Source organism: Passer montanus, unplaced genomic scaffold (assembly GCF_014805655.1).
Source record: "Passer montanus isolate IOZ18808 unplaced genomic scaffold, ASM1480565v1 scaffold53, whole genome shotgun sequence".
In the NCBI taxonomy this organism is placed as follows: Eukaryota; Metazoa; Chordata; class Aves; order Passeriformes; family Passeridae; genus Passer; species Passer montanus.
The window spans coordinates 284,888-355,615 of record NW_024370263.1 but is presented as its reverse complement, the minus strand read 5'-3'; the positions used below and the strand labels follow the sequence as shown (position 1 = coordinate 355,615).

At 43.3% G+C, this 70,728-nt stretch overlaps 3 protein-coding genes across 7 annotated transcripts in view; all 3 read left to right on the top strand.

Annotated features, from left to right (window-relative positions):
• Nucleotides 1–3,223, top strand: part of SNAP29 (synaptosome associated protein 29) — an 8,935-nt gene extending 5,712 nt beyond the window's left edge. The window contains exon 5 of the mRNA XM_039724484.1: nt 1–3,223. This exon is cut by the window's left edge and continues 858 nt beyond it. The gene's annotated coding sequence lies outside the window, so the exon portion shown is untranslated.
• A 26,236-nt stretch (nt 3,224–29,459) lies between these two features.
• Nucleotides 29,460–56,399, top strand: CLTCL1 (clathrin heavy chain like 1). 4 transcript variants are annotated; one of them, XM_039724472.1, is made up of 33 exons: nt 29,460–29,667; nt 30,315–30,317; nt 33,693–33,961; nt 34,226–34,387; nt 34,839–34,952; nt 36,104–36,277; nt 36,555–36,752; nt 37,112–37,312; nt 37,436–37,588; nt 38,123–38,245; nt 39,085–39,222; nt 39,431–39,595; nt 39,963–40,143; nt 40,503–40,666; nt 40,821–40,946; nt 41,210–41,352; nt 41,946–42,180; nt 43,980–44,102; nt 44,528–44,673; nt 45,065–45,248; nt 45,430–45,622; nt 46,119–46,276; nt 46,372–46,536; nt 46,672–46,779; nt 47,076–47,243; nt 47,322–47,471; nt 48,299–48,430; nt 48,975–49,085; nt 49,629–49,799; nt 50,361–50,582; nt 51,291–51,311; nt 53,988–54,063; nt 55,062–56,399. In XM_039724472.1, exons 1-33 carry the CDS (start codon nt 29,511–29,513, stop codon nt 55,175–55,177), a joined length of 4,950 nt encoding a protein of 1,649 aa, XP_039580406.1. In that variant the 5' UTR covers nt 29,460–29,510; the 3' UTR covers nt 55,178–56,399. The 4 variants fall into 4 exon arrangements, with proteins under 4 accessions (XP_039580406.1, XP_039580407.1, XP_039580408.1 ...); XM_039724473.1 differs by lacking the exon at nt 30,315–30,317; XM_039724474.1 differs by lacking the exon at nt 51,291–51,311.
• A 4,109-nt stretch (nt 56,400–60,508) lies between these two features.
• SLC25A1 (solute carrier family 25 member 1) overlaps nt 60,509–70,728 on the top strand; it is a 16,045-nt gene continuing 5,825 nt past the window's right edge. The window contains exon 1 of one of the 2 annotated variants that reach the window (XM_039724481.1): nt 60,509–61,116. In XM_039724481.1, coding sequence (XP_039580415.1) covers nt 61,089–61,116 — 28 coding nt within the window. In that variant the 5' untranslated portion in view covers nt 60,509–61,088. Of the gene's footprint in view, nt 61,117–62,747; nt 62,923–70,728 lie in introns of those variants that run through there. The other variant, XM_039724480.1, reaches the window with a different exon arrangement.

Sequence of the window (70,728 nt, the reverse complement as noted above, 5' to 3'; positions counted from 1 at the left end):
CTGCAAGAAATATTCATTGACAGTGACCCAAATTGTTTGGGTAACAAAATCAGGATTTAAATGTGTGTGCTCTTAAAGATTCTTTTGCAGAAATGGTCACCATCTGTTTTTAATTTTCTGCTCTTTCTCAAATTATTCATTTAGGTGGTTATTTGTAAAAACAGCTTCCATTTAGGAAATGGATAGTTGATCTGATAGTGCACAAACAGATTGTAGAAGACTGTTCTTTAGCATTTATTTCAGATGTGATTACAGATGGAGCAGATGCTGGGCTTTGCTAGGTAATGTGACTGTTAAGAAACTCCATTGTGGTTCACGTGCATGTGCACTGGCTTAGCAGGTAAGAATAATTCCAAATGAAGAAAAGCCCAAAACCATTTTTGAGTCTTCCAGATAGAATTTGGGCTTTCACTTTTTGTTCTTTTGTAAGGGTCACTGTAGAACAAAATCACAATTCTTCTCCAGCCTGCAGACATGACAGTGAGAGCTTGCTGCTGTTGTGAAAGCAAGCAAGGTCCCTGTTTGGAGAGGCCAAGGGACCTGTGTCAGTTGGGACATCACAGGTGACAGTGTGTGGCTAGGAAGAGATTGTTACTTCTTTTGAACTAGTGCCACATTGCCTTATGAATTAAAGAAAGGCTTTGGTGTTCAGGCCTGTCAAGCTTGTCCCCTTCACAGATGTCACATTCACACCCCACTCATTCCTTTTTCAGGGGATGTGTTACCTTGAGCTCACTTGCCACAAGGTGAATCCAGTTGTTAAGGATATAAGGGAAACTGAGCCTTTCTTGTTTTACTGTCTCCAGAAAGTTCACTTGTAGAAAAATAAATTGCTAAAAAAGCTACACTTATTGGACATAGTATTATGGAAAAAATACTATTTCTGGCATACTGGCAGGGTTGAGTTGTGAATTAGATTTAAGGTGAGCCTCTGTTCCCTTTGTTACTGATGGCATTAATTTTAGTCCCCCTCCCAAAAAAAAAATCTCTTTTGGAGGGACATAAAAATTAAAGAGCAATTGACTACCTTTAATTGCTTTTTAATTTTTCAGTTTGTATCATTTATGCACATAAAGAATTATAAATAGCCTATTAATATTAATATATCATTTTACTATTTGGGTTTATGCCATGATTAATTATCTTACTCTGTTAGAATATTTATTAATTATATAATTTGATGCCTCAAGACAGCTGATACATTTATTTTGTAAATTATATAGTTGTTAGTGTTCTTTTGTTAAGTACCTCAGTGAAGGAAGATTGAAATTTTGATTATACCTGGTTTAGTTTCTTACTTGTTTAAATAATACTCCTTTTAGTGTGGAATCTCCCTTCACCTGTAAGCAACTGTGTCACAACTCAGTGTTTGCTCTGATAACAAGGATGGGCACTGAGTGAGACTTTCTTGATTAAGTTATGGCAAATGGAGGAAAAATGTCACTGGAGGATCTGGTTCTGTCATGTGTAGTAAGAAATCTGGAGCTTGAATCCAAGCAAAAATCTTTGATTTAAGGGTGAACTGTGCTGCCTTTCTGATGTAAGCTATTCCATTTTTAGTCTAAATTACTTCACAGAATTAACTTTTATTTTTGAGCAAATGTTTAGTTGTTTTGGCCAGTATCAATAATCAGTGCATCCTGGATATCTTTGATGCCGTTAAAAACACAGGCAGGGAAGAGAAATAAAAAATAAATCCCTGGTTTTGCTTTGGGACTAAGAAATAAATCCATATTTTTTCTTTGAGAATGCCCTGATCCAAGCAGAGTAGAAGCCCAGGATCTCAGCCATGTGGAATCTACAGAGGTCTAACTCCTCCTAAAATCCCATCCACTGCCCCAGTCATGTATGCCTGCCTTTACTTAGCTTTTCTTGCTCTGTTGATTACTGTTCTTTGGTTTTAATGGCCTTGTTTTAAAGGATCACTTCCCACACTGGGTTTCCTTTGCAGGGGGAAAAAGATGGTGCATGGGTACAAAAGACTTTGTGCTACAAACTGAATTGCTTGTCTCTGCTTTCATATTGATTTTTGCTGATAACAAACTTAAGTCTAACTGACACGAGGAGACACCACTATTTTGTAATAGTGATGATGTTTTTTGTCTGTTGGAATAATTTTCCATCCTACAGGAAAAGGAAATTTAAAAGGAAAATAACACATGATTTTTGCTTTTCCAGGAAATGCCATTTTGCATGTATAGTGAAGGATTTACTTCAGTAGCTTTTCTTACTGTTTCCTCAGATGGACTTTTATTTCTTCTTGGATACTGTTGAAAAACTTAAACTGTGTAGAGTCCAGGACTTTCAGAAGAAGTTTAATTTGCACTCATGTGCTAATTTTTTATAAATTATTTTGCCTGCATATTCATGTTGGCATACAAGCTGGTGTTCTTGCAGCAAAATAGCTCTGGTTAATTTTATTGGCTTGGGTAGAAGCTTAATAAGGTTAGAAGATGGCAAAAAAAACCCAACTATTTTTATTTATAAAATACTTTATAAAAAGCAGTTTTCCAATTTCTCAAGAAGTTTACTAATCAGTTTTGAAGAGATCTTAAACATTGGGAAGTAGCTTGTGCCCTTCATAACACAAACATAAAATTCTAAAAACATCAAGGAAAAAGAATGGGAACAACCAGTATCTGATGACTACACTCCTAGGTGATGTGATTTTTAAATTTCCTGAGCATTGAATTAAATCTTGTAACAAATTATATGTCACTGAATTTTAGACTGTACTACACGGATTTTTTTGCTGTGCTGAGCTGTGTGGGCCCTGCTGAAATCATTGGGACATGCTGATGTCAGGGGTTCTTTTAATGTGTGAAATTCACCTGAAATATTTTGCTGCCCAGTAGTTCTTGTGAAGTGATGTCATTTGTTAAATGGTGAAATAGAAAATACTTTCCAACCAGTCTGCCTTCTGAACAAACATTTTTGTAGGCATTTTTACAAGCATAACATCATATGGAGGATATCTGTTAATTTTTACTTTGAAATACATAGGACTTAATTTTCAAATCACAAGTAGTGATTATTTGTGTCTATGCTTTTTTAAATAGAACTTTAATTCTGTGCCACCCAGGTATAACACTTTTTGTACAAGTCAAATTGCATTATCTTTTATTTAAATGCTAAACTGGACTGCAGTTCAGCAGTTGAAGAGATTGAATGGAATGAGTGTTGAATGGTAAGACAGTCAATAAAGGTGCTTATTGTTAATGAAGAGTTGTTGCATTTATTTCCCAAATTTTATTTTACAACTTCATTGATTCTCTTCCCCCATAATATCTGTTAAAACACAGGACCTACTCTGTTAGGTTTGTACCATTATTATGGACATAATTTTACAACTGGTGGGTTTTGTTTTCTGAGAATGAGAGTGTATGACATTTCTGTGTTATTCTTGAGTAGATTCTCTTAGATCCTGAGAGAGGAATGTAAACCAGCATTTATTTTTGCTAAATAATTTATTTGTGATGATAAAATAATTCCAGATGTTGCTAAAAAGTAACCTTGCCATAGTATTTGGTATTATCAGGAATATCAATAACTGGATGTATGCATGAACATGGGACAGGTGAAACAGGAGTAAGGCAAAAAATATACAAACCTTTTTGAAAACCTTGTGGTATTTGTGTGGTCCCAAATTTGGTGATGGTAGAAAACTTGTGAATGTCTCGACCTTCAGGTAGGTTCTTGCATGTATGTGAAGGGAGGAACTTGGCTTCTGAGGTTTTTTTGCAGCAGTAGAGTTTAATTTTTGTTTGATACTGTAATGCAGAGATTCAGAAGTGCTATTTATTACAAAAGCTCTGAAACGGGAAAGTTAATAGACTGACAGATTTTTTTTAATTCAGATAACTTTGGTTTACTGCCTTTTTGCTGAGAGTTCTTCAACAAATGGGAATTGAGAATGCTTCCATCTCTGCACTTAGTTGTTGTATATAGAGAAATCAAAATAGTACAAAGAGCACAGTAGGAGATGACAGAGAATAGAGCAGTGCAGTGGATTCTGGATCTCTGCTAGGAATATTAATAGTTTGCTTGCTCTGCTGGCATGAGAATGAGTTTCAGAGTCTTAAGGATATTTCTGCCATAGCTGTTTGTTTATGGCTGGTCAGGCATTTCAACCCTTTGTGTTCTCTCAAGGACTTCCTTGCTTACAGTGCAGTGAGGAAGGGGAGGTGAAGGATGCTTATCCAAGTACATCACACCAGGCAGGGCAGGGGCAGTTGGAATGCAGGACCCCATTGTTCTGCCTGCCCCTCCTCCTGCTTCTGAAAAGATGTTTGGCTTTAAGAGGGAGTTCTACAATTTTAATTTCATTTTGGTGGGTTGGTTGGTTGGTTTGTTTGCTTTCAAATAAATTTATTACAAATTCCCAAACTGGGAAGATATGAAGCCCAACCCCACTGGGGCTGGAACTGAAGGACTGGTAGGGTTTAGTGGAAAGCAAGCAGGGAGGTGCCCCAGAATAAACAGGCTGCCAAAACAGGCAGATCCCTGAATGCCAGGCATGGTTTACCAAGTACAGTGACTGTGCAGCTCTGCCTCCACTATAAAAAGTCTAGATGGACTGTGAGTTTGCTGTTGGCAAGGCAGAACCTTCTAGAAAATGGGCTTCCAGCTCTAGCTGTGGCTATTTCGTGGAAAGCAGAGGGCCTCCTTGGCATGTCTGTGCAAGATGACTCCTTTTTCCTCCCCATTAACTGTAAATCTGCTTGCTGTTAATGACAGCAGTCATGGCCAGTGCTGAGCTCTACCCCAGGCCAGCACTGAGGAGCTGCTGAATTTCTGTCACTTGGACAAACCTTTGGGCAGCCCTGGGGTGTCCCAGGGCCTGCCAGGGTCAGTGAGGGCAGCAAGAGTAGGGAGTGTGCCACCAAGGCCATGCACATGTGCCACCCTCCACGTGGGCATTGACCCTCCAGTGTAGAAAAATGAGAGTTAGGAATGGGTATGTCAGGTGCTGACAGCCCTAGAGTGGGAGCCACTGCCCAAAAGAGTTTATAATTTCAGATCTAACATATTAGGGCAGTTGGGAAGAATTACAGTTTGTCTTCCTTTGATTTTATTTCACAAAATTTCTTACTCACATTATGTATTTTGTAAACTGGGTTTCTTTACTCCTGACTTCTAATCTCTCCCTACATTTAGACAAGTTATTAAATCAGTTATCACCAAACATTTCCAATGTCTTTCCCAATTTCTTCCTTGCTCTTTCATCCTTTAAATTCACCCAGTCTCCACCTATGGGAAAGACACAGGTTAGGGAGGAGTTTTCCTTCAGTATGCCCTCATTGGTGTATTGATTTTGCCAGTTCTAATTGAGTTTGAATTATGTAGGTAGTAAAATCTGACCTGCTTGCCCTACAATTTGAGCCCCAAATTTCTCTTAGAATTTCTGTGCTGTTTGTTTGCATGAAATGTTTGTTGACTGGGTGCCTTTGAAGAAAAATTCCTGCAGGGATTACCCTGTGTGAAGCAACTTCAAAGGGTGGTGATGCAGTCTGCTCTTGGTTCCCAGTAAGATCCATGGTGAGTTATGTGGATCCAGTGCTGGGTTACTGCATACCTCAGGTCTTGAAAGTCTTAAATTTATGGCTCTATTTCCACCATTTCCTTGTGCCTGCATTGGCCAGCCTGTTTACATCTCAGCCCACTGACCCTCTTGGATGATGATGACAGGATGTTCCTTCCCTCTCTGAGTGAAGACTGGGCAGAGAGGCAGACAAACAATCCAGCAGTTTGATATATATGGGTCATGTAATAAAGCAAAGGTTGAAACCCAATTGCATCCACTGCCCATGGAGAAAGCTTTGTGAGGAACAACATCAGCTGGTATTTTTTTCCCCTACAATAATGCAAGTGGGATGACCAGGACTGAATGCCCAAAGACTTACTACTTATAATTTGACTTTTAGGGAAAGCCAAGAACTCTTAAAAGGCAGGATTTCGATGGAGACTCAGACAATTCCAGATTATTTTCTGCCCTGAAAATATATAGGCTGCTAACAGCACTGCAGAGAAGACCTGTGAGTCATTTTATCTGCTTCATTGTACGTTGTTGTTATAGGCTGTTGACATTTCTGGCATTTATTTTTGTTCCCAAAGCTTCACACAGCATGGACAGGAGCTAGCAGGGTTTGTGGGTGCCTTTGGGATCCTCCCTGAATGTGCTCAGAATGCAAGGCAGGCACAGTGACAATGCAGAGCCCACTTTGCTGCAGCCAAACTGCCACTGCCACCTCCCACCTCTTCTCCACATGCTCCCTGTGCAGGTGTGACTGAGACAGGTAGAAAATATTCACCAGTACATACTGCATCACCCTATGGAGAGAAAGGTGTTTTTAAATAAATGACACAGCTGCAATAATTCAGTGATGGGTCAATTTTTGTTGAATGACCTAAAACTGAATCACAACATTAAACAAAGTGCAGGTGAGAAAACAAGCTCGTGAGGGGTCTCTTATGAAGGCACCAACCTTACTGAGACACAGAACAACTCTGGCATGCCCTGAACTGGCATTTTTTGCACTGCAAATGTAGCCTTCTTCACAAAAATTTTAAATGGCCTTCGAGATACAGAAGTGCTTTAGCAGCTCTGATTTGTCCCTCTTCTAATTAGGTGTCAGACTTCCCTGTTAAACCAAAATATCACTGGGAACCTTTATGCTGGATGACAGCAGAAAATATTGAACAAAGATCCCTCTGTTTCTTATGCACATGCCTCCTCTTAATGCTCACTTGGATTAATTTGAAGAATATCCTCCCATACCAGTACTATTTTCAGAAGTCCATATAAATTGTAGTCTTGCTCATCTATCTGATCTTTCATCACTGACTTTGGAAAGTTATTTTCCTTAAGCCATATCCCTCAGCAATGCCATCCAAGCAATGCATTCATTATTACTGAAACTTGTGTGATTTAATAATTTCCTGGCACAATAATTCCAAAACATGTGGGAGGAAAAATAAAGAAAGATTTTTCCATCTCCAGGTATTTATTTTACTGCATGAATCCTTGCTCTTGACCCTTTTGAATGGCTTTCTGTTGAGCTGGATTTCAGCTGCTTGTTGAGCACTTGTCTGAGAAAGACTTTCATCCTTGCAGCCAAAGGTGGAGGGAAGGAAGCTCATTCAGAGGAGCTTCATGACTGCTGTAGCATTTCCAGCTTTGGATTTCTGGAGCTGTTTTCTTTTCCACAATCCCATAAGCTAAACAAACACCTTTTTTTTAAAATCACCTGCTTTACTAATCAATGTTTGAAATGCAATATTGAGGCTTTGCTCTCCACTCAAGGGAGCTGTGCTGGGTTTACAGTGGCAGCCTGCCAGGAGCCCCAGGGCTTCACCTGTGCCCAGGTGAGGTAGGGTGAAGAGCACAACCCCAGCAGCTCTTCTGTGGGACACAGCCCCACATGGCTGGTTTCCATGTGTTACTGGACACCAGCAGCTACTGGCAATGACAGAGCAGTGGGGTCTGGGTGCATTAAATTAGGAAGCCTTAAATTAGGAATGTACTTATTTAGGAAATAGGTGTGTATTTATGTGGAGCACCACATGAAAACCATTAAGCCTCCTTGTATCTTTGCAGCTGGGCACATGTAGATGTGCTGCTGAGTCAGCCTGGCTGTGTTAGTGACCCCAGCAGATCTCCAGGGAATGTCTCTGCTTCCCCACATGTCTCAAGTGTCAGGGTTATGAAGCTGATTCCTGGGAGAACAATTTTAGCTCGTTATTTGAGAGAATCATTAATTCCAACATCTTCCCTGGAGTAGTGATAAATAAAGGCATTAGATAACATTTCAAGATATATTTGTTAAGCCTCTACCACCTTTTTTTGTACCTGCCCAAAAGTATAAAATGAAAAATCAAGAGAAGGAAGAGAACTTCTGACGAGTCTCGGACGCTCTGTTGCGCAATTGCTCAGTCATCTGTAGGCCATGTAGTACTACATAATGTAGTTTTATTTTAACTCATCAACTGCTCTGCTGTTTTAGTACCTCTGTAGTATGGAATGACTGGAAGATTGCCAAGGAAGGGGAAGTCTGTGTGTGAACAGCCGGGAGGGATAATACATAAATCTGCTGGAAAGAGGCAATTAAAGACAGCATTGAGATATAATGAAAAATAGACAATATTGAACCTCATCAGAAATAGCAACATAAACAGCAGCTACTGTACTGTGAAGTGAACTTTGCTGTAAATAACTGCATTTTACAGAAAACAGATGGATTATGAAGTCTGTGAGCAGACTTAGAGAAAGCAGCTTGGTTTTCAGGAACACATCCACGCTGATGTTTGGCATGTCCTCCTGACCCAAAGGGACAAAAGGTGGCTTCTTCCTGCTGTTGTATTTATAGAGTTCAGGGGGGAGCTGCAAAGTTGGATTACATGCAAGCCAAGTAGAGCTGAAAATAATTCTGCATGTCATATGTAACTATGCATGGAGATGACAGAGGAAGTGGTAGCTGAGATCAGCAGTGTAATAGATGCTGCCTTGTTGTTTTGTAAGCCAGCAGCTGAGGAGGTAACACACTAGTGAAAAGGCTAACACACAGGTCTCTGCTTAGGCAGGACATCAGAAAGCCCTGCCTAACCAGAGACCATGCCCACAGCTGACCTTCACCAGCACATCCAACCACATCATTTTTTGACATGAGTGGGTGGACTGGGAAAGGACAGACCATTCCAAAATGTTTATGTCAAAATGAGAGTGGATTCAGGCTGCGTTTTAATCCTATGGCCTAGATTTGACTACCCTTGTTCTAGAATAATTGATCAAAAAAGCTCAAGAGTTCCCTGTATTCTACTATGTATTCTCCTATTTTGCTGTCTGTGAAAGAGTAAGACCAGCCACAGCCCAGATATAGCAAACCAAGCTCCTGTTTGCAGACACAGACTTGGCAATATGCATAAACTCAACACAGTTCTTGCATCAGGCAACATATCATGTGCTGTCTCAGTCACATTCTGAGCCAGAAGAGAAATATGCACATATTTAAAGATCTTTGGGGCCCGTGAAAGTGCTTCCTTCTTAACACCAAACTTGTTTCTTTCAATTCTTTAGTTTGCCTTTTCCAGTATGACCAAAGAAACAAAAGAGCTGCTTGTTATTAACATGTTTCAGTCTTCATAAAATGGGTAGAAACACACAAAGATTACTCATTTTTGGTGTGCTGCAGCTCGAGCCTTACTCCATCCAGAATTTTAAGCACTAGACTCTGGTTGAGTTGGAGCAAATGACTTGTGGAGAGCTAAGATGAAAGAGGGAAAACTCTGGCACTGGGGGTAGAAATCATCCCTTTGCTTCCTGGATGCAGTATGGTATAGAAAGGAGGCAACTAAAAGCTACTCCATAACAACCTCCATATAGTCTTTTTGAAATTAGTACTTAGATCACATTTTCTCCATTATAAGGACCAAAAATCTGCAAAGAGACATGACGACAAAATGCTAAATAAATGATTTAGCTAGCACTTTGTATGCTTCCCCTCTTATTTCTTGTGTTTGCTTAAGATACACTACATATCTGGAATAGCACAGTTTGCCAAAAGTATGATGTAATTGTTTATGTTTCAGGGCATCCTTCGGGCCTTTAGAAAAGTAGAAAGTACCAAATTCTCTTTAAATCCAGGAAGATCTTTCTAAAAAGATTAATTATACCCTAAAAAGGCAGCATTGTAAATTCCCTCTGGTGCTTGTTAAGGCCTCTGCACAGGTTTTCTCCCTTTTTTCAACATTTCTCACACAAGTAGCATCACTTACACTGAGAGCTCTGGCAGAAAGGGGCATGGCTGTCTTCATCTTGTGTCATCTAAATTCATTCTAGTGACAGGGTTGCGCAGTGCTTATGTATTGCTTCTGCCTTGTAGGCACTGAGCCCTAGTAGGATTTTTTTTTAGGTAGCCATTTCATTATGAGGACTTTCAGCTTGTAAGCCTGTGCTTGCCTACATTTTATTCCAGCTCAGCCATCTTGCTTATTGTCAATAATCTAAAAGATAGTAAATGTGTGATTTTCCAACCTCTCTGGGAAATATCTTTGTGTTGTGTTTGTATCTTGAATATTCTAGTTAATACTGAAGTTCCAGAAAAGCCAGTCTGTTACATTCAGATTGTATATGTCATTAAGAAGCAAGAAATGCAGATAATGTCCATTAAAACCTGTTCCACAAACAACTCCAGTCAGAGAAAGCCAGGAGTGAATAAAAAAATGAGAGTGACTTTTATCTTCAGCCACCCGAAGTCCTATAAGCTGATAGAAAAAAATCCAGGGCCTTTGTGTTATATAAAACAGCATTACATGGTCTAACAAAAACCTGCTTTTGAAGGGGAAAACACAGCTCAGAAAATAATGGTGGTTTTGGGAAAGGATTTTTGAACCTATATTTAAAGCTGATGCAAAGGTACAGATTCATATAAGAGCAGGAATTTGGGCATAAGAAAAGGGAACAAAAATTTCATGAACAATAAAACTAATTCCAGAACGTACTGTCCTTGGTCAAAGATTTTTTTTTTTCATGATTTGCACTGACTGCTTCATAAATTTGCCAATAAAAGCTGAACTCCCACTTCAGCCATTCATTCTAAACAGAAGTCTCTCCATTGTGGCTGCCTGTTTTCATGAAACTTGCTGGAATCCAGTATCTTTGAGCTTATTCCTCTCTATCACATTGGTTGAATTTGGCCAATGGTCACAAAACTGACTGTGGTGGGGAAAAAGAAACAGGCAAACATAATGAAAGCACACACATAAAGACTTGCTTCCTTCTGAGGATGAGGAAAATTCACAGGTGAATTTAGTGAGCACTTCTTTCCAGGAGTAGGAGAATGGGAAATATATTGTAAATACCCTAGAAAATAAAAGGTCTGTTTACCATCCCTATGGTTTGCCAGTATATTCTCAAATGTAACTCAGTTTCTGCTTTTCTTGGCTTCATTCTCTTTCCTGGATCATATAATAATGTTAAGAAAAAGAACATTGAGGTTTTCCCTCTTCAGGGTCCATTTCAAAGGAAATAGCTAAAAGGCCCTAACAGTCAATATATTCAGCATTTCTCACATCACCCTATGAATCTGCAATTGGACAATATTGGCTGTAGGACACTTGTAATAACCAGCTGACCCTCCAGGTCCTTTCCAGCCCTTTCTCATCCCCTGTTTATGCACACTGACTAGTTCTGCTCCTAAAAGGTAATTAAGGATCAGATCCTTTAGACTAAAATTTTACTTGGTCTATATACAAACATAGCTTGGTTTCTGTTGTTCTAAACCTAGTGAAATTAGCAATACTGGATTTATATGGGCTACCTCATCTCTTGCCATCACTCGTATTTTCAAAGAACACATTCACTTTCTTCCCACTTGATGAATGAGCTACCAGAGAAAACACTGGAGGAATTCAGCTTCTAAAAAGGTTGCTGTAGGATGCAGCCCTGATCCATCTCTCAGGATTTTGAAGACAGATGTTGACTCCTCTGCCCTTTATCCAGCTTTGGATCATTGACCACTACACCCCTGTTTTTACAAGGCTGGGCTGAAGGACCTGCAATTTCAGCTAAGAAACTGCCATGCAAGGAATTCAGCACCTGTGTTGCACAGCCTGAAGAACATCAGTGTCCAGGGAGGAGCAAACAACCCTACAAATGCACAGAGAGCATCAAGGCTGGTGTCCTGTTCATGAACAGAAATGGCTCCTTCAAATGGAAATGCTCCTGGAAGGCAAGACAAGCACATTGTTTGCACATTGCAGGTGAATTGTGTATCACCATGGCATTCTCTGTGGGGAACCCAAAGACCTCCAGCCTGCACTGCTTTAGACACCCCTGTTCATTGTGACATTAAATGCTATCAGACTGATGGAGATGATGGAGAGATGGAGATGATAATCTCCAGCAGAGCTTTCATGTGCAGGGAATACTCAATGGGGTCTCACATCCTGAAGTAAACTCATAAAGTGACCTTTTATCAAGAACATGCCAGGAGTAAAATCCACCACACAGGACTGTCTTGAAATGCTTAGCATGTGTGACACCATTCTCCTGACAAAGGATGAATTAGACATTAAATAATTACGTATTAAACAACTCTGCAACATAATCTTTACATTTCAAATAACTTCTTCAAAAACATTACAATTTTTAGCAGCTTGCTCTCAGGAGCTTGCACAATGACTTACAAAAACCCCAGAAGAAACTCATCCAGAGCCTCAGAGTGCTTTGTATGACCCAGAGTTATGCATTCAGTAAGAACAGATGGAAAGGGATAATTGAATTCCAGATGAAAAGAGCACTATTTGTATGGAACTTTGCAGTAGAATGAAGGACTGTGGACATGTACAAGGAGTCAGTTCTGGATGGGAGACAATGATAGAAGTTCTTGACTCAGCAGCAAAAAGTTTGCTGGAAGGAGAGAGAAGAGACAGAGGGAAGGAAAGGGGCAGGCTCCGCCGTCTCCAGGAGACAAGCTGGAAAGAAGTCCAAGGAGCGAGGGTGTGGCTTGAAAAACAAGGAGTACAATTTCAAACTGGATTCTCAAGCAAACAGGGCAGTCAGTGAGGGCCTTGAGATGCATGAAATGCAAATTTTCTCCACGAGACACCGAATCAAAACTTTAAGAGTTGTTGTGACACTCTGTCATTGCTGCACCAAACATCTTTGTGCTGTAACTGCTGATCCAGCATTCCTAAGCTTTGCATTTATCTGTTAGGCAAAATGTTTGACGCTCTGACAGTGCCAGGCAGCACTCAGCTGAGAACAGATGTGATCAACATCCTGTGTTCAGTGCTTTGCCACATGCAGCAGCTCTCCAGCAGTTTGCAGTGATCATGCACCAGGATGTGCAAGTCCAACCCACAGATTCTGTGTTTCCTGGAGCTGTAATTTGAGGAACACTCCAAGTGTTTGGGTGTTCCCACTCAAGCAGGTCTCCTGTAGTGGATGCTTTCTCATACAGGCCAGATGTGCCAGTGACTTTTTTACTTTCTTGAATCAAAACAGGAAAGTGGCCAAACATTTGGAAATTGAGCACTTTATGTAGTTAACCAGTGATTTGAACAGATCCTGTTGACCAAGAACCCGAGAGAAACATTTAAGAGAAATGCACATTGCTTTTTCAGTGAGACTTCCTTGGCTGATTCTGTGGGAAGAGGACTGGGAACACACATACAACATTTTTCCATGTAAATAACAGCCCCTCCAAGACAAGAATGTAGCTCTTCTCAAACACTGGAAAAAGAACATCAGGCTGCCATCCATAGGATGAGCCAGAAACCCAAATATTTGGATGAGAGCAACTTCTGAAAAAAATAGAGAAACATTTACCAGGAGCTTTTCCATCTGCATTGTTAAAGGATTGCTAGGGATTACACCCTTCTCAGCTGCTGAGTGCTGTGGCTCTGCCTTGTACAAAGGAGCAGGGGAGTAACAGACAGCTAATCACAGGGGCACTAACTCAGCAAACCATCAGAGACCTTTTATATTCCCTTTTAACAGACTACAGACTGAAGGAAAAATACCTTAAATAAGGCCAGTAGTGCCTTTTCATTGAGAGACCCCAAACTAAATATAGAAAACAAGGTTAAAAGACTCAGTTAAAACATCCATGCACACAGCTGACAGTACAGAGGTCAGTTTCTTTAGCTGTGGAAGCTCAGCAGGCTGCAGAGTGCAGAAAAGATGGCAAAATACTTTTCCTATTTTTTTAATTGTGTCAAAATGTCCAACATTTTCTGCTCACTTAGAGCCAATCACACTTGCAAAGAATCCAGCCCTTGGGATCAGCAAAGCCAGGTCTTATAAAGGACACATTTAAACAGAGCAGTGCAAAGAAGGTACAAATGAGAAAGACATCAGCAGACAGAAGTGTGGCAAAGCACTTTTACATAAAGTGAGATACTTTTTTTACTACAGAAATTATGGGATGTTGTAATTAGGATTTAGCCAGCTGGGAGTGGGCATGAAGGATTATATTATTAAAACTGGAGTGAAAAAATATAATAGACCTTTAATTTAATTACATTTTAAAAGAGCCTCAGCTTCCTTAGCCAGTGATCTTTCTAGTTCATGGCAGCAGCCTAGTGCCAGACTACTAAGATTGCACACTGTACACAGTGACTTTTGAGCATTTGTAATTCTTAAAAAATATTTCAGAGACAAATATGTTGCTTCTTTATCACAATTTTCTTTAAAATATTAATTATATAAAAATATCTCTCTTGTAACTACTTAAGAGGTACTACTTAATTTGTACAATAAGCGATGAGAATATGTGGTTTGGTTTTTTTGGGGTTTTTAAAAGAAATAAATTAGCAAAAATAGGGGCTCTAGATGTGATTAATTAGCATCCATAAAGTGAATGTGAGGGAGGGAAGTTGACAGAACATGTTCATGTACCAAAATGGGCTGGTGACAGATAGGTCCTGATGTCCCACTGGTAGTCTGTCTCTGCAGCACTGCTCACTTGCCCTCATTTAGAAACTCATAACCCACCAAAATCAAACTGCAACTAACAAACCTACAGAGCAGATGCTACTCAAACCCCTTTGGACCACATAAAGTTGTCTCCACTTTACCTCCAGTTTTCCTTTGTTCTTTTGAGAGACCAGACCATGGTTCCTAACCCCAATCCTGAGTCCTCTGGGGAGAGCTACAGATTCCAGAGCTTAGATTTCTGCAGGGATGGGCTTTAGCAGCATCTCATTCCTACGTACCTGTTCAATGGGCTGTTCAGTGTTTCCTCAGTCCCAGTGCAGACCATTCTTCACCAAGGGATCCCCCTGGCTGCAGCCTGTGACGTGTGTGCCAGTAGGAACCCAGGTGTCTCAGCAAGCCATAATATAATTCCTTTGGAAACTTAACCCAGTTTTGGTAATTCCCATGTATTAAAAATGAATGAGGTTAAGTGAAAATAATGAGGCTTTAAATTGTAATGTACATGAAATTGTTTTAATCTGCCTCTGGTTTTGAGTCTTTGGGGGACCTTTGTTCAGCTTTGTATTAGAGATTCTCCTATAATCTTATGTTTCCCAGAGCTGAGCTCTCTGGGAAAATGTGAATACAATGCTCTGGATAAAAGCGCTGGAGCCAGCACCACTGCAGCTGTTTCCACCTCAAAGGATTACTGTAATTTAGGAGAAGTATAATAGCACTAACATTAACTTCACCTCCCTCATGTAATGCTAATAGGCTGACTAGGAGTGAGAGAAAAAAAAAAAAAGTGTTGATGAATCCCTTGCATGTTGGACCCTTCACTTCTAAGTTATTGAAAAGCTTCAAACTCACAGTATCAACTCTTGGGGAAGGAGCCCTATTATTGAACAGGGCAGAACAGTTGGATGGCTTTCACAGCTGGTAACTGGTCGTGAACCCCTCACCTACCTTTGGGCATAACTGCAAGGAGCAAAGCCCACATGGTGCTAGGATAAGTCGGTGGATGGCGGGCCAAGAGCAACCGTGTGACCCAGCCAGAACCCAGCGCCTTTGGGGGCTCTGGGGCTGCCGAGGAGGAGAAGGAGGAAAAATGCTGCACTTTGGCACAGCCAGCCACTACGGCAGGTGCCAGGCAGGCGGCTCCCGGCTTCCAGTGCCCACCAGGCAGGTCCTGGATGCTCCCCGCCTCAGTCCTCACCGCCGGCGGGAGTCCCGGGGCGCTGAGGGGAGCATCGCCCCGGCCCCGCCGCGCGGCTGCGGGGAAGGGAAGGGAGAAGCCCTGAGGGCCGGTGTGAGGGAGGGTTAGGGGGCAGCCCCGGGGGATCGGGTGGGTCACCACGTCACGTGAGCGTGTGTGGCAGCAGCGGAAGGATACCTGCACTCTGACAACCCCTCCCGCCCCTCTCCGCTGGCCCTAGCCGCGGCGGGGACCACCCTCTCCTCACAGCCCCGTCCCCAGCCCGTGCTCTCAGCGGGAGTGAGGGATAGCGGGGCAGAGGAAGGCGGGAGGGCGAGGGCGGGCGAGAGGCGGCGGCGATGGGCGGAGGAAGAAGCGCGGCAGGGAGGGACTATTTGAGGAGACCCTGGCAGGCTGGTGAGGTGCGGAGTGATCCCAGCGAGTGAGCGGCCCCGCACTGAGGCCGAGGAGGGCGGCGGGCGCGCCGGGCGCCATCCCAGCGAGGGCTCCGCGCCTGCGCCGCTTCCGCCGCCGTGAGGGGAGCACCGGCGGCTGCCCCGTTCCACCGCCCGCCCCTGCCCCGCGCCCCTGCCCCGGGGAGCTCGCCCCCAGCCATGGCCCAGATACTGCCCATTCGCTTCCAGGAGCACTTCCAGGTGAGCGCAGGGGGCAGCAGAAAAGGCGCGGGGTTGGGGTCCCCCTCTTCTGCTTCACCCCGTCTTTAGCAGAGGGGGAGGCTGCGGCCTAGGCGGGCCGGGGGAACGCTGAGGGCGGGGAGAAGGGGCCAGGCCGCGGGGGGGGACCTTCTCCGTCCCCTCCTTCCTTCCCTGGGGAGCGCGGCCGCCGTCCCGCTGGGCGCCGCGGGAAGGCGTGCGGGGCCGAGCCCGCCCCCGGTGCGGACTCCGGGCTGCCGCTTCTGTTCATCCGTCCGTCCACCCGTCCATCCCCGGAGCCGCGTCCCCGCGGCGTGCGGAGCGGCCGCGATTTGTGCAGAGTCACTGGTCGCCTGAGGGACCTCCCGCTCCGGGGAGGGGGCGGCGCCGCGCCGGAGCCGCGCCGCTCGCCCCGGGCACCGCGGGCGCTCCCGCCTCGGCTCGGCTGGACGCCGCAGTCTTGCAGGCGGATTGTGGTTTTTCCCTTTCACCTAAGCGACCATCAACCTCTGAATCGCGAAGGTTCCTTGGAACCTCTTTTTGTGCAGCTGTGAGGAAATTGGTTAGATGAGGTGCAAGAAACGATTTAGACTTGGAAGCTGCACAGCCGCCGTCCCTCCTTCCAAACATAACAATATTAAAAAAATTCCTCCCCCCAAATGACATGGTTCTGTTCTTAATATCCTGTGAAAACCATAATGCCAGCATTGGAAAAGATCCATAGCTAATGGATGCAGCACAGACAAACCGGTTTATGTGTTTCCTTGTGACCTGGTGCTGAGGGAAGGTTGTAAATGGAGTGAGAGAACAGCAGTCTCTGAGCGTGCAGTTTGAGGCAGGAATTAAAGGAATTTGCTAAATGAATGAGAGAACAGGAAGTGGACTTGGCAAGTCATCCTTGTGTCGCTGTACCGCCCCTTTCTGTCAAATCAGGCATCCATTTCAAAATACGAACTAGATATCATCCCCCAGTGTGGACTGCATCCACTGAGCATTTCAGCTTGGGAGATGGTTATGGCCACTTCCAGCTCCGTTTAGTATTTTTTTTGCTTAACTGGAAGAACTGTCCCCGTTACCCTAGAAGGAGCCCTACCTGGAAAAAAAACCCAATAATTGGAGTGAATTCCAGAAATATCTCTCTGTCCAAGGGAGGACACAAACCTGTGTCCTCTGTGTTTTCATGGGTTAGGAAAGTTTAACATGGTAAAGAATTCTACCACCCCTCTCTGCCAGAGTCCACTATAGGAGTGATTACAGTAATCTCAGATGGGTTTGTAAGAGCTGTGGAACAGCTGTCTAAGAAACTTGGGATCAAAGGTATTTTGATGTCAAACTCTTTAGAGAGCATATAGTTTTTACCATTTAAAACTGGCAAGCATAACCAATCCTGCTGATTGTGTTTGATCTATACAATAGCCATGAGAGCACATCACACTTAATATGCAAGAGGTGTCCTGTGCTGCTGTGCATGTTAAATGACTGTTTCTGTGATTACCAGTGTTGTGCAGCTTGCAGCACTGCCAATATCAGCATTGTGCTACCTCACGTTTGGGTGAGGGGGCTGCCCACCTGCTTTTCAAGGGTTTTGTACTGAAGTCATACTCTATTTTTTGCTCTTAAGCAATTTGATCTTATTGAAAAGGCTAAACCTGTGATTGAGTTACTTTTTCTCAGCAGGAAAGCTGCATGGAGGAGCAGGGAGAACCCTGGGATGTCTGTTGCTAACATGTAGGAACAAACTTCTTCAGCATTCACTCTTTCCTGCTTCTCCCCCAGGCTGAGTGCAGAAGCCCTAAAGCAGCACTCTGCTGAAGTGAGACTGAAATCAGTAGTAGCTGGGAGTAGGCATGCAGTAGCCTCCTCATGCTGCTTCTGCAGTTGTCCCTACATGGTGGGATAAATAGGGAGGGAAAATGGAAGGAATGTAGGAATTCATAGTCTTTGGTCTGGCTGGATATCTGCAGTACAGTTATATCAGCTCTAACTCACTGCATGTTGTAAACTAGGATTCTAGAATCAAGAGTCATGAATTAATGTTATTGGGACTTCTTGTTGTCTGGTAGAGAATTTGTGAAAACATTAGGCCTTCTCTTCATAATACTACACTTTCACACATTTTTAGCCTTATCAGATTAATCTCTCTCCTCCTCTCACATTCCTTCCAAGTAATTGTCTCGACTGTGGTTAAATTATGATATTTTAAATTAATACGGTAAATCTACTGTGCTGCTTTATGATAAAGCCAAAAAAGTTACAATTCCATCTAATTGTTGTGTGTTTCAGTGACCCCAAGTTGTAAGATCTTTCTGTGCCTTAATTCAGTCTGTGTACTGTTCTACCTGTAGCCTTTTTAATTAATAGAGCTGTAAGTGATTAGAATATCAGTGCTATAATTAATTCCAAGTTCACCCTGTTGATGATGGAACATTATTCCCCTTAAGTTGAGTGTCTTCCCGAGTTAGTTGTATGTACTTTACTAAAAGAAGAACTGAACCATGCAGAAAGTGCTCTCCAGAGAAGCTAAACATAAATTGCAGTGCTAAATACTGAACTCCTCTCTCCCACTCTCTCTTGCTGGAAGTAGATAAATGGTAGTGTGAAGTGAAACTGATCTTGGTCCATGCAGAATTGGAGGAGTGCTAGGGATCAAGCAGACTGTTTACATTCTTTGTGCAGCTCATTTTGTCTTATGCTCATCATCCTTCTGACTGTAGTAGCTCCAAGCCTGTGCAGGAGTGACTGCCAGTCACAGGGCATGTTAAATTTGAAGTTGTTACAGCTTATGTGTTCAAGTCCTGTGTGAGCTGAAGGATAGAGAATAGTTGCAGTGAAAAAAAGATATCCAGGTCTTGATGTGGTAGAAGGAATTCAGTCTGTTTGTTTAGCTCCATTTAATGAAATTGAACAGTTATTTTAGATACGAACTCTGTCACTGAGTCTTCAGAAATTCATAAAGAACTTTCGTCTTGCTCATTTTTTCCCCAGAGGATATTGGAGGTTTAAGTTTCATAGCAAGGGAGGGGAATAAGACAAGGACTTAGTTTTATCTATCTGGTGACTGCCCAGCTGCAGCAGTGCAAACTATGCCAAGTCCTGCTGCAGTGAGTTACTTGTGCATACTGCTTAAGCTAATGTGATTTAATCAGGTTCTTAACTCCAGCATTTCAGTGGGAGCAGTGAAATATCAATTATTTACCAGACTGAACTCTTCCAAGGGAATTGTAGTTTACAATGGAAGTGCAGTCAAAGACTAAATACACTGATAGATAGACTGGAAGCAGTACTACTGGAATCCAGTGTACAAAGTGTTCCTGATCTAAAATTAAACTTTTCCTTCGCTTAGTCATTGCTTTTGTCTTAAAAGCATCTCTTTGTGCCTCTTTTAGCTTTTTTTCTCACTAGCAAAAATCTTCACTTGTCTATGGGGAAAACTGTTGCTTAAGCAAGATCTCAGGTTCCAAGACTGGAGCCATCATCCCTTCAATGCACACAGTTCTGCTGCCTGTTCAGTAACTGATACAGCCTCTTGAGCACAGACAGCTACTGTGAGAAAACTTGTGTGCATGACATGCTCTCAATGTGTAAATGCTGCACATCTTGGTGCAGCACTGACAAGCTGAAATATCCTGGTTTAAACATAAAGGCTGTAGATTGATTTCCATCATCTCCAAGACAAAACCACTTTCTGTTTGGATAGTCTGACTTGTCTTATTAAGAATTACTATCTATTGTGCAATAGGTGTGACTGAGCTGGATGGTTTTCATAAGTTTGCTTTGGCTGGACATGTGCACTTAAGAAGCACTCAGGATATTTGCAAGCTGTAAGTGACTTTTTAGATCTGTATTCAAAAGGTAGGGCTAAATATTATGGCTTGATTCAGCTATTCAGTGATGAAGAGCCTAAGTTTGCTGATTGGATTCAGAAGTGCCTTGCACATGGTAGTGATAACTCATTTGATAGATGATCCAATCCTCATCACAAACATACAGAAATAGATTTTTGTGTAGGGAGTAACTCACTGTGGATGAAAGCCTAGCTACAGCTTGGACCAATGGTCTTGCATATTTTAGGTCTTGCATACTTCCTTGGTGTCCCTCAGCTGTCAAAATGGGAGCTATAGCAGGAGATGAGGTGAGGGTGAACGGTTGAGCAGCAATGTCCAACAATTGCATGCACATCCTTACTGGAGATGATTTGAGCTTTATGTAGTCACATGAGTAAGAGTTATGGGAAACTACTGCTGCATTCTTGGTTTGTATTATGTTTAAAAAGCTGTGTGCTTACAGAGCTTTTAGCAGGCAGTTTTTATTTGGGCGCAAACAGCCTCTGTCCAAGCCTTACTCCTTTCTAATGGCCTTAGAAACAATAGTTGATCACCTCTAACAAGCATTTATACTAGAATTATGTGGCATGAAGCTGAAATGGGATACTTAGACTAAACTCTGGAGAGATACAAAATTCACGGAGTTCTGACTCCAGCATTTAACTGATGGTAGGTCCCAATTACTGGAGTGTCAGTATTAGACAGTAAGACTTAATTATTTCCCATTAGAGAAACAGACTTAGTTTGAAGACTAGAGGTATCAGTATCTGAGTTGTCTTTGCTGCTCAGACTGGATCACTCCACAGTAAGGGAAATGCATTGGAAAGCTCAATATTTAGTAGAGTTCTTGTGTAAAAGGCATCTTGATTTCTTAGCAAATGGTACAATGCTGGTAAAGAACAGGGAAAGACTAAATAGCAGATTAATAATGGTCTTTCATCCTGAATGTCTTTGTTTCTTCATTCATGTTGAGAAACAAATATTACATCTTAGTTTAATCTTTACCATGTCAGTAAGTTCTCAATATCCATAAAATGCTTAAAGGTCTTACAGTATCTAATCCACTCTGTAGTAGTACTAGATATCCATGAAGCAAAAATCTTTGTTTATCTGCTTTATTCAGGCTGGTAGTGCAAATGGTTCTATGCTGTGTGTGTAGCTAAGGGGTGTTAGGGCAGGAGGGGCATTAGGCTGTGGAACAGAATGTTACCCTTTCCCCTACAGCAAGGCTTGCTGTAACCTGCATGAGGATTAACTGGATTACCCAAAAGTAAGGTGTGGGTGAAATAATGGAAATGATGGTAAATGGAATCATGGAAATCATAGTAAATACCTCTGGAATGACTGTATAGTGCTGAATCTTTATTTTCAGAAGAAAACAACTTTAGTTTGAGAGAGGGTACTGCTTGCCTAAGAAGCATAATAAAAAATGAAAATTTAGTGGTAGTTGAGAGGCCTGTTCTTCACTCCTTTATGAAAATAAACAGAAAAATTGCTAATTAATAATATAAACCTCATTAATGACCTGTAGCATCTTCACCTGAGGCTTTTTAAGATACATAGCTAAGTGATTGCTACCTCCTGTAATAAAGTTATACTAATTTTATTCTTGAGAAATCAGGGGAAGGTGCTTTAGAGCAGCGTTGTTCAGATCATCATGGAAGATTTGTCCCATCCAGGGTAAAAGCAGTGCTGGCTGAAGTCCTTTATTTAATGGTAGAGTGATTCTGCTCACATTCTATGCCTCTTACACTGCCTCACATATCTCAGGAGGATACATACCACTCCCCTAATGGTAGGAACAGTCTTCAGTGTTTTGAGACTGCTAAGCTGTGACGTGTTGTCGTCATTGACTGAGGCTTGCAGTATTCACATGACCGTCCTTTAGGGAGTACTGGCATTTAGCCTTTAAAAGATGTGCCGGGTTTCCCTAATAGTAACAACAGCAGTGATATTTGAGCAGAATTTAGCATTACCTTTTCTGAAGCCTTTGCTAGATTTTATAATAGGTTGAAGCAGGAAATTTTAATACCAGAGTGTGATGCAAGTCATACTTGTCTTAGTGAAGATACTCAAAGCATTTTCTTTAACAGGGACCAGACTTTGAAGTGAATAATGGTGGGTTTAAAGCTGAACTTCAAGGAAATGCCTCAAGGTTTTCACTTTGCAAAATGAGTGGCCAGGGGCTGTCTCTTGAAGAGTAGGTCAGACTGAAGTACACTAATTGAGAAGATACCTTGAAAAAGCTGCGTTTCTGCTTCAATACTCTGGAAATGTATCTGAATTTGGATTAATTAAATGAAATTAGGAATTTAGCTGTGCTGCAGTTAAATCTCTTGACTACTCTTGTTACACTTAATGAGTCTCTTATAATGGACTCTACTCTGTTGGCAGATGGACTCAGAACATACTCAACATCAAAGTGCTTAAGTGTCAAATATGTGAGCATGTAATTTGTGGCAATATGTGGACATTGTCTGGTGTAGAGCAAGTGAAAAAGAACAGTGGAATTAAGAGCCTATAATTTATTCTTGTGTTGTTAAGTTCACAAAAGCTGATGGAGCTACAACTTGCGTGTTTATTGGGTGCTAAAACATTGTGTGTTACATATGAAAAGTATGCAAGTTGTCTTGGTATGAAAACTTCTTTCCTTACTGACAGAGAAGCTTTAATAGCCACCTACCTGGCAGATTTGTTTTCAAAACTCTGGGTGCAAGCATGATCTGATGACCTTGTGCCTAAACTTTGATTCTGTTTTGGAATGAATGGCTCCTGCTGAAGTTTACTGTTGTGTATTAAGTATTTACTCCTGAAGTGAGGTGTTAGCTGAATAGCTCTCAATTCTGCTGAGAAACACTTATGGGAATGAGTAAATGTCTTTTTATGCATTCGTACATTTGGCTTATATTACATTACTGAAACTTGAGTCTGTTGAGATTAGCAATTACTAAGCCTGAATAGCTCTTCATTAGTCAGCTCAACAGAAAACAAACAATTCCTGAGGCATTCTTGGGCACAGTCCCGACACATCACACTTAGAGGTATCTCTGTTACATACCCAATTTACGATTTAGTCAGTAGCATTACAGAAGCTGTAACAAGCCGTGGTCAGCCAGCTCAAACACACTAAAGCAGTGTCTGTGACACCATCATGGGACTTCTTGCCCAAGGGATTTAGTCTATTGTGTGAAGCTCCTGCTGGTATGTATCAAAGGAGCGTAATGACTCAGTGATGCTGGTGGTGGATTCTATCCTGTCTCCTTGAGGGCAGTAATTTTTCACTTGCAGTGCACTGAAAAGCAGTATAGGTTAATCCTTTGAGAAGCTTCAGTGAAGCTGATGCAGTTCCTGTGCTTGAAAAGCATCGCTTTGGGGCATAAAGCAGGTGCTCAGGCTTGTCACAGTTACTGTTATATAAAATGCAGCTTACAGATGTACCAAACCAGCCTGTGCTGCATAGGTAAATCTGAGATTTACTGTGGACCAATGAAACAGTGATGTTTGTTCGCTACCACCTCCTCCTGTTAACTGAGATTGAGAGTGAATGGAAATAAAGTTATCACAAAAGGATGAAAATATTATATATATATGTGTATATATATATGTGTGTGTGTGTCTTGTGGGGGAGTCTGTTTGGCAGCTCAAAATGACGCCATGTTACATTTAGAGTAACTACTTTGTTTTTACTGTTGTGTGGTTGAACACAAGTTATGTTTTGAGAACTGGACATATAGCTGGAAGGGGCCTGCATTACAACCTCTGCCTTTGTTTTTGAGCCTAATAGCATCACATCTTGGGCAATGAGAGATTAAATGATTATTTATTTTAACACATCGTTCTTACCTTTCACTGGTAAGACTTAGGTGTTTTGTGAAGGAAGATGAAGAAGTCCACTTGTAGGCTAATTGAGACTTGTTGTGTAGACTTCCTTCTGCACTGTTCCTAGGAGTGGGTTGCATAAGAGTAATTGATTCTTTCTGTACTACCCTCTGATGCTGAACATTGTCATTCTGCCACTTAAGTTCTGAACATCAAATTTACTAGCCTTGCTAAAACTGGAGTAATGGTGCTAATGCTCTTGTAGTCTTATCATGTTATTAGAACCCAGTTAAGTAATAAACACATAAGTTAAAACTCTTTTAGTTTGCATCAATAATACAACTTCAGAATGTCTTTAGGACCTGAATGCTGACAATTGTGTAGTTCTTTACCTGTGGAACAAAGAGTCTCCGAAGATAAATCAGAGTTCAGTAGCATACACTCTAGTCAGAGAAACTTGTCAGTCTTTCATTTCCTTTTGGAGGAGATTTTAGACATACAGGCTTGAGATAGACCTTCAACATGGGAAGGATAATAAAGTACCCCTTTTTTGTCTTTCTAGCTCCAAAATTTGGGCATTAATCCAGCAAACATTGGATTCAGCACCCTAACAATGGAGTCTGACAAGTTCATCTGCATAAGGGAGAAAGTAGGAGAGCAGGCACAAGTAGTGATAATTGACATGAGTGATCCAACAACCCCCATCAGGCGTCCGATTTCTGCAGAAAGTGCCATCATGAATCCAGCCTCTAAAGTAATAGCGCTCAAAGGTGAGTCAACCTTTCTGATTGCAATATGAAAAGTACTGTTCAGCTGTACTACTTATTAGTACTCCTAAAATTTGTGTAAACTTTCTAAGAAGAATATATATGAGGATAAGAATTCTCGCCTGATCTTGCATGCTGTGTTTTTGGTAGTAGATCTTTCAGTAATCTTTGGATGATTTGCCTCCAAGTGGGTGTGAGATGCTTGGACCTGGCACTGCAGCCTCCTATACTCACTGAGGACCAGGTCAGCATCTGGTATACTTTCTCCTTAAACAGGTATTGTAAACATTATGGACACTTGTATAAATTAATAGGGGTGTAAAGCCATATTTTCTGCCCTGTCCTGGCTTTTTCTTGTAGCTCTGAAATTTTTACTAGATAGTGACAAAAATGTCCTAAGGATGACCAGTAAGTGTATAAGTCTGAACATAACAAACTTGTTAAGTTTGATAATCATGAAGTCTTGCTACTAGAAGACCTCTGCTTACTGCTACCTGTGGTGTTGTTACTGCCTTTAAGTAGCACTCTGAGCTCAAAGAAGTAATTTTTAATTTATGTCTGGCTCTTTTCTCAAATGACCAGCATCTGGTATTTAATCTCAATAACTGTTACTGACTATGTACTTTTCTTCCTGCATCTTATCTAAACAGATGGTGAGTGAACTTTGTCCTGACATTGTATGTTTGGTAGTACAGAATGGTCCCATCTCATAAAAAGTACTGAACTTTAAGGTAGCCATTTGACAGTTCACTTCATGGCCAGGTGGAGGAATCTTAATCCTCAACTGGTGCTACAATGATCATGTTCTCCATTGGCTTGTTTCTGACCATTTGGCTGTTTTGACTATTGACTGTACCGAGTGAAGGAGAGTGTGCTTTTAATGTTTGTGTGTATATGTGATGGAAGTACAGTTGATAGACAAAATGAAGTTGCAATATTTTTATGAGAGACCTGCTAGCATGTCCTGTGTGCTATTCATTTCTGCCTAAGTGTGGTTTTTATTGTGAAAAATCATGGTGAAATTACTTGGGGGTCCAAGAAACTGTCCTCAGAACTGGTGCAAAACCTTTAACTTCTCTTCTTTGATCTCTGGCTTATACTGACATCAGGTGAGAACTAAAGTGAATGTTTGACTTCAGCTCAGTCTGTGATTCAGCTGAGATAGTTATGTATCTTGCAAAGGACTGCCTTACTCTGGGTATGGGTAAATGTAATAATGAAACAAAAATCAGATCTGTTAAGAGCTTACTGTCCCTTATCTTGGACCCCTTTAAACAAACTGTATTGGCAAGGAAAGTGCCTTCTCTACACTAGCAGAGCTTTGTCTACCTCTTAAAAGGAAACTACATATTCAGGTTTGAAAACTGATATACTAACTAAATGGATTATCATCAGCTTCGAAGAATATAGCTTTATTCTTGCCAGTGAAGACTTGTTCAAAAGGAGTATTGTTCTGTCCATTCAGAGTGAATAAATCTGTCCTCTGAACCCACAAGGTTGAGGTAATGATATGTTGACGTGCAAAGTTGTGTTGTCAAGTGTTGCAAACTTGATCTCCTCTATAAATAATCTAGTGATCAGAAGGTTGGGTAGAAAAGAGGGTCAATAGAGCTACCTAACCAATACCTTATCCATGATAACCTGCAGACCTGGATTAAGTTGGTCACTCCAGATTTTTGGTGTGGGTGAAATAATGGAAATGATGGTAAATGGAATCATGGAAATCATAGTAAATACCTCTGGAATGACTGTATAGTGCTGAATCTTTATTTTCAGAAGAAAACAACTTTAGTTTGAGAGAGGGTACTGCTTGCCTAAGAAGCATAATAAAAAATGAAAATTTAGTGGTAGTTGAGAGGCCTGTTCTTCACTCCTTTATGAAAATAAACAGAAAAATTGCTAATTAATAATATAAACCTCATTAATGACCTGTAGCATCTTCACCTGAGGCTTTTTAAGATACATAGCTAAGTGATTGCTACCTCCTGTAATAAAGTTATACTAATTTTATTCTTGAGAAATCAGGGGAAGGTGCTTTAGAGCAGCGTTGTTCAGATCATCATGGAAGATTTGTCCCATCCAGGGTAAAAGCAGTGCTGGCTGAAGTCCTTTATTTAATGGTAGAGTGATTCTGCTCACATTCTATGCCTCTTACACTGCCTCACATATCTCAGGAGGATACATACCACTCCCCTAATGGTAGGAACAGTCTTCAGTGTTTTGAGACTGCTAAGCTGTGACGTGTTGTCGTCATTGACTGAGGCTTGCAGTATTCACATGACCGTCCTTTAGGGAGTACTGGCATTTAGCCTTTAAAAGATGTGCCGGGTTTCCCTAATAGTAACAACAGCAGTGATATTTGAGCAGAATTTAGCATTACCTTTTCTGAAGCCTTTGCTAGATTTTATAATAGGTTGAAGCAGGAAATTTTAATACCAGAGTGTGATGCAAGTCATACTTGTCTTAGTGAAGATACTCAAAGCGTTTTCTTTAACAGGGACCAGACTTTGAAGTGAATAATGGTGGGTTTAAAGCTGAACTTCAAGGAAATGCCTCAAGGTTCTCACTTTGCAAAATGAGTGGCCAGGGGCTGTCTCTTGAAGAGTAGGTCAGACTGAAGTACACTAATTGAGAAGATACCTTGAAAAAGCTGCGTTTCTGCTTCAATACTCTGGAAATGTATCTGAATTTGGATTAATTAAATGAAATTAGGAATTTAGCTGTGCTGCAGTTAAATCTCTTGACTACTCTTGTTACACTTAATGAGTCTCTTATAATGGACTCTACTCTGTTGGCAGATGGACTCAGAACATACTCAACATCAAAGTGCTTAAGTGTCAAATATGTGAGCATGTAATTTGTGGCAATATGTGGACATTGTCTGGTGTAGAGCAAGTGAAAAAGAACAGTGGAATTAAGAGCCTATAATTTATTCTTGTGTTGTTAAGTTCACAAAAGCTGATGGAGCTACAACTTGCGTGTTTATTGGGTGCTAAAACATTGTGTGTTACATATGAAAAGTATGCAAGTTGTCTTGGTATGAAAACTTCTTTCCTTACTGACAGAGAAGCTTTAATAGCCACCTACCTGGCAGATTTGTTTTCAAAACTCTGGGTGCAAGCATGATCTGATGACCTTGTGCCTAAACTTTGATTCTGTTTTGGAATGAATGGCTCCTGCTGAAGTTTACTGTTGTGTATTAAGTATTTACTCCTGAAGTGAGGTGTTAGCTGAATAGCTCTCAATTCTGCTGAGAAACACTTATGGGAATGAGTAAATGTCTTTTTATGCATTCGTACATTTGGCTTATATTACATTACTGAAACTTGAGTCTGTTGAGATTAGCAATTACTAAGCCTGAATAGCTCTTCATTAGTCAGCTCAACAGAAAACAAACAATTCCTGAGGCATTCTTGGGCACAGTCCCGACACATCACACTTAGAGGTATCTCTGTTACATACCCAATTTACGATTTAGTCAGTAGCATTTCAGAAGCTGTAACAAGCCGTGGTCAGCCAGCTCAAACACACTAAAGCAGTGTCTGTGACACCATCATGGGACTTCTTGCCCAAGGGATTTAGTCTATTGTGTGAAGCTCCTGCTGGTATGTATCAAAGGAGCGTAATGACTCAGTGATGCTGGTGGTGGATTCTATCCTGTCTCCTTGAGGGCAGTAATTTTTCACTTGCAGTGCACTGAAAAGCAGTATAGGTTAATCCTTTGAGAAGCTTCAGTGAAGCTGATGCAGTTCCTGTGCTTGAAAAGCATCGCTTTGGGGCATAAAGCAGGTGCTCAGGCTTGTCACAGTTACTGTTATATAAAATGCAGCTTACAGATGTACCAAACCAGCCTGTGCTGCATAGGTAAATCTGAGATTTACTGTGGACCAATGAAACAGTGATGTTTGTTCGCTACCACCTCCTCCTGTTAACTGAGATTGAGAGTGAATGGAAATAAAGTTATCACAAAAGGATGAAAATATTATATATATATGTGTATATATATATGTGTGTGTGTGTCTTGTGGGGGAGTCTGTTTGGCAGCTCAAAATGACGCCATGTTACATTTAGAGTAACTACTTTGTTTTTACTGTTGTGTGGTTGAACACAAGTTATGTTTTGAGAACTGGACATATAGCTGGAAGGGGCCTGCATTACAACCTCTGCCTTTGTTTTTGAGCCTAATAGCATCACATCTTGGGCAAGGAGAGATTAAATGATTGTTTATTTTAACACATCGTTCTTACCTTTCACTGGTAAGACTTAGGTGTTTTGTGAAGGAAGATGAAGAAGTCCACTTGTAGGCTAATTGAGACTTGTTGTGTAGACTTCCTTCTGCACTGTTCCTAGGAGTGGGTTGCATAAGAGTAATTGATTCATTCTGTACTACCCTCTGATGCTGAACATTGTCATTCTGCCACTTAAGTTCTGAACATCAAATTTACTAGCCTTGCTAAAACTGGAGTAATGGTGCTAATGCTCTTGTAGTCTTATCATGTTATTAGAACCCAGTTAAGTAATAAACACATAAGTTAAAACTCTTTTAGTTTGCATCAATAATACAACTTCAGAATGTCTTTAGGACCTGAATGCTGACAATTGTGTAGTTCTTTACCTGTGGAACAAAGAGTCTCCGAAGATAAATCAGAGTTCAGTAGCATACACTCTAGTCAGAGAAACTTGTCAGTCTTTCATTTCCTTTTGGAGGAGATTTTAGACATACAGGCTTGAGATAGACCTTCAACATGGGAAGGATAATAAAGTACCCCTTTTTTGTCTTTCTAGCTCCAAAATTTGGGCATTAATCCAGCAAACATTGGATTCAGCACCCTAACAATGGAGTCTGACAAGTTCATCTGCATAAGGGAGAAAGTAGGAGAGCAGGCACAAGTAGTGATAATTGACATGAGTGATCCAACAACCCCCATCAGGCGTCCGATTTCTGCAGAAAGTGCCATCATGAATCCAGCCTCTAAAGTAATAGCGCTCAAAGGTGAGTCAACCTTTCTGATTGCAATATGAAAAGTACTGTTCAGCTGTACTACTTATTAGTACTCCTAAAATTTGTGTAAACTTTCTAAGAAGAATATATATGAGGATAAGAATTCTCGCCTGATCTTGCATGCTGTGTTTTTGGTAGTAGATCTTTCAGTAATCTTTGGATGATTTGCCTCCAAGTGGGTGTGAGATGCTTGGACCTGGCACTGCAGCCTCCTATACTCACTGAGGACCAGGTCAGCATCTGGTATACTTTCTCCTTAAACAGGTATTGTAAACATTATGGACACTTGTATAAATTAATAGGGGTGTAAAGCCATATTTTCTGCCCTGTCCTGGCTTTTTCTTGTAGCTCTGAAATTTTTACTAGATAGTGACAAAAATGTCCTAAGGATGACCAGTAAGTGTATAAGTCTGAACATAACAAACTTGTTAAGTTTGATAATCATGAAGTCTTGCTACTAGAAGACCTCTGCTTACTGCTACCTGTGGTGTTGTTACTGCCTTTAAGTAGCACTCTGAGCTCAAAGAAGTAATTTTTAATTTATGTCTGGCTCTTTTCTCAAATGACCAGCATCTGGTATTTAATCTCAATAACTGTTACTGACTATGTACTTTTCTTCCTGCATCTTATCTAAACAGATGGTGAGTGAACTTTGTCCTGACATTGTATGTTTGGTAGTACAGAATGGTCCCATCTCATAAAAAGTACTGAACTTTAAGGTAGCCATTTGACAGTTCACTTCATGGCCAGGTGGAGGAATCTTAATCCTCAACTGGTCCTGCAATGATCATGTTCTCCATTGGCTTGTTTCTGACCATTTGGCTGTTTTGACTATTGACTGTACCGAGTGAAGGAGAGTGTGCTTTTAATGTTTGTGTGTATATGTGATGGAAGTACAGTTGATAGACAAAATGAAGTTGCAATATTTTTATGAGAGACCTGCTAGCATGTCCTGTGTGCTATTCATTTCTGCCTAAGTGTGGTTTTTATTGTGAAAAATCATGGTGAAATTACTTGGGGGTCCAAGAAACTGTCCTCAGAACTGGTGCAAAACCTTTAACTTCTCTTCTTTGATCTCTGGCTTATACTGATATCAGGTGAGAACTAAAGTGAATGTTTGACTTCAGCTCAGTCTGTGATTCAGCTGAGATAGTTATGTATCTTGCAAAGGACTGCCTTACTCTGGGTATGGGTAAATGTAATAATGAAACAAAAATCAGATCTGTTAAGAGCTTACTGTCCCTTATCTTGGACCCCTTTAAACAAACTGTATTGGCAAGGAAAGTGCCTTCTCTACACTAGCAGAGCTTTGTCTACCTCTTAAAAGGAAACTACATATTCAGGTTTGAAAACTGATATACTAACTAAATGGATTATCATCAGCTTCGAAGAATATAGCTTTATTCTTGCCAGTGAAGACTTGTTCAAAAGGAGTATTGTTCTGTCCATTCAGAGTGAATAAATCTGTCCTCTGAACCCACAAGGTTGAGGTAATGATATGTTGACGTGCAAAGTTGTGTTGTCAAGTGTTGCAAACTTGATGATCTCTTCTATAAATAATCTAGTGATCAGAAGGTTGGGTAGAAAAGAGGGTCAATAGAGCTACCTAACCAATACCTTATCCATGATAACCTGCAGACATGGATTAAGTTGGTCACTCCAGATTTTTCCCTGCTGATCGAGTGAGGCTTCAATAGTCAAAATGGTTACATATTGTGACTCAGTGTGCCATGATGGGGAGTTGCTCGTAATCCCAGGATTATTGAGCAATAAATGTAGAAACCCACCCTCAGAAAAAGAAATGAAATGGTTCCTGATTTTAGCTGATGTACAGTATGTACAATTTCATTTCTCGATTGCATGTGGCATTCTCCTGATGTACCAAGATTTATGCGTTGTCTTTGTGTTCTTGGTCCTCTTGTACTGCTCTGTACTGGGGGTGCTCAGCAGTGGGTGTAAGTGGAGAATGCAGCATTTGAGGGTGCTTCCATTCTTTGTGTAATGGAGAAATGTCATGCTCCAGTCAACTGTAATGTAAGTTCTTGTGCTGATGTTCAAAAATCGAATCTGCTTACTTGATTACACCTGTGTAGTCTAAATAGATTCACCAGGTTGGTGGTTTGATCAGAAAAACCTTAAGTCTTTTTGTCTTGAATCTTGGCCTAATAAAATGTTCAAGTAGACAAATACACGCTTGCCCTCACTATGACTATATAGCAAGTCCTGCTTTCTCAATCCAAATAACAGAATTTTTTTATAGTTTAATGACAGTTTAAGGCTGTGAAGTTGGAATATATGTTGCCACACGTAGGGAGTTGTAAAGCAGGGGTTTCTGCAGCTCCCAGCATCCAGGGCTAAACTGCCTAGTGAAGCTTGTAGAAGCCATTTCCAGCTGTGACATAACAGTCAAATTTAGTCTAGAAAATAGACAAACATGAGCTCTTAGCTGTTTGTCAGTTTCTCCTATGTTCTGAAACATAGGAAAGACATACTGCTTCCTACTCAGGAAGACTGTCCTTATGAGCAGTTTTTCAATTGTTTTTTAAATGGTGACCAGAGCCCTTCCAGAACTACTTATCTCCTGGTTGCATGTGAGGCTGACACTGTGGGAATTCAAAATCCATCTTTTGATAGCACCAGGCTATTACTGGACAAATTGTTGTCCTAGAGAGTAAATATGCTGTTTCCAGCTATCAGTTTACAGGCCTGGGCTCACTGCATCTGTCTAACACAGTAAGTGCATGTGCAGAGCAAAGTGTTCATTAGCAGGCTGCTTTTGGTCCCAGGGAGGCTAGCAAGCTCTCCTAGGCTCTTGTTGATTAGGTTGACAGTTCTCAATGCTGTTAAACCAGGCAGCAAATGCTGCATGTGATAGCTTTTAAGTCTTGCATTGTCTCTTGGCACTGCATTAAATTAACATGATCAATTTATGTATAAATTATGCTAAAACATTATACAGTAGTTCAAGATATGTATTAGCTTGGGATTAGTAACTCCTGAATATGATTTCTCCATGGCCAGCAGCCTTTATCTATCAGCAAACCTCTCCAGTTTGGCAATCACAAGTGTTACTAGCAGGAAACACTTCTGAAATGGAATAGAAATAATGGCATTACAAGCCAGTATTCCAACAGTCTGAGTGGGTGTCTTGTGAACAGAAAAGAATATTCCTGGAGCTGAGCTGTCTCATCTGCAGTAAAATAAAACATCACTTTGACTTCATGAAAGGAATGGATTCCCTTGTTCTTTATAGTTTTACAGGTTCAATTAGCATTGGTTTTAAGCCTACTTAGCAGGTTAGGGCTTCTGGTTGTTTAGAAGGACTACTAAAATCAAGCTTTAACCTGTGGTATAGTTTCCTAAATCATGAAGAAGTAATCTTAACTGGACCTAAAGCTCCAAACCTTCCTATAGTCTTTCTGAACTTTTGACTGTCCTCTTCAGTAGGTACTTGTTGTACAAAGCCCATCTAGTTCAGTGTGCAGTTTATCCAACAGGAAAAAGAAAATGGGAGCTGTGATCTTTGGCTGTCTGAAGCTGTTTCAAGTCTTACGCTGTTTGACTCAGTCCAGGTCATCTACAGCAGCTACTAAATTGACAGAAACCGGAGCCATTCTTTCTATTAATTATACTGAGTGACATCTACTAGACATCTGTAACTTGTACCAGTGCTGCCAACTGGGAGCACAAGAGTTTACACAAGCTGTGTGCTTAGACTGTCTTTTTACCATAGCTTATAGTAAATTGAAGTGTCTGTGCTTGTCAGTTGTTGGAATGTCTCTGTGAGTGTCCATAAGGAGATTTTTTTTGGTTGTGGGATGGTGCAGGTGTTGGGGGTGGAGAGGGGATTCTGTTAAGAGTCAAGTGTCAAAGGAGACTGAGATGTGACAGGACACTAACCCTGTCTGTAACACCACTGGAAGAGTGGGTTAAACTGGGTGCTTGTAAATGGGCAAACTGTAGGATGGCCATTGTGGTAATTGATCTGTGATGTTTCTTGGATTTTGTCATACTAGCCGGGAAAACACTTCAGATCTTTAACATTGAGATGAAAAGTAAAATGAAAGCCCACACAATGGCAGAGGAAGTGATCTTCTGGAAATGGATATCTGTGAATACAGTTGCCTTGGTGACAGAGACAGCAGTGTACCACTGGAGCATGGAGGGAGAATCACAACCTCAAAAGATGTTTGATAGACATGCTAGTCTTGCAGGCTGCCAAATCATCAATTACAGAACAGATGAACATCAAAAATGGCTGCTGCTAATAGGAATTTCAGCACAGGTGAGTTCCTGACAGCAGTATGTTACGAAGATAATTGGGAGAGCCCTGGCCCCCCTTCACTTAATAGCTGTTGTAATTTAACTTTGTTTTTTGTAAATAAAAAATTCACAACTATCTTTTGTGTAGAAATAGCCTGATTTCTAGTTCGGTTCAAGTGTTGGAGGAGGGGATGAGAGGCATCTGCTTTTTAGTTTACTGTCCCAAAGGTCTTGCTGCAAACATTTGAAATCTTATATCTAAAAGCTGACCTTTCTTTTCTTCTAGCAAAATCGTGTGGTTGGTGCAATGCAGTTGTACTCGGTTGATAGAAAAGTCTCCCAGCCTATAGAAGGCCATGCAGCAGCTTTTGCAGAATTCAAAATAGAGGGAAATGCCAAACCTTCTACCCTCTTCTGTTTTGCTGTGAGGAGTCCTGCAGGAGGCAAGGTAAAGTCTACAGCTATGTTCCTATAGTGCCATACATAGGTTGTTTGCATCAAACTGAATGTGGAATTCAGTAGGATTGGATATGCTACAGCTGCTGAGCAGTCTGTGCAGGGCTGTGGTAACACCACAGTAAATACCTTGGTCTTTCTAGTCTTGTCCTCCAAAACTGATGAATTGACAAGGGTAACTCAAAACATCTTGAATGGGTTGTCTTGAATAGGAATAGTCACTTTCATAAAAAGGGTGTTTGTTTTGGGTTTTGTTACTCTTCTCCCAGTTTATAATTTTATCAGGTTCCAGAAAATTTAACATTCTGAATATGTGGAGCACAGCTCCCCAGACTGTAGGCCAAATGTGGCAGATGACTTCAGTAGCATATCTGAGGAAAGGAGCTTCTTTCATGTGGCTGTACTTGCAGGCAATCTTGTGACATGAACTCTTTTCTTCCCAGCTGCACATAATCGAAGTAGGTCAGCCAGCTACTGGAAATCAGCCATTTGTTAAGAAAGCTGTTGATGTGTTTTTCCCACCTGAGGCACAGACAGACTTTCCTGTGGCAATGCAGGTAAATGTTTGACCCCCCAAAACAGTGAACTTTATAGCCTGGCAAGGATCTGATGTCTGTTGCAAAGATTGCTTTCTGTAGTGCTTTGCTGTCATTCTTCCTAGTTCTGGGAGGTGTGTTAATCAGTTTATGGGAGGTAGCATGGACATTAAAACAGTAACTTAAATATATAGACTGTTCCTGTATTTTTGAAAATAATTAACAAAAAGCCCCAACAAAACTTCTACAAAAATGAACCTAAACCAATGAAACAGACCACAAAAAAAAAAACCAAAGCAAAACCATGAGAGTGTCTTCAGGGAGAATGTATACAGCACTTTGGCTATTCAGCTTCCTACTAATGTTCTAAGTTCTAGATAAGAACATCAGCATACCTCCTGTAGTAGCAGTACAGAAAAGGCAATTTGGGCATTAGTGGGAAATTATTGAGGAGAGAACAGAGCTGGTTGCTATCACAGACCAAATTTCACTTAGCATGTCTCTAGGACTAGAAATGTGTCATGAAATCAGACTGTCAGGAGCATAAGACTGCTGATGAGTCTGATAGACAGCTTTGATAGACCAAGAGATGCCCATAAATAAGATGCATGTGTGGCAGGATTCATATGACTCTACACTTCAACTTAAGGCTTAATTAACAAAACATCCAAAGACTTGTTCCAAGGGGAGAGTACTTCTGTGTTTGAAGACCTTTTGGCTTGAAAGCCTCCCCAGTTTCAGTGACTTGACAGATAAACTGGAGTACTCAATAGATGAGTTTGGTTCAGATTCTGCTGGTGCTTTGGGTAGGCTTTGTTGGAAGAGAATGGGATTATCTCATTAGTATTTCTGAACATATCTAGACTAGAATGCTAATTATGCCCAAACTTTTCTCCTCAGCTTGGCTTATTAGGATGAGGAGTATGTTCTTTGCTGCAGATGAATTTTAATTTCCCTTCAACCTCTGTTCACTGGAGCTATGCCTGCAAATGGCCAGCAAAGCTGTTCATTGCTTTTGAGACTGAAAGAAAGAAGCCCAAAGCTATATTTGTTCTTAGTGTCAGTACAAAGGCATGTCACTGCAGTACTTTCTTGTGACCAGGCTTAAAGGCAGCTGTCTTAAGTATTACAATCTTACTAGTTTTTACTAATAAAAACCTGTCTTTTGGCAGATTGGAATTAAGCATGGTGTGATTTATCTGATCACGAAGTATGGATATATCCACATGTATGATTTGGAGTCTGGAGTGTGCATCTATATGAACCGTATTAGTGCTGATACTATCTTTGTCACAGCTCCTCATGAACCTACCTCAGGCATTATTGGTGTGAACAAAAAAGGACAGGTAACAAATCCACCATTCTGTTTCTGAGCCTTCTAAAGTTCAAATGGAATGTAACAAACCGAAGGAGTGACTTGTTGCAACAAATGTCATGGAAGAGAGCAAGTGGCTATTGAATTAATCAGTTTTTTATCTCTCCTAGTGCAGAGCTGCTTGAAGAAGAACTTGGCTTTTTATTAATCTACTCCTTCACTGATGAGCTGCATAGCCATTTTGTTGTTGTATTCATAGCAGTTGTGGAAAGGACAGTACTCCTCAATATGCCTCTTGTCCTTTCCAGGTGCTTTCTGTATGTGTTGAGGAAGACAACATTGTGAACTATGCGACGAATGTTCTCCAGAACCCTGACTTGGGACTGCGAATGGCTATACGTAGTAACCTAGCGGGGGCAGAGGAGTTATTTGCCAGAAAGTTCAACACACTATTTGCTCAAGGAAACTATGCAGATGCTGCTAAAGTAGCTGCATCTGCACCAAAGGTAAGTAACTCCAAAGGTAAAGCTTAGAAATCATGGAAACTTTCCTAGGCTTAGTGGATTGCTTAGGTCACTTGCATTTCAGAGCTTGACATTCAAAGCATAAATGCAGTGCTCGTTCTCTGCAGTCTGGTAGTGGTTCTCACTAATACATTCCCCTGTATGCTGTTAAGGAGCATCTGCTATCCATTTCTAACCAAACTGGGCTTTCTGTGGCCACTGACTTCATGCTAGAAAGTCATTGATTTGATGGTCTCTATCCTGAAGGTTTAACAGTAGTTGCTTCAGTTTATCCTTAAACCTGCTTTTTTTACTAATGCTATTCAGTCCTCACTTAATAAATACTGCTTCTCTCTGTCCAGGGAATTCTACGTACCAGTGATACAATTAGGAAGTTCCAGAGTGTACCAGCTCAGCCTGGGCAGGCTTCTCCCCTGCTCCAGTACTTTGGAATATTGCTTGACCAGGGGCAGCTGAACAAGTTTGAATCTCTGGAGCTCTGTCGCCCTGTCCTGCAGCAGGGCCGCAAACAGCTTCTGGAGAAGTGGCTGAAGGAAGACAAGGTAGGCTTGATCATGGCATTAGCCTATTTCTGTTGCCTTTTAACAGTTGAGTGTGAACAACACTTTTGTTGGTGCTACAACTCTGAATTCTTCTGCTTGACAAAATACCACTTCTGACTTCAGCTGGAGTGCTCGGAGGAGCTGGGAGACTTGGTGAAGACGGCTGACCCAACCCTGGCACTCAGCGTCTACCTTCGAGCTAATGTGCCAAACAAAGTGATTCAGTGCTTTGCTGAAACTGGCCAATTCCAGAAAATAGTGCTGTATGCTAAGAAGGTAAATCATTTATCACAAACTGCAGGCTCTGTCTTATGTTCAGTGTGTCCATTGTGTAAATCATAGTATATTATTATGGTCTAAAAAGTCTTCAAAAAATAAACTTCAAAACATCCAGAATTTTATGAAGTATTAATTTAATGGACTGGCATAAGCTTATTCTACAGAATAAAGATAAGTGTCTTCCTGAATTCCTCAAACTTAGTTTTGTAAGCCATAAAAATAAAAAAAAGTGTAATGCCTACTTTTAAGTTTAGGACTTGATAAATAGGGCTTTTTAAGACTGTTGAAAAATTTATTCCAGGCAGTTTTCTTACATAGCCAGAGAATTGCCCTGGCACAAGTTCAGTTACTAAGTAGGTGAATACTGAATTTCTGTGTCAACAGACAAGAAATGCTTTTGTCTGAGAATTCCTGGAAGATGGGGGATGGGCACTGCAAGCATCCCCCATATAGTCACTATGCTTAAGAATCTGAAGCCTTACAGAAGTGTGAAGCTTCCTAAATAAATATGTGTGACTGCTTCTGTACTAGGTTGGCTATACCCCAGACTGGATCTTCCTACTAAGAAGTGTGATGAGAGTCAGTCCAGAACAAGGTCTGCAGTTCTCTCAGATGCTGGTACAGGATGAGGAGCCACTGGCTAACATCAACCAGGTGATGCCTACAACAAGGGTACTGGTCTCTTTCTTGACAGAGGGAATAGTGTAGTACATTCTGGGGACTGGTAAGGCTGGTTCACATCTTTTGTCACTTTGATTGGAGGAGTGATTAAATAGTCTAGTTAAGTTTGGTTATCATTGAGTCTTTAGAGACAAGTGTTTGTTCTCAAGTTGTTGTGAAAGCTTTCTGGTTTATTGATAAAAACTTACCACCACTAACTTGTGGTAAACTTACCACAATCTTAGTGTAAGCAATAAAGTGTTACTATCCTACTGTTGGCTCTAATGAAGCGTATATCTCCTCGTGCAGAGAATTTACAGGAAGATGAACAAATAAACCTAAGTTCAGTTCTGGTTCATTGGCCACTTCTTGTTAAATGGGTGGAGAAAGAAGCGAACATTTTGCATTGTTACATAACTGAAGCTACTTGGAAAAAGTTCTGGCTTTTCTTCTAGCAATTATCCCAGTGGGAGAAGGGATGAACTTTGCATGTTGTGTTGGAACTAAATAAGAGTGGGTGGTAAAGTCTGGCATAATAGCTCAGAGTAATGCATTTCTTCCATTCTAGAGAAAAAGGAAATGTGAAACTTGTCTCTCTATTACCATGATAATAATATTGTGAAAACAAGGGAATGCAGCATGGTAGTTTGTGGTGTGATAGCCTGTTCTCTCAGTTTGAGACAAGTTAGGATCTTGGCATAAAGCAGACAATAGGGGATGCAGTACCATAACATCACCCCAGGACACCTGTCTAGCCAGGCTTTTTGTATGCACAGAAAAATGTACATGTGTGTTTATAGACCCCTCTTCTGTAACTTGTCCAATCTCAACAGATTGTGGATGTGTTCATGGAGCACAGTCTTCTGCAGCAGTGCACATCCTTTTTGTTGGATGCCCTGAAAAATAACCGCCCTGCAGAAGGCCACCTTCAGACCCGCCTCCTGGAAATGAATTTGATTCATGCCCCGCAGGTACGACCCGGTTCCTCCAAAAAGGGAGAGACAGTACTGGACTTGCACAAGAATAGGATGTCTGATACTGTTATCTATAAGTTTAGTAACATAAAAGTCTACTAAATAAGTCACTGCTGTGACTTCTCAACAACTTGTAGGCTCAGCTGCTGTGATTCTCTTGACAGTCTTGATTTCTTGACAGTGAATATGAAATGTATCCTCCTAGGTTGCAGATGCCATTCTCGGAAACCAAATGTTTACACACTATGATCGTGCTCATGTTGCCCAGCTGTGTGAAAAGGCTGGCTTGCTCCAGCGAGCTTTGGAACACTACACAGATCTCTATGATATTAAACGTGCAGTTGTTCATACTCACCTCTTGAATCCTGAGGTAAGTGTTGTCCAGAGTAAGACAGTAATGTGAACAGTCTTTAGCACTTCTGCAGCTGCCGTAAAATGGGTTGTAGGTACTGAAGTAGCATGAGTAGCTGTGATTTGTCCAGTTAATGATTAAATTGTAATCTGTACTTTCAGTGGTTTAAATCTGACCTCAGTTTCCCAGGTGGGCATTTCAAATATTGTTTCCAAGCTGCACTTTTGTGATTGTAAATACAGTGAGTGTTTGTTTTTATATCTTTGGTCTTTGTTCATGGAAGGCTTCTCTCCAGTGGCTGGGGTAGTAACTATCTAGCTGGCCCATCTTAGACATCAGTCAAATCCTGTGTGAGTTACTGAGTAAAATTTCTGTCTCTTTGCAGTGGCTTGTGAACTTCTTTGGCTCTCTCTCAGTTGAAGACTCTGTGGAGTGTTTGCGTGCCATGCTGTCAGCCAACATTCGGCAAAACCTACAGCTCTGTGTGCAAGTGGCTTCTAAATACCATGAACAGCTTGGCACCCAGTCTCTTGTGGAGCTTTTTGAATCTTTCAAAAGCTATGAAGGTACAGTATTAGAGGGAAGCAGTTTACTTGGAAGCACTGACTGATTGAAGCTAATAGTAAGGATTGTAGCTTTTGTGGGAAAGGTACTTTTCACATGGATGGATCTTAGGATACATTTATGAAAGTGAGCTCATCACAGTGAGTTTTGGGGGTAGTTTTGTTCTAGATAGTTTCTTAACTCTCTTGAGTAAAGATCAGAAAGAAAGATGAAATCTGAAAGAAGGGAAAAGAATCTTTCTGATACTCCCTGCAGTTGACTGAAAGCTACTCTGTCAGCAAGGCTGAAAGTCACAAGCTGAGGCCCATACAGCCTTCACTTGCTTCACTTCTAACAATGTTAAACACGTGACTCTTTCCAGGACTGTTCTATTTCTTGGGTTCCATTGTAAACTTTAGCCAGGATCCAGATGTTCACTTCAAGTACATCCAGGCAGCTTGCAAGACTGGTCAGATAAAGGAAGTGGAAAGAATCTGCCGTGAAAGTAACTGCTATAACCCAGAACGAGTGAAGAACTTTCTGAAGGTAAATATTCCCCCTTGGGGACTGAAGGGTCTTCTGTATATTTTGCTTAGCAGCAGAACTACAGCTTTCTAATGGAGGGAAACACAAAGAAAGTTTAGTTGGCATGGCCGTGAATAATCTTTTGTCACTTTTTTCTCTTTCACACAAAATACAGGAGGCAAAGCTCACAGATCAGCTTCCTCTCATCATCGTCTGCGATCGGTTTGACTTTGTTCATGACCTGGTGCTCTATTTATATCGCAATAATCTGCAGAAGTATATCGAGATCTATGTACAGAAGGTGAGGACTTGCTCTTTACTTCTTTATAAGGAACTACAGCATAATCTGCTGCCTCTTTTTTGCTCACTCTCCCAGTGCAGAGGCTCTTCATTAAGCCTTTTGTCTATCACAGAAACATTATTCCTGGAATATTTATACGAATGTTAGTTACTCAAAGTCCTCTGCTCTGAAGCATAATTGAAATCATTAACTAGAACTGGAAGACTGGGGGTGCATTATTAGTAATGCTAATAACTAATTTCAATGATGGTGGCTTATTCTAGGTGAATCCTAGCCGTATACCAGCAGTGGTTGGAGGGCTTCTTGATGTAGATTGTTCTGAAGATGTCATCAAGAACTTGATCATGGTGGTGAGAGGGCAGTTCTCCACAGATGAGCTGGTGGCTGAAGTGGAAAAAAGAAATCGGTAATGAAAATGCATCTGTAGGCACCACTGTTGGGTTTCTCTGACCCTGCTATGCACAAATTGAATTGCATGCAGTTTTGTTAAATGATAAAGTACTAATATTGTTTTGTGTTTCTCTATAGAAAAGCAGTGTGAATTTCCTAGTGAGTCTTTTGATTGTTTGGGTGACGTAGGAATGCCTGGCAGCAGTGCATCATGTGTAGTACCATGGCTTTTGAGCACTGCCATACAGCCAGCCATGGGATGTGCCTTTGGAGTAAATTTGGGTCAAACTGTCTTGACAATCTAGCTGCACGCCCACAGCAGCTTCTGTAATTAGTTTCTAACTACCTGTAAAATGAACAAATGGCTTTAAGCGTGAACTGCCAGCAAATACAACAGGAGTTGAGAGATTGTAAAACTGGGTGTATCTGCAACCTTCCCTGATGCTCTGCAGATCTGTCTTCCACTCATTTAAGACTCACTAAAAAATAACTGGCTGGTCTGTGTTTGCTTTTAAGTTTGACCAGCAGACTTGTTTGAAGGGAAGGCCAGGTAGCTGTAAAACATACCTCAGTCTGACTTATAAACCTAAAATGTTTGCTTCTTTAAAGGCTTAAGTTGCTGTTGCCCTGGCTTGAATCAAGGATTCATGAAGGCTGTGAAGAACCTGCAACTCATAATGCTTTGGCCAAAATCTACATTGACAGTAACAATAATCCAGAGCGCTTCCTTCGTGAGAATCCTTACTATGACAGCCGTGTAGTTGGCAAATACTGTGAAAAGAGGGACCCTCATCTGGCCTGCGTTGCTTATGAGAGGGGGCAGTGTGATCTGGAACTCATAAAGGTTAGCAAAACTGCATTTATAAGCATGCTTTAAAGAACTACTTGCTGCCTGAAGTGGAAGCCTGTCTGGCTATAAGTCTGACACTTATAGAATCCTGTCTTGCAGTCTCACTCAGGAGTTGAGGCAGGTGGGATTCTTCTACGTGGAGACAGTAATTTTTATGCTGATGAGAAGAACTTATGCTGTATGTCCAAACTGGAATTGTAGAACTGGAACTTTGAAGTAGAATTCATGTCTTTCATGCACTGATTCTGCTTGAAATTCATTTGTTTATTAGGCCCAGGTAATGAATATGCCTACCATTAAAGCTTTGTAAATTTGATTTTTTTGAGCCTTAGGCTCCACAGGAGGAGCAGACTGTCATCTAGCCTGACCCTACAGTGAAAGAAAAGTTTCCCTGAAACTAAAACAGGGCTTGTAATTTTACTTTGTTGTGATTGACCTATAGATTTGCTCCAGTGCTTAACCAGAAATGAGGAAAATAAATGTTGACAGCTTAACTACAAGGACTTAATCCAATAGCATTCCTCTCCTGTCTTTAAGATTGTTGTTCTTAGAACATCACTCAGAATTTCAAGGGCAGGTGAAATTCTCAGGGTTCTCAAACACTTTCTGGTCTTGATGTGAACTCCAGAACTTAATGTCACATTAAGCCAGTAGTGCTTGTGGTTGCTGAGAAAAACATTCTCCCCCTACCTGCATTTCCATATTTGTATATGCAGAGAATGTCAGCTATGAGCATTAGAATGGTAGTATAATCCAGGCTTGCTACTGGATTAAAGTGGATGACTTTCCAGCCTGAAGTGTTTAATTTTTAAGTAATAGTTCCACTATAGCTGTTAAAAAAGGACTGGCTACAATTGTCTCCTTTATTTCAGGATATGAAGGTGGCTTTGAGTTGTTGTTTGCTAGGAGACTGCTAGGGTGAACTTTACCATTCTTTACCATTATTAAAGCCTGTCTGTACCAGTTTCTTCCTTGAACTGATGTTCTGAGAAGGTGTTTCTGGTTGTGGAATAAAGATCTTCTTCCTCTAAGAATTATTCTTGAGACACTTTTGTCCCCTGGAAGAAGGGTCAACTCCTGCAACTGATAAATGTAAAACATAAAGCAAAATTGTGCTAGTACTCATTTGCTTACAGCACGATAATTGAGATTCCATGGGCTTATTTGGATACTAGCAATGTGAGCTGTTGCTGTAAGGTGACTTAGGCCTTCAGGTTTCTACTTTTTTAGCTGGAAATTGAAGCTAGTGGTATGAATAGGATCACAACTTACAACTCTCCCATGGTGCACTTCTGTGAGGAATTTCACATTTATTCTGTACCCTTAACACCTTAACAAGAGAATCCAAGGCACTTGCTATTCTGAACACTTGTAAACACGTGTAAAGCTAATGACACCAAATACATAACCTACTTCTAGCTTTAACAACTGCACCATTCCTCAGTTCACTACTTAGCACTGCCCAGGCAAGTGGCTCCCCTTTCTAGATTTAAAACTTAAGTTCTTCAGGCTTCTGCAGGTCTTCACTTCAACCAGAAGCAAATAGTTACTGTGAAGCCACAGTCAGAGTGTTTGTGTTGGGCAAAACCAAGAGAAGCTATAGAAATTCTGCTGGAGACCTTGTCCATGAGCCTTCCAGATCAGAGGTTGGGTAAGAACCTGTCTGTGGCATTTAGCATTGGTCAGAAATTAGTTCTAGTCAGTCTTCTAGACTGTCTGGTTCATAGCTAGCTAAACCTGACTTGTGGTACTGAGCCTTAACTGTAATGCCAATAATTGTAACTTTCCTTCAGGTGTGCAATGAGAACTCCCTGTTTAAGAGCGAGGCTCGCTACCTGGTGCGCAGGAAGGACCCTGAGCTCTGGGCAAATGTACTGGAAGAAAACAACCCATTCAGGCGGCAGCTTATTGACCAGGTACAGCAAAAGGCCCAGCTTCCAGTATGTGGAGACCTCAGGATGTCTCAGAAACATTATGGAGCATTAAAGTAGCATTCTTCCCCCACAAGGTCCCTTAAAGCCCCTCTCACCATATAGAAGTTGTAAGAGTTGGAGTGGCAGGTATTAATTCTGACCTTTGTGGTCAGAAGATTTAGCTACCGGTAAGATATATTTTCTGTCCTGGAGAATGGCCTTCCTCTAGTGAATTTGTTTCCCATACAGATGTAAGATGTGATTTTACTTCTGTATAAAATACAGCTAATAGCTGTTTCTTGCTGTCTGTTAAAATGCTCTCAAAATTCTGAAGCTTTAATTTGTAGTTCACTGGTCAAATAACTTGACAAATGGACAAATACTTAATTTGGGGAAAACACTTAATAGTTTCCTGCCTTTGAATCTAGGTTGTCCAAACGGCTTTATCAGAGACACAGGATCCAGAGGAAGTTTCTGTAACTGTGAAAGCTTTCATGACTGCTGATCTGCCAAATGAACTGATTGAGTTGTTGGAAAAAATTGTCTTGGATAATTCTGTATTCAGTGAACACAGGTAAGAGGAGAGCTTTGTCCTCAAGTTTAGCCTATTCAGTACCTTTGTTTAGGTTGTGAATGATCCAGGTTATCATGGGCTTCTTGGTTGCAAGACCTAAACACTCTTCAGTGTTTATAATAAGGTGAAAAGCTAGAATGTGGAGTGCTTTGTACTTGAAGAACAGAGCTAGTTCACACTGTGCAATTTGCAGTGATGTGTTGAGACCAGAGAACACTAATACTGGTAAGCAAATTCTTTTTGAAGCTAAGTGTCAGTGGTTCTCAATTTGGGGATGAAATGTTATTTCTAATGACAGTAAGTGGGTTTATTTTTTCACGTGTACAATCCATGTCACTTAAGCAGGTATTGCTGTGCACTGCTTATAGCCTATGCCTTCTGTTAACCAAAGGAATCTCCAGAATCTGCTGATCCTGACTGCCATTAAGGCTGACCGCACCCGCGTGATGGAATACATCAATCGGCTGGATAACTATGATGCCCCAGATATTGCAAACATTGCCATCAGTAATGAGCTATATGAGGAAGCCTTTGCTATATTCAGAAAATTTGATGTCAATACTTCAGCAATTCAGGTGAGGTGTGGTTCCTGCATGGTGGTGTAGAATGCTTCCCTGGACAGAACTGGCTGTTCTAAGAGCAGTTAGCTTCGTATTGCTTACACAGAGCAGTGTATATACTTGAAGAAAGAGTTATGTTAGAAGAGACAGTGTTACAAAACTTAGATTTTTAACTTGGAATTTCAATTTCAAACAGGTGCTGATTGAGCACATTGGCAACTTAGACCGTGCTTATGAATTTGCAGAGAGATGTAATGAACCAGCAGTGTGGAGCCAACTGGCCAGAGCACAGCTCCAGAAGGACTTGGTGAAGGAAGCCATTGACTCCTATATAAAGGCAGATGATCCATCTGCCTACATGGAAGTTGTTCAGGCAGCTAATAGAAATGGTAAGGCAAAGCATCTTCAACTTCAGATTGCTTGGGTATGAGCTAGGTTATTGTATTTACATTGAGCGTCAGGGACTACTGAGGCTTAAGAATTCTGTTTCAGAGAAAATGGGAACAGTCAGTACATGGAATGGATGAGTCAATGTTAAGTGAGGTTCCTGTAAACAAGATTGTCTGTCTTGCTACACCAACCATAGACCTCTCTGTGGAGATAATTTGGACTGTTATCTAAAGTATCACTAAATATAATGTATTTATTTAGCTGTATGTGGCAGAATTGCTTGCCAGTTGGATTGCAGAATGGTAGCAAGAAGTCCAGTCTTACCTGAAGGTGACTTGGTGTTGACAGAGAATTCCATAACTCAAGTGCAAATGGCTTATTGTCATGGTAGAGGAGAGATTTGAGCTTGCTAGTGAAAACTGTCCCTGAGGTAGGTAAGGTAAACAATACAGAATGACTAAACATAGGCTCTTACATATCTCTGCTCTCTTACAGATAATTGGGAGGACCTAGTCAAGTTCTTACAGATGGCCAGGAAGAAGGCTAGAGAGTCTTATGTAGAGACAGAACTTATTTTTGCTTTGGCAAAAACTAATCGTCTGTCAGAACTGGAGGAGTTTATTAGTGGCCCTAATAATGCCCATATACAACAGGTATGTCTTGGTCCACTGTTTTCAGGTGTGACTTGCTGCTTAGCTGACCCCTCGTTCTTGCTGCTACCTTTGTTTACCTTGGACTCTTCATTCAGGTCGGTGATCGCTGTTACGAGGAGGGGATGTATGAAGCAGCAAAACTTCTCTATAACAACGTATCCAACTTTGCTCGCCTGGCATCTACCTTGGTGCACCTTGGGGAGTATCAGGCAGCAGTGGACAGTGGCCGCAAAGCCAACAGCACAAGGACTTGGAAGGAGGTAACTTAAACTTGGGGGTTTTAGTAGATTTTAATTCTAGAACAGATATTATGGAAATACCTATTTGGAGCTCTTAGTAAACCTTGAGTTTGATAAAGCTTTGTTCTGTTAACTATTTGCTGACTGTCATGGCAGGTCTGCTTTGCCTGTGTGGATGGAAAAGAATTCCGCTTGGCACAGATCTGTGGCTTACACATAGTCATCCATGCTGATGAGCTTGAGGAGCTGATCAGTTACTATCAGGTAACTGTTAATATTGTAGAAGACTTGTACAGCATACTTGTATCTGCTAATAAAATGGTCATAGAAAATAAAAGATACCCTGGGAGCTAATATTTAAATTCATTTTTCCTCTATCTTCATTTTAGTGGCAACGTGTTTTTTTTTCTGTAGTAAATTTGTGCCTTCTTTTATAATTCTCTGACCTCATTGGAATCAAAAATCTAAGCACTTTCAATGTAGAGAAATTCAAATCATGTTTTATTTAAGTAAATAGGCATTTTAGCAAGCTTTTTAATCCTTATTTTCCTAACATGCAGGATCGTGGCTACTTTGAAGACCTCATTGCCCTTTTGGAAGCCGCTCTGGGCCTAGAGCGTGCTCACATGGGGATGTTTACTGAACTTGCTATCTTATACTCCAAATTCAAGCCTCAGAAAATGAGGGAACATCTGGAGCTTTTCTGGTCTAGAGTTAATATTCCAAAGGTATGCAGTAAGGTGGCTGCAAGTGAAGGTGGGAAGCTGCCAGTGAATCAGACCTGATTTTTTTGTTTTTCTTATTAGGTGCTCAGAGCTGCAGAACAGGCTCATCTCTGGGCAGAACTTGTATTCCTGTATGACAAGTATGAGGAGTATGACAATGCAATAATTACTATGATGAATCATCCCACTGATGCCTGGAAAGAAGGCCAGTTTAAAGACATAATTGCCAAGGTAAGTAACTTGGTAACTGAAGCAAAGTGCTGAAAGCTTCTTTCAGGACAGAGGCAAAAATGCACAACAGAATTGCTGTTTAGAAAACAGTTTGCTTAAGCTACTACTCAGTTTTTCTGCTGTACTTAAAACAACTTCCAATCAGTTTAACACAAAGAATTAATCTGTCTCACACCATTTCTTTTATGATGTGTATCACGTTCTGTTGAGTGGCAGCAGCTAGCACAGAATGTTTTCAGAGGCTGTGCAGGATCATAGGTCACAAGCAAGAGGCCTAACCTCCTTAATACCTCTGAGCTGACTGCTGTTTTAGTCTGAGGCTGTAACTGTTCTTGGAAGATTTCTGCATATGTTTCCAGCTGGTGTGAGAAGTGTACTGGGCAGTCCCATGAGTACAGCAGAGAATAGTGAGTTGAGGAATAGTTTAAACAAGATTTAAGACTGAGTGCACTCTTACTGCTCTTGGGGGTTTCAAGGAAACTATTTTAAAACTTTTTAAGGCTACGGTCTTCACTGGCTTCACAAGTTGGCAAATGGTCATATTAACTGTAGTGGCTGCCTGTGCCAGAAGCTCTTCAGTGGATGGATTAGGATTGGTTACTAATGCCCCTGGTAGCCTGTGATTTCACTGTCTGGAAGCACATGGTAGAAGAAGCAGTCATAAGATTGAACAAGAATTCTGTGTAAGTGTGAAACTTCTGACCTCTGGAAGGAAACTTCGGCTGTTGTTTAATAGGAGTCGCATAAACACTTTGTGTTAAGTGGTCTGAACTAAGCACCTTAGGCTTACTTCTGTTTATAGTACTAACTAGTGTCTGATCATGCAGGTGGCCAATGTGGAGCTGTACTACAAAGCATTGCAGTTCTACTTAGACTACAAACCTCTGCTGATCAATGATCTCCTGCTTGTATTATCTCCACGACTGGACCACACCAGGACAGTCAACTTTTTCTCAAAGGTGAGTTTGGGAGAGCGTCGGTCAACAAAAAGTCCTCTTGCTCAAGTTAAGATACTCCAGACTCTGGCTGGAGAACAGAGTTGACATCTCTTGGGGAGCTTTGCCACCGGTATAAAGGACCGAGGAGCAGTGTCTGATCATGCAGGTGGCCAATGTGGAGCTGTACTACAAAGCATTGCAGTTCTACTTAGACTACAAACCTCTGCTGATCAATGATCTCCTGCTTGTATTATCTCCACGACTGGACCACACCAGGACAGTCAACTTTTTCTCAAAGGTGAGTTTGGGAGAGCGTCGGTCAACAAAAAGTCCTCTTGCTCAAGTTAAGATACTCCAGAGTCTGGAGTATCAAGCCCAGCCCTGGCTTGATAGGGGACGTGCAGAAGAGTTGCATAACTGGCCTTGGAGACTCTTTTATTTTACTCCTGGCAATGCAAGATGCCTAGTCTGAAGGGTTTTAACAATAAGCACAAACTCTTGTAGTAAGAAATGCAGTGTCAGGATTGCTATGCTTAATCTTGTATTGGAAATATCTTCTTTCCAGGTTAATCAGCTATTTCTAGTAAAGCCGTACCTGCGTTCAGTCCAGAACCATAACAACAAAGGAGTTAACGAAGCTCTAAACAACCTTTTAACAGAAGAAGAAGATTTCCAGGTGAGCCCCAGAAAACAGATTGCTAAGCCTGAGGGATGGTCCTCTTGACAAAAAAGCTGCTGACACAGTAATGTCCTTGAGAAGAAGATAGCAATTCTCCAGTACAACAGAGAGAGGGTGTGCAGTCAGGTCCTTGGCAGGCAGGAGTCTTGAGACGTCAATGATTTGCAAAAAAGCAGGTGCCACAGATGTTTTTCTCAGAGCAGCCCTCACAAAGGTTAGTATCAGGTGTGTACTCACTGGGACAGCGCTTCTGTAAATAAATTTGCTTCTGGCCCCATTGGCTGCTATTTGAAGACATGCTTTATCTTTTTATGGTAACTAGCTCTTCTATCTGGAGCTGGTATGACCAAGTTAACATCTTGCTTTGTTAGAAAGTATCCTTTGGGGAGGTGCATGAAACAGGTAAATCAGTTGTAGCCACAGGATCAACATCCAGCTGGCAGAACTGAAATACTCGTGCCACTATGATTAGATGCTTCTCTACTGTAGTTCTCACCAACTGCCATCTGGAAGCACGTGTAACAACTCTCTCTCAAACAGGGTTTGAGAGCTTCCATTGATGCCTATGACAACTTTGATAACATAACATTGGCTCAGCGTCTGGAAAAGCATGAACTAATTGAATTTAGGCGTATTGCAGCGTACTTGTACAAGGGTAACAACCGCTGGAAACAGAGCGTGGAGCTGTGCAAGAAAGACCGTCTGTATAAGGTGAGTTAATGGCATAAATCTCCTGGATACTGAATGTTTGTTAGCTTCAAATCTGGAGTTTTAATTAGTAGTCCTTCACTTGAAGGAAAGACTCTTAAAGCAGAAGTTGTTGCAATTTCAAATGCATAATTAGACTTAAATCTAATTTCATAATGTTGTCCTGTATCTGGGGATGTGTCTCTATCAGTCATTGACATCTGTAAGTTACCTGTATCAGTATGGAACATTCTCCATAGCCCTCAAGTCACAGGCTCTTGTGAGGGTACAGATGAAATGCCATTATGGTGGTATGCTCTTCAAGCCTGTAATGAGTTCTCACAGGCCAGTTTGTGCATAGTCTGTAGGAAGCCTGTTGGATGATGTTAATAAAGTATCTGGCTTACCTCAGAGTTGTTGTGTGTAGTGTCTTGCCTCCTACAGAACATGCCTGGTGTTGTTAAAGACTAACTTCATGGTATGCCAAGTACTCAGCTTATCTGGCTTGCAATAACATACATGGATGTAAGATGTAGGGCAAGATGTTGACAGGCAAAGGTCAAGCTTAACTGTTCTTTTCTGCAGGATGCTATGCAGTATGCTGCAGAGTCCAAAGATGCAGAGCTGGCTGAGAAGCTGCTCCAATGGTTCTTGGAAGAAGGCAAGCAGGAATGCTTTGCAGCCTGCCTTTTCACATGCTACGACTTGCTGCACCCAGATGTAGTCCTTGAGTTGGCATGGAGACATAATATCATGGACTTTGCAATGCCTTATTTCATCCAAGTGATGAGAGAGTACCTTACCAAAGTGAGTATTGCATAGGCTAAAAAGCTAAGATTTTAGTCTGCTGTATGATTAGCATTATGTAAACCAGAGCTGTTTGCATATATTTGGATTACCATTCCTCATAGAGGAAGTTGTCTTGAAGTTCTGTAGGTTCCATCACTCCAGACTAGCTAGCAAAGTTAATGAATAGATGCTTTGGCACTTGAAGAGGACTAGTTAAACTTCTGCTGCTTTTAACAGTAGACATGAGCAACTGTGCTTCTCTCAAGAGCTCCATAGCTGAAAACTTGGTGAGGACAACACATATCACTTTTATCTTTGTGTAACTGAAAGTAAAAGTCCCCTTACTTCCTAGAGTAAAAAGAGCATAGGGCTTTTGAGTAACTAGTAGTGCACATTTTTCCTGTATCAGCCATAGGAGTAGACTGCTGAAGGTGTTTGGTTTTTTTAAATGAAAAACAGAACTTTATATTCATAGTCTGGTTACAGAATACTCATACTAAGAGCTGGTCCTCAACTGAGGGAAAAGAGATTCTGATCATGTGTGGTCCTGAAATGCTTGTCTCAAACGGCTCTAAGATACTAAGCTAAGATTCTGCCTTGGAAGGCTGTAGGATTGCATAGGACATCATAGTAAAGCACTTTATTAAAATGAGGAATGTGAAAGTGACTGCTTCAGGTTGCTTCTAATAAGTCATGTTAAGTATTCCCCTCTGAATTTTCTTGCAGGTTGATGGACTGTTCTATAAGGTGACACTCTGATTTCAAACTCTCTGTGTTTATTTGTGTCCCTCAATATCCTAGGTTTCTTTTACAGGAATCTAGCTGTAGCTTCTGCCAGAAGAGCAGTGTAATTTAGCTCTAACTCATTTCCTGTTCACTTTCTAATGCTAAAAGGATAACTATTCACAAGCAACTTGAAAATCCAACCAGACTCTTCTCCTCTTCATGGGACACAAAGACAAGTGCTTGAGGAGGCTTTACTTTGGGCTCCTTTTTCCCTGTATTAGATATTTTGTGGCAGGGAGGATGCTGCTCGTGAACAAAGACAAGCAGTTGCCATGTAACAGGATGTGTTCCAAGGGCAAATTGCTTTTTGCACTGTAAATTACCAGAGTGTGCAGTATTTCAGGCATGATGGTGAGTTTGTATAGTGCCATGAAGCTTCTGTAAACTTGTTGCCTGTTGGTATGATGAAAGTACTTGCACAGATCTTAAACATCTCCAACTCATATTTCACTCAGGAGAAACTTGCTACACAAGTTTACCTGAACTCTTCCATGTGAAGTTTAGGTCTGAAGTAATTTATCTTAAACTGCTGGTTGGATTTACAAGTAATCATGTGTACTAAATGTGGGATAACTTGCCAGATGGAAAATCTGCATGGTGAAAGTGGTTTACAGTGAAACTAATTTAGTCTGTTGAATTAACTGCAAAACATGAAATTGGAGAATGGGCTTTATAAATGTGGTATGTCTAAAATTGTCATGTAACTAACTTCAAAAGCACGAAAGAATAGACTAGTTTTGGTGGGGTGTGTACATCTTCCAGAACTTATCTGTCTTTTCTGCATAAAAAATGTTAAAGCACAGAATAGCCTCTGTCCCAGAAGGAGTCGGGCACACAGGGTATAATAACACTCACCTGGAAACCTTTTGAACCAGTTGTAGGCAGCAGAGCCAATGTGATCTGGCTTTCCCTTGTTGGGGATGGCTGCTCTCGGCATTGCCGCTGTTTGCCCAGCTGAGGGCAGGACTGTGCTGCTGGCCAGATCACTGTAGGACAGTCCCAGGGAAAGGCAAACCCAAGAGAGCCGAGGCCGGGGATAAATGGAGCAGGACAGGTAGTTGGAAATGGTTAGCTGTCAGTTGCTTTGATCCATAGTAATTTGGATAGCATTTTAAACACCAGTATTTAGTGTTATGCTGGAGAGCTCTTAGGCTGGCAGCTATAAATGAACCAGTAAAAGACCTGCAGCCACTCAGGTTTTCAATTTGAGTTGCATACTTCAAAATGTTGAGGAAACTGTTAAACATCATATCTGGATAACATCTCTAAAGTTCAACAGAGATCCCTCTTGAAGCAGTTCTCAGACCAGATGTGATTCTTGCAGTGGGAAAGGAGGATGAGGAACAGCTGAAATACAGCATTGGGCTAAATGTAGGTTTGCCCAGAATGTTAGTACTGCCTGTACCAGCATGTGAAGTTGTATGATGTTCATACCTTGTAGTCTTCAGTCTCAGTGTTTCCCTTCTGGAAGATACAACTTGTTAAACCTGAGAAGGAAAGCTTTCACATTGCCCTCCATACCCACAATCTGAAGTTGTGTTTGGGGCTCCTGCATTTCTGTGGTGCTTCCACAAATTAGTTTAGCATGAACAGAGCTTTATGTGGCACAGCATTGAGATCTGTATAAAGTTGAGGCCACCCAGTAAAAGACCTGCAGCCACTCAGGTTTTCAATTTGAGTTGCATACTTCAAAATGTTGAGGAAACTGTTAAACATCATATCTGGATAACATCTCTAAAGTTCAACAGAGATCCCTCTTGAAGCAGTTCTCAGACCAGATGTGATTCTTGCAGTGGGAAAGGAGGATGAGGAACAGCTGAAATACAGCATTGGGCTAAATGTAGGTTTGCCCAGAATGTTAGTACTGCCTGTACCAGCATGTGAAGTTGTATGATGTTCATACCTTGTAGTCTTCAGTCTCAGTGTTTCCCTTCTGGAAGATACAACTTGTTAAACCTGAGAAGGAAAGCTTTCACATTGCCCTCCATACCCACAATCTGAAGTTGTGTTTGGGGCTCCTGCATTTCTGTGGTGCTTCCACAAATTAGTTTAGCATGAACAGAGCTTTATGTGGCACAGCATTGAGATCTGTATAAAGCTGATACTACTAGGCCACTTTCCATGATGGTTCTAGAGTTTCCTCTAGAAGAAGTCTCTGTGAATACCACTACCATTAAACCAGTATCTTGCAGCCAAGTTAGACTGTAGTCCTAGATGAGATCACACTTCACCGGCCTGGAATATTTGCAAGTATCTGTGAAGTGTCACTGAAGGGGAGAGGAATTGCAGGTTAATAGGTAAGTGTAGATTAGGCCTATTTGAAATGATGGATGCTCTGTTGGGTTTGAGTTCTGGGTCATAGTTAGTAATGAATAGAATAAGGCCCCAAAAAATGCTACTTTGAAGGTAATGAGTACCTCATCTGCATTTGAGAGCTGCTGCTTACTGCAATACACCTAAAAGATTTGGGAAGTCAGTTTTACAACAGAGCTTGCTGGGAATAGACAGACTTCAGTAGTCTCCAACTTGGACTAAAAAGGAGCACTTGATAGCTGAAGTACCAGGCATGAAAAGTTTCACACAATGGTGCAATTCCTAGACAAGGCCTTCATAAATCTCCTGTTCACTTCAATGTAGGTGGATAAACTTGATGCTTCTGAAAGCCTAAGAAAAGAAGAGGAACAAGTAGCTGAACCCACTCCAATAGTATTTGGTAGGTTTTAATTGATTACCTGTTGTCACTCTGGTCTGTCTCTGTGGAGGCAGCTTACATGATTATGTTGTATCCAAGAAAACTGGTTTCAACTAGATAGTAATTGAAATGGTTGTCTCTGCTCAATGAACTGTGAAGTTGTTGAAGTGACATCTTACTCTTACAGTACTTCTACTCTTCAGATTAAAGTATTGCTCCTCTTACATGGCTCAGATCTCTACTTTAGGAATCATGTTTCAGTATGGTAATAGGACAGGGTGTTGCCAACCCCAAGAATAACTTATAGAGCATGAAAATTCCTCTTCTGATTCCTGTCTGAGGAATGTGTCTGCTTTCTGCTCTTCCAAGTAGAAAGGCAGACTGTCTTTTTAGCTCACGCATTTTAAGACATGTGCAGCCACCATGGCTGTCTTCAAGTGTGATGCTATTTTAGAAGCCCTTCTGAAGAGGCATTCTGCTAACAAGCACCTAGAAGTGGCTGGTAAGGGAAGGATGAGACTGGTTCACTGTCTGATATAAATGTTAACCTGAATTTAACAGATGCATGAGGCATGTGTGGGCCTAGTGATGTAAACAAATATGTCAAGGTGTATTCAGACCTTTTGCAGCACCCTCCAGCCTTTGAGACCTAACAGACCTAACTATTTGCTTGACTTGCTTTATTCTCTAGATCTGACCATGCATGGGTTAAATAGTTCCAGTTTGGCTTTCAGCATGGTCTCTTCAAAACAAGACATATTTATTATGACCTCAAGATCAGTAGATATTGATCTTCCCCCTGCATCCTGCCTTGCTGGTTGTAGCTTCCTAGTAGCAAGAGCAGATGGCATGGGTGCCTTCTCCATGGCACATGTTGGGGAATAGTGTGACTTGCTGGTGTGTGCTTGCACAGGGGCTGATTTTTAGCTAAAGCTTAATAGTCCTATCACACTGTACAGCTAGCATTAGGGAAAGTTGGGATCTTAAACTAACCTTCTTTTTGTCTCATACTTTCCTAGGCCAGCAGTTGATGTTAACAGCAGGCCCCAGTGCAGTACCTCCCCAGGCAAACTTCCCATATGGATACACAGCACCAGGATTCACCCAGCCGCCTGTTTATGGTTTCAATATGTAACTAGCTCTCTGACAGACCTTCACTGTCTCTGTTCTCTTTCTTCCCGTCCCTTTTTAACTTCTCCAAGAAGTGTACAAGGCACAGATGACCTTCTGTTGGCTGAACACACTTGCTGCCCAGCTCAGTGAGGAGACTTCAGCAGGATGCCTGTTACTGTTATTTATTGATTATTGTCCGGTTACATTTCAACCTCTGAAAGGCAGCTTTTGTTAATGACATTGTGAGACTCTTGTCTGAAGTTAAGGCACTATTTCACTAACTCATATAGCAATAACTACTTGAGGCCAGGGGGGGAAGAGAGCATAATTTTCTTTCTTTTGAAAAGCCCATTGAAGGCAGCTGGGAAATTGCCTGGCACCAAGTTGTTAAAGCTTTAGCTGAAGCTACTGAGGTAGCAGGGTTGTTAACAATTCGGTGAAACATCTCTTTAATAATGAATTGTTGAAAGCCTGTGTATATCTGACCACCCCATTTTATTTGCATTCTTATGTGCAAAAGAAAATGGGCTTTTCTAATATTTGTGCTCTGAATGTTTAGAGGAATATTGGGAAAGTTTCCTTTTCTGGACAATAATGCTGTTGGAGTTTGAATGCTGTTGGGGTTCAATACTGTTGGAGTCTGTTCTCTATTTTCTGAAGTAGATCTGAGACTTGAAGAAAATAAATCTTCTCATGCCAGAGAGCAAATATTTCCCAGATCCTTTTTGTTTAACAAGAAGAGAGCATGTTACTTATTGACGTTAAATGGTACTAAAACAAACCTCAGCTGTGTGTGGCAAGACAACATGGGAGTGTGCATGGGCTGCCAAAGCACTGGAGATGCAAGAGCACAGTGTCAGGGTTGGGATGGGGACGTACTGCTACCGTATTGAGGCAGTAGGGAGGGCCATAATCCTGACTTCTTATTTGCACCTTGAACTGATTCTGGCATTGGCTTCCTGCCACACCATGTTCTGACCCTGTCTGGTGGGCAGAGTCAGCACCACCTGAGTGACCAGGGTGCACTGACTCAGTTCTGCTATGCTGCAGTAGGATCAACAGCGTGTCCATCACCCACCTCTTCCTTTGAGAATGCCAACAGGGATATATTATTTTGTGCCACTTCAAATACATGTATCATTAACGTTTTATGTACTTAGATAACAATGTATAATTTATGGTTATGAATCTTGTGCTAATCTTGAATATTATAAAAGTTCAATTATAAATGTAAAACTGCAGTATCCACTGTGTGGTTCTAGTCTTACTGTCTTGGGTGTGGGGACTGGCTGGTAGTAACACACTGCCACTCGTAGCATCAGGTTTCTTAATCTGACAACTGAGGATGCCAGGCAGGAAAAGGGAGACTTGTGCCAAGGCACGTAACAGGGAAGGCCTAGTAAGTAACTTAAAGGGAGTTGTGGTCTCTTCACCAGACACATCAGCACAGGCTGTCACATGGGGAGGGCGTGCTGCAGGAGGCAGTCACATGTTCTCATGCTTTCATTCATGGGGCTGGGAAAGTTTCAGTCCTGTGTGGAGGGAGGTGCTGCAATGAGAGAGAGAGTCTTCTCTGCTGAGATTCATCAGCATAGCAGTGGTTTTGGTAAGCTGCACCCTTTCATACCGAGTCCCACTTTGAACAGGGCAAAACCTTTTAATGCAAACCAGTGGAGATTGTCAGGGTTGTGGAATCAGTAACAGCAGACTGCTTTGGCACAATTTTGTGTGTGTTTAATTTTAATTGAGTGTATTGTCTCCTTGGTCACCACACCATGACAGCACTGGCAAGGGATGCAGCCCTCCTTCCTGATGGATGCCAGAATACCCCAAGTGTTGCTGTAACGTACTAACCTCAACTTTGCACTGATCAGCACTCGGCTCAGCTTGAAATGCTGAGCAGCTAATGAGTTCAGGCAAATCTCCACTCTGTCCAGACTTACTCATTGCAGGAATTAGCCAGGTAGCTTGCCATTTTCCAGGAAAATAGTACTTGTATTTTGTAACCAGTTCCTTGTCAGTTGAAATAAATTGAGGTAAGTCAGCTGGAACTGAAGACCAGCTCTAGGATTAATATGACTGTAGGACTTTCCAACCTGTCAACTTAAAAATGTGTTCTTACTTTATAGCAGCAAGTGCAAGCCAATGGTGGAACACAGTGAAGTGCTAGATCAAATACTGGAACAGCTCCTGACTGTAAGAGAATTGAGGTAGCCTGGGGATCCTTAATAGCCTCAGGCTAGAAATCTAATTACAGGAGTGAGTGAGCTCTCAAGAAAAGCAAAGCTGCCAGCTCTGATCAACAGTCTTGCTTTAGTTACTCTCTTGATATTTAAGCTCTTGCTAAGTAAAATGGCTTATAAATTTTGTGATCTTGCATTCAAAACAGACTCCCTGCCAATACAATGCACCTGTTCCTAAAATGTGGAACAAAGTCTTGTGTACCAAGGTACTTCACTGCTTCTCTGAAAGTGAAGTCATTCACAGCAGGAAATAACTCCTCTGTTAGGGGTTAGGTGAAGGATTTACTTCATTTCATGGATTTGTGATGTCCAAGTTTTTGAAAACTTAGATAAGATTGTTTTGCTGAGAATCTGCTTTAAAGCTAAGCTTCTTGCTAATTCCCACCCCAGTGACACAGGGCTGGTGCTGTCCTGTAGAGTGATCTGCTCATGCAGAACCTGCTGCAGCCTGCAGCATCTGGAGACCAACTTCCAGGCTTACGTCAGAGGGTAACTTGCTTGAGACTACACACAGGCTTTTGCTGCCTCATGCTTTCATTGTGAGAAACAGAGTATGGATCTCCTTTTGTGTTAGGGCTCTTGGTATTTGTCAGACCTTAGGGGAATCTTCCTTGGTCTGTCAAACTTTGGGCATATACAGATCTGGCACCAGAGAACACAAGCAATTCACAAGAGGAGTTCAGGAGGAATGCGTTGCTGGGTAAGTCCTGTTCCTTATTTCATGTAATGGTGTGGTATTGTACACGACTTATTTCCCTTCCCCCCTTTTTAGGACTCTGTAATTAAATGGTAGCATAGCAGAAGGAAATTATCTGGAGTAACTTAGCTCCTTAAAAAAATAAAAATTATAGGCAGATGAAGTCTGTTGAAGTTTGTGCAAATAATAGGCATGATGCAGTAAAGACAGTAGTAACTGTAGGGTCAAAAACCTAATTCTGATTTAACAGTCTTTTAGCAGCTGCAGTGCTGAGAGCTGGCACTTCCAGCACAACAGGATCCTTGATTGGGCTGTGGGAAACAAGGAACAACTTTCTTTTTTTCCTCTCTAGCAAATCCAGCAGCAGTTACTCAAAATCCAATAAATTTCCTTGATTTATTGAACTCTAAAACTGATAAACAAACCCCAGATGCCTACTCAAATGAGCGTGAGTAACTTTAGTACTTTGGCAAAGCTAACTGTCAACTGCTTGTAATTAATGCTTATGCTTGGATGTGTGATATCCTAATTGGCAGACTAGGACTTGGCCTCTGAGAAATTCTTAGTGTGACTGAATCAGCATGACAGCTTTTCAATCTGCTGAAGAAAATGAGGCCAGAACTCTTGCAAATCTTGGGACAGGTACCCACTGTATGTTCCAGGTTCTCATAACAAGCAGTTTATCCAGTGTATGCATTACCTTATGACAGTGTTATTTCTCATCTGTAAAGCTTCTTGCAGTCTTTCTGGGTCCCTTCTGTTCTGCTGTAAATGGTTTGGCTTTGCGCTTGGTTCTAAGCTGACTGTATTTCCTTTTTTGCTTTACAGAGTACCCCAAGACTGCTTCAATCTCATTTGTTTCCAGATAAGGACATAAGGCTGGAAAATGCTTGACGACACCAGAGTGCTGTGTGACACTGGTGTGTACTTAGGTTGTGGTTTGCCAAGTGAATGAGCCTTGCTATAGCAACCTGCAGGTGCACCAGTCCAGTTTAATGGATCTGGAGCCATTATTGTGCACCATCTACTTCAGCAGGTGTCCAGCCTCCAGAGAGTTTGTCACTAGTCTAGCTTTCTCATTTTTCAATATTGTGCATTTTCTGTGGGCACCTTTCCAAAGGTACAGACAGATCCTGACTCATGTTTTACTAATACAACACTGCAAAATTGTTAGCATAGGTGTGTGGTTCAGTTTGTCTGGAGCCTTTGCAATCTTTCAAAAAGGCAACAGCATCCATCTGTTTTCTTCCAAGCTAATATAAAGTTGACAGCTTTTAAGCTTAAGATGAATTTGAAATACAATCAGTGAAGTCCTGTCTTTTATGTGTCAGAATTTAAAAGTCCTGAGTCAGGTTCTGAGCTTATTCAGTTATGCATTTCCTGTGTGGTTCAATGACTCAAGATTTTTTTTTTGTCTGTTGTTTTTAATCAAGATTGTAAAATTTGTTTGCCTAAAAATCTCCATTTCTCCTTTCCCCCCAGTGGTTATGAAAGGAAGGAATTACAAAGTCTTCTGGTATGTTGTTTTCCACAGCAGTAAGTTCTCCAATATTATGCAGAGCACAAATTCCCCAAGCACTGGTTATCCTGATGGGGAGCTAGGAGTGAGTTTGGGTGGGAAACGGTGCTTAATAAATCTTTGAATTGCTCTCCTTTTGTAAGGTACTTTTTTTTTTTTCCCACTTAGGGGTGGGGAAATGGCCTCATCAACTACTAATAGAGTTTGTCAACTGGAGTTGCTTTGTTGAGTAATACATCCTGCTGTGAGGGATTCACGACCATGGCAGGGCAGCAGCACGATAATCAGTACATGCTGTACATGGGCTTTACTCTCTCCTGAGATGAGTCAGGCCTACGCAGATGTGAACATAACAGGGACTTCTGTGGTGCTTATGAGAGGCTCAGTCCTGGTAATCTCAGTGAATAATCTTGTGTAGCAACAGGAGCTCTTGCTGCATGTGTGCTCAAGTGGGAATCGTGTTCGTTGTTTGGAATAGCATCACCTTGCTTATAATCACAGTAGCTCCTGCAGCACACTTCAAAGCTGGGAAAATGACTCAAATCTGCAGTATTTTCATTTCTTGAAACCAGTTATATGCAGGATCTGTTTGGCATAAAGGAATTGTTTTGTCTCGATAGGGAACCTGAGAGAAAATGAGTTTTCTTATTTCATCATAACACCGCAAGTGATGGGGATTAATAATGCATGGAAAGGTTTGTAGTAGTTGATGAGTTGTAACAATTATGATAATACATCTGTTAATTCAGTGAAATGAAGAGGTTCTTTGATCCCAGGGTATGTAATAGGAAATGATGTGCCCCATACTGACCGCTCATGGTCTCTGAAACCATGGTGTGCTGTCTAGTGCCAATTAAATAAAAGTAATAATAATAATTTTAGGGAGGGACAAGGGAGGAATAAGGTGGAACTAAGAGTTGTCCTGTAAGCATGTGCTTCTGAGGATCCAGAAAACTGTCTGCAATTGCTGCTTGTGTTTGAAAAAATAAATTGTGAAAGTTGCTTTCATTTTCAGTAGCTCTTTTCAATTCTGATTATTAGAGCCTGGAGAGGTGCCATGAGACACACAGGCTGCAGTAGCACCTGACTACATATTTCACAATTCTTGTGTCTTTGTATGCCAGCAGAAACAAGCACCAGCCACCAGCAAGGGAAGTGAGTTCAGATTGTCAGAGGTTGTTTCTATGAACATTCCTGAAGCAAGAGCAGTAACGTGGTGGGTTTGATATTGCTCTTCTATGCTTTCACTATGTATTTCTTTGGAGTTGCTCTTGACTATGTGAGCCTGGTCAAGTATTTATTTTCACATAACTAATGGGATTTAAAACATCCTCTTGCAGCCCCTGGTATTTCAGGGATTGTTTATCTTGTTTCACTGTTTCTCCTTCAGGCTTTCTGCTGACAAGTGGTGTTAGCAGCTTCTTGGAGGTCAGGTCCTTGCAGGAGATGGCTTGCAATCTGCATATGATTAAATATGAATAATCCTTTCCCTGTTCAGCAAGGTAAGCACTGCTGAGAATCCCATTGAGTCTGATGTGAATTAAGCATGTGGTGTGGTATTTTCTTGGACAGGATGAGGTTGTACACAGGCCTTGGTGATTGGGGAATCTGTAAGAGCCAGTGTTTGTTGTGAAGGTAATCATGGCCTCACAGCACAGGCTGTACGTGTCTGCAGGCAGATGTGAAAGCCGTGATGATCTGATGGAAAGGTATGAGGAGTTACAGAGGTTAATCAGAAATCCAAATGCATTTGTTTGTTTGCTGTGTTTGAAAGAATTTATCTTATCTTTACCATTCTAATAATGCTAATCTGAACATGAGCAGCATTTGTGACCAGGACTATGACTGTTTCTTCCTTTCCTTCACATGTTAATTCCTCCCTCTCCTTTACTGCCCTGTGTTAAAGGAGGGGGGCCTTACAATTGGCATGAGACCACTCTATGCCTATTTTAACTCTGTTGTGAAACCACATACAGTTCTGATCTCACCTGGGGGTGAGTTTTGCAATGCATATATGTTTGCTTTTAACCCTGGCAGAATAAAGATGCTTCAGTTTCCCAAAGGGTTTTTCTGCCAGTAGTTCAGCCATGAAGCCAGGGCTGTGTAGCTGCAGAGTGAGCTCTTGGATGGGGCTGGCAGCTGCCAGATTGCTGAGTCTTGTTAAGCAAAAACCATGTCACAAAGCACACAGAGAGCAAGTCTGGACAGGAGCATGTTTTATGCATAGCTGGAGGTGACTCCTTGCACAAAATGTTCGTTCTTTTGGGTAATGTGGCTGCTCCAGATGTAAGGGAGAGCACAGTTCTGGAGTACAGCTCCAGTGTTCCTTGGTGTCTGCGAAATCCTGGATGGAAATGAAAACAGTGTTGGTTTCTTTCCCTGCATCCTGTAAATACAGCTTTTGGACATAAATTAGAGCAGGGCAGTCTTCCTGTGTGTGTAGATAAAGCAAAAAAAAATCCTAGTGCAATTTGTACAGCCCAGTCATTGAGGAGCAATAGATAATACACCCACCATCCCCTCCTCCAAAAAAAACCCACAACACAAACAAACAAACAAACAAAAAAAAAAGAAAACCACCAAAAAAACCCCAAAGCACCAACCCACCTCGGCTAAGCCCAGAGTGTCATTGCACTCACGGCAGCCTTTTAATTTGAGAATGTTTTTGTTTCTCTTCCGCCTGCGCTGGGCGTTCACATGCGCTTCCTACCCCGGGAGTTCCTGGTCAGAAAGGATTCAAGCCAAGGGCCCGAGATGAGCAAACCCTCCCGTTCCCCTCGCCTCGGACGGTGCGCGCAGGAGCACCCTGCTGTGTATCCTCGCTGACCGAGGGCTTCGGCGTGGTTCAGGTGCTCCTGGCCTAAGCGTGCCCGGGGGTGCTGGTGCTGCTCAGGAGAGGGGGCTCTGCTGCCCACGTCCCCCCAAGGGCCGGCATCTCTCCGTACCCACGCGGAGGCTTTTCCCGTGGATTCCCGGGAGCGGGCGGAGCAGCCCCCCGTTCCCGCAGCACCGAGGGCCGGGCGGGGTCACGCTGCCGCCCTGCCTCCGCCCAGCCCCTGCCCCGCTCCCCGCAGAGCCGCTCCCCACGTCCCCACGGGCCGCCCCCGCCCCGCCCCGCGAGGATGTGACGCCGCCGGGGCCGCCCCTCGCGGGCGCGGCTCTGAAATAGGGCTCGGCCGCCGCCGCCGGGCAGCCGGAGCCGCGGAGCAGCGCGGCCATGCCCGCCCCCGCCGCGCCCCGCAGCCTGGCCGCCGCCGCCCCCGCCGGCAAGGCCAAGCTCACGCACCCCGGCAAGGCCATCCTGGCAGGTAAGGGGCTCCCGGGGCTCTGCTGGGGACGGGGCTCGCCCCGCCGCTGCCAGCGTGGGCATCCGGCTGGGCGGAGGCTGCCGGGCCCGCCCCGGGGCGGTGGCGCTCCCGCAGGTGCCGCTCCATCCCGGGACTGCCGCCCCTCTCCCGCTGCCCGCGGAAGGCGACCCCGCTGCACCGCGGTTTCCCTTCAGCCACAGCCGAAGAGCTCCCGCGGCTGCATCCCGAGCCTGGACGCTGGCTGCGGGTTCCTGCTATCAGCGGAGACCCCAGCGTCTTGCCAGGCTGTTTGTGCAGCCGGTGGTCCAGCCGGGAAGGTGCTGGTGGGCTTGGACAGGACGCGCGGCGAGCGGCACTCGGGGTTCAGCGGTGTTCAGCAGGAGGGAGCGGAGCTGATGGGAGAGGCTGGTGGCAGCGAGGGCCCCACATGCTCCCCCGAGGGTGTTGAGGGACAGGGCTGAAGCAGCAGCAGTCGGTTGTCCCTGCCCTAGCTGTGCCCCGCAGGCTGCACTGATACAGCTCCTCCAAAGGCTGCTTGCTCCCTCCTTTGTGCCTAAGCATCAGTCTTGGATCAGGGCGTGTTTTCCCCGTCCAGTTCTGACCACTTCCATGGGATCAAAACAGTAATGCACCGAGTGCAGCAGTAACTGCAGAGTTAATGCTCTGCCTCCTGCTTGTGGCTGTTTCGAGCTCTGAGCTGAATGGAGTCCAAGACAGTCGCAGTCTTGTTAAACTCCTTTGTAGCTGTTCATTAGCTCCCTGGTTTCTCCTGCCAGTCGCAGGACAATTCCCAGAGTGGAGATTAGCGTCTTTGTTTTGAAATGAGCCATCGCAGCCTCGACATGATTGGCATGTTTAAAGCTTTTGTGTTTTCCAGCCAATTCCCCCTCCTACGATTGTGCCTTTGTTTGTGTGCCCAGCTCCCTGCTCCCCTCCAAGGGCAGAGCTGCAGCCTCCAGGAGCGGGACCGGGGAGCAGCGGGGCTGTGCCCGCACGGGGAGCGGGGCCGCGGCCGCTCCGGCCCTGCCCCCGCCCCGGCCTCCCTCGCAGCACCGGGAGAGCTGGCGGAGGTGGACGCGGCCGCTGGAGCGTGCAGAGGGTGCCGAAGCCTCCCAGCGTCTCCGGGAAGGGACTTTGCCATCACTCGGCTGCCTGGCCAAAGGGCTGGGGCACAAGGAGGAGGCAGCCTCCAACGAGAGGGTGACTTTTCACTCGTGTGCCCTTTGGTGAGACTGGGTTCCTCCAGAGCTCTGTACCCCTCTCTGCTGCCCCATATCAAAGTGGGTGGGTTTTTTCATGCCTCTTGACTTAAGGTCTTTTAAATAGGATTTAATCCAGTTTTAGGGTGGAAAGGACAGGATGTTTCCTTCTTGTTCACCCTTCTCAATCTTTCCCAACTTGCTGTCCATGTGAAATGAAAGCATCAGGTGGTCACTGCCTGGACCAACGTACCAGGTTACTTTCATAGATCTTGTGTAGATTTGTAATCAGGATCATCAGCTTACCAGAATCAGCCTCCTGCGAGAGAGGTTGCAGCAGACTTGCAGAGGTGGATGAAGAACTCTATTGAGATGCTGGTCTTCTCCTCACAGGCTGTAATCAGTGTAATTGGTTAATGGGCAGAAGTCCAGCCAAGCCTCTGTGGCATCTAATTGTATTAAAGAACCACAGAAATGGGAGAAAGCTGCTGTTAACTCCCTGTGCTCTGGTCTGCTCAGCCCTCCAGCCCCTCGCCGGGGGATGCAGTGCTGTTTGTGGCTGCCTCTGCTGACTTTAAGGGGTTTGCTGACGCTCTCAGAGTTTCTCATCTGACATCTGTCTGCACAACAGGGATGTGTGCTCCACGTTCTGGTGAGCTGGAGTTGTTAAGATGGAACATTCCTGCTGTGCTTCAGCCTGTGCTGGTGGAGTTAAATAAGCCATCATCCCTCCCTGGGTGCATATCTGCTCCCAGACCCTTTGTGTAATTGGGATCCTCTGCCAGGGAGGCACAGCTCCCTCAGCTGCCCAGACCTCAACAGGCTGGGGGTGGCTCTTTTCTGAAGAGATGCAAGTAAAGCTCTGGCTGCCAAAAGCTCTTCTCCTTCAATTGTCACAACAGACAAAATGCAAGGTTAAAAATTAATTTGCTAATGGGCCCTCCTTTGTCCAAGCAGCTGCTGTGTGCCAAGGCAGCACTTCACCTTGCAGCGACAACGCTGCTGGTGCTGCTGTGGCCACGTGTGGCCTGAGCACATGAAGGCAGCTCAGCCTCTTCTGCTGGATAACAACCTGTTAGCAGGTGGGCCAGGAGCCCAGCCCTGTCTCTGGCCTCCCACAGCCAGCCTTCCTGTTTTGTGCTGTGGTTTCCAAACAGCCCACCAGACTCCTGTCCCTCCCACCGGCATCCTGAAGGGCTGGGTGCTGCTGGTCTACTGTGCTCCCAACACAGGGCCACACTGCAGTGGGGAGCTTGAAATAAAGGCAGTTAAGTGGTGAGACAGGAATGCTGGTGGCAGAGTCATCAGTCATCTCTGGGAATCCTGAGAGTATTCCTTCACTGGGTTTCGGATGCCACGTTGGCAGCTCATTTTGGTGCTGTTGGGTCAGCTCAAGTCAGCCTGCAGTGTGGGCTATTTCCAGCCCAGCACAAATGGTCTTTGCCATTTGCAGGCAAAGCCTCCCACCCTTGCCCTCCTCTTGAGAACTTTGCTCGTGATTATCAGTGCTCCTTTGATGAAAGGCTCTGCCTGCCCTCGCCAGAGTTAAGTACAGCCTTATTCTGTTTCTAGCCAGCTTTGAAGCCTGGGGTCTGCTCCCTCCCACGGAGAAGCTCCAAGCTGCCTTGCTCTCTGCATGGCATCTCTGCTCACCCGGGGGCTGTTGCACAGTTGCTGTTTCTACCTACACCTAATCCTGCCTGGCCAGGGGGGCAGGATGCCTGGGTGTTATCCTACACAGTGCTGGATTTGGAAAGAGCTCACAGGGGTTGTGGCTGCTACCCTGGTGTTGAGTACCACTGGCAAATAACAGTGATGTGCACCAGGGTCCTAGGGGGAGCATGGGCAGGGGAGGAGGACTGCAGGGAGAGGGTAGGGCAGGAAGCAGAGTTCAGCTAGGGAGCCCAGGCTTCTGAACAAAGCAGTAATTGGAGCTTCACTTTCCTCTTCTTTGTTAATCCTTGATATTATCTTTCTTAGGGAATGCTGTACCTGCAGAGGAAACGAGTCAAGGACTGGGTGTGAAAGCTGAGACTTGCCTTTTGCAGAGCAGGTCTCCTTTCCCAAAAGTCCCAAGTCCATCTGGATTTCCAGGGCCATTGCTCTCAGGAGAGGGTGTGAGTGAGGGAAGCTGTGCTGCTGTGAATGGCTCTGGTCCAGCACACTCCCTGGTTTTGAGATAATTGCCTGGTGCTCCCAGCAGAGTAGGGGATGTTTCTCCCTTCCTGCTGAGCCGAGTGGAGCCAAGTGCGGCCAGGGGGAAAGATTGGAGAGCATGGAGAGAGCCAGTCCTGCCAGGTCTGCTGGCCCTCAGTACCTCACTCCTGCCTGCGGCTTCTCCCTGCAGGTGCCTCCTGTGGCTATCATCTGTTTGGGGAGTGGGGCACAAAGACCATGCTTGTGAGTCCCTGAGGTCTTGAGTGAGTCCCTGGCTGCCTGGGAACCCTCATGGGCTGCAGTGGAAACCTGTAAGAGCCCCAAGGCTCCTGGTGGGAGGAGGATGTCAGCCCCAGGGCCAGGAAACCCTATTGGGGTGTCCCTTTGGTCTGAATGGATTCTGTATGAGCTGGGGTTAACCCTGGGCTCTGAAATGTGAGTTTCTGAGATTTTTCACATGCCTGATGTTCTGCTTGACATTCTGCAGGCAACCATGTTCTCTGGGTTGATGTAAATGATCGTAAGGAGTCGTCCATCTTCCCGAGACGATGAGCACCATGAGCTGACAGCTTGGGGATGTTGCAGCATCTCTCAGCTCTGATGGTGCTGCGTGGTGCATGCCAATGCAGCCTCCCTGCTCCTGCTTGTGCCCTGAGGTCTCAGGTCATCTCTTGACAGCAGGGATTGTTTTTTTTGGCCATCTCTTCTCCCTCTCTGTGCTCCAGTGCTTGGTACAGCAGTCACTCCCCTGTGCTGGGGGCTGGGAGATCAGAGCCTGTCCCCAGGGAAGTCTCAGTCCTGGCAGTGGCTCCTTCATCCAGCTGTGCTGTGGGAGTCATCCAACAGCCCTGGCCTCCAACATCAGCTCCCTGTTGAATGTCTTAAAAGAGTTTTCCAAGAGACACTTGGAAAGTTGGTGTCTGAAGTTGAGTGGTGGGATGGCCAGGAGGCAGCTCATGATGACAAAACTGGAGCCTTGAGGTGTGCAGGGCAATGGGGAGAAGGTGACTTGAGCAGGAAAAGAACCTGGCAGTCCCCAAAGGTGGAATCAGCCCCAAAGGCAGAGGCTGCTGTGACTGTGAGCATGGGGAAATGGCTTCTGCCATTGTACTCACAGCTGAGAATTGTAATAATGATTAATTGCCATACTGAGAAGTAAATGCAAAGAGGTGATGAATGAGTGAGTTGTGAAAGGACAGCCTGTTCAAACAGGACAGTTCCAGTAAGATTCAGGACAAATGGTTTCATCCCATCTGTAGTGTTATCTGCAGCACTGTTTGCACGGGGCTGTTTGCCCACAGTGGCACAGGGTACAGAGGGGCACCTCTCATGTTTGCCATCCTGTTCCATTGGGGGTTCAGCCTGCCTGTAGCACCCTCCCATGACCAAAACAGCTGTGAATGTCTGCTTACTGCTGGGCATGCTGAACCCCTGTGCTCCCCACTGGCCTTGCTCCTGTCAGATGGTGGGAGGGAGACCTGAGCCCCAGCGTGGGGACAGACACTCTCTGAGCCTGCTGACCTGTTGCAGGACATGTTTTTTCCCTTCTAACCAAAACACAGGCAAACTTCTGGCAGCCTGGTTTGAGGAAGCAGCATTGAGTCAGACTTTTGGTGGCAGAGCTGGCCCCGTGGTGGTTTTCCACAAGGATGTGGGAGTGGATGGGTGGTGAAGGACTGTCCGTGGCCAGAGGAGGTGCCCGGGTGAGGACAGCAGTGCTGGAGCTCTGCCGAGAGCCAGCTGTCCTGGAGAGCTGCAGCCCCAGCCAGGCTCCTGCCTGCTCCTGAGCCCCCAGTTTCACAAGATGGCCCGTGGTGGGAAGTGCTGGGAGGGTGGAGCTGTTAAACCCGTTTCACCGCTGCAGGCAGGCAGGGCAGGATTGCTCCACGGCAATGGATGGGTGAAGAGCAGCCTGGATGGCTTCCAGGGGGGTTGGTCCCTCGGTGAGGGTAGCAGGGGGCAGTCTGGGCTGCAGAGACCTGTCACAAGTTGCTGGTGGGTATTTCTGCCTTCCCATTTCGTAGCAGCCTGATGGTCTTTGGTTCTTGGGTTCTTTCTTCCTTGTTTCCCCAGCTCCAAAAGCAGTGTTGCCTAATTAAAAGGGCACCAAGTCCCCTTGTGAGAGTGCTGCATACTGTAAGCACAGCATCCAGGAGCTGGGCTGGATTGCACCCTCTGCCTGTAGTGTGTGGTCTGTGTCACCCGTGTCACCCACTCAGCTGACCCTATCCAGCTGCACCTTCTGCACGTGGGCTGGGAGCCCCCAAAATGGGGAACTCGGGGCTCAGCCTGCCCTGAGAGCCTGTTTGTGCCTTCCCCCCATCCTCAGCCACCCGGCTGACAGAATGGAGAAGCTCCAGGCATGGGCCCTGTGAGAGCTCTGCTGCTTTGCTTCCAGACCCTTAGGAATAGTTTCCTCTGGCCTGAAAGGATCCTAACGAATCTGAAGTTAAAAGGTGCTTTTTATATGGAAATCAGGTGCTGGTATGTCAGCATGTGAAATTACTCTTAAAATGGAGAGACTGAAATTGCTCCCTAGGTGCTCACTTCTCATCAGAGCTGCACAGACACCTGCTGCTCCATCACTCTGCAGGAGCAGGATGCTTTTGCAGGCACAGCCACTTGCAGGAGTGGCAGAGGGGCCAGTGCCACCCCTGCCCCTCTGTGTCTCCCAGACAGGGCAGTGGGTGTTCATTGGGGCACTTGCCTCTGGGTGGGAGTTTGCAGAGGGTGACACTGCCAGTCCTGGCTGTGCAGCCTTGGTTTGTGTCAGTCCTGGGGCTCTGCTTGTCTTCCCCATCGCAGCTGCATCTTCCCACCTTCAGTGCTGCCCTGGGTCTGGAGCGGGGGTCCCTGGGTCAGAATTGTCAGTGGTGTCCCAGAAGCTGCTCATGGACAGTGTGTGGAGCTGAACCTGTGTGTGCTGATGCCATCACGTGTTGTGTGAGCATTGCAGGGGCAGCACCCTCCCACTGTCCCCAGAAAACCCTCTTTTCCCTCCTGCCAGCTCTCCCCAGCCGTGCCCAAGGGCTGCAGGCGTGTCCTCAAAGGACGGGGCCTCTCTGCTAGGGAAAGCTAAACTTTTTCTGGGAAAACTCTGCCAGGGTATTTTTCCCTTCTCTCCCTTCCCGCTGAGCCTGCAATGTCAGGATAGCTGGCAGCTGAAGCACTTGCAGGCTTGCAGCAGGCAGGGAGCCATTCCTGGTGCTGGGAGTGGGATCCCCCTGCCGGGGGCACCTTCCCTGGGGCCGGGCAGAGCGACCTTCCCTGAAGGACATTCCCTGTCCTCTGGCTCCCATTCCCTGTCCTCTGGCTCCTCTGCATCCAGCGAGCAGCCAGAGCCTTGGCCCGGCATCCCAGCTGCCCCGCTGCTCTTTCACCTCCTGAGTGCTGCTGTTCCTGCTGACTCCGCGGTGTTGCAAGAGCTGGAGCTGCTGTGTAAAGTCCGGGTAAACAGGTTGCAAAGTCCCTGCAGCCCTGGAGAGGAAGGGGATTGGACAAAGCTGCTGCTCTTGAGCAGTGGGGTGATTTATTTGCATAGGATGAGGCTTCTGCTGGGGTAAAACTGTGTGGGGAGAGGAGATGACAGCAGAGCAGGACCTCTGATTGGTCTTGCTTCCAGGGGGCTGCAGGGCAGGTGGCCTGTGCCACCCTGTGTCTCTGTGGGCAAAAGAAAATGGATTGAAATTGCCACAAGGCATGGAGTGTGTCCAGAGTGTCTGCTCTTTGTGCACCTTCCCAAGGGATTTTAGGCCAGAACAACACTGGGGAACAGGGAGGGGACCTGGCAGCATGGGTGCCCTGTTCCTTCACCCTTGGCTAGGGGAGCCTCATTGCCCCAGAGGCTGCCAGTTCCCAGGAACAGTGTGCTGTTCCTTTGCTGGGCTCCAGTGGATGGCTTTGCCCGTAGGATGCTGAGAGGAGCCTCTGTCTCCCCTGCATGCAAGTGTGACCACTGAGGCTGTGAGCAGGTTGCAGGAGGTGCAGCATCTCTCCCTGTAGCATTTGGTGTGGCTGCCATGAGCTGAGGTGCTGGTTGCCCCTGGACTGCTGCTTGTCCTGGGTGCTCCCCTCCTGTCTGGCTTCTGGGTGTGCTGGGGGAGGAGCTGGTGCTGGGGGACTGAGAGAGAACAAATATTTATGGTGCTTAAAACATCCAGCACTTCAGTTCTGCAGTGTGGGAGGGAGGGAAGTGGCCTTGGCAGCACTGGGGGTGTGCATGTGGCTGTGGTGGCGCAAGGCTGGTGGTGTGTGGCAGTGTGGAGAGGTGCCAGCTGGTGCTCAGCTTTTTGGGGACTGTTGCACCCGACTGGAGGACATTGCTCCTCATCAAGCTGCTCTCTGGGGGCTGCCAGCTGCTCCTGCAGGAGCTGTTTCTCTTTGCAGGAGAAATGAGTGTTCGTCCACCCCCCTGCCATGGGACCTGCAGTGTCCGCCGCTCTGACGGACA

What these genes read in the sequence shown, in the direction of transcription:
- CLTCL1 (XM_039724472.1), top strand. Translation starts at nt 29,511, where the DNA reads ATGGAGTCTGACAAGTTCATCTGCATAAGGGAGAAAGTAGGAGAGCAG. An exon ending in GTGTGAACAAAAAAGGACAG is followed by an intron (nt 36,278 to 36,554) that starts GTAACAAATCCA and finishes TGTCCTTTCCAG; the next exon opens with GTGCTTTCTGTATGTGTTGA. An exon ending in TAGCTGCATCTGCACCAAAG is followed by an intron (nt 36,753 to 37,111) that starts GTAAGTAACTCC and finishes CTCTCTGTCCAG; the next exon opens with GGAATTCTACGTACCAGTGA.